Source organism: Dendropsophus ebraccatus, chromosome 2 (genome assembly GCF_027789765.1).
Source record: "Dendropsophus ebraccatus isolate aDenEbr1 chromosome 2, aDenEbr1.pat, whole genome shotgun sequence".
NCBI classification, from domain to species: Eukaryota; Metazoa; Chordata; class Amphibia; order Anura; family Hylidae; genus Dendropsophus; species Dendropsophus ebraccatus.
This window is the reverse complement of record NC_091455.1, coordinates 176,488,598-176,560,686: the sequence shown is the minus strand read 5'-3', so window position 1 is coordinate 176,560,686 and position 72,089 is coordinate 176,488,598. Positions and strand designations below refer to the sequence as shown.

Below are 72,089 nucleotides of genomic sequence, written 5' to 3'. Positions count from 1 at the left end.
GGTACCTGTCTAGGTGACTACTATTTATTTACTACACTAGAGCATTTGTCCAATTGCATTGTACAAAACAGTTTTATAGCAGATTCAGTGTTTGTGACAGAACTGTAAGGAATGAACTAAATAAAAAAGGATTTATAGAATAGTCAAAGGAAAAGGACCAGGGGAGATTGCAATCATTACCTTAATAATTGATGTGCACTCCAAACCTTGAACACATTTTTTCTTCCATTGATAGAAAATAGATTTGGTGATGATAAAGTAATTTTCTAGGATAATAATGTATCTTATCATACAGCAAAGAAAAGCTTTTCTTTAGAAAAGACATCAACTAAATGACAAGGCCATCAAACATACTACAACAAATGAGAATCTATGAGGAAAATTAAAAAAAAAAAAAAAAACACCCCTCCTGACAGATGATCATTCGCTGCTCTTTAACTGGTCACCATGAAAATGCTACCTAAGCAATTGGCATAATGTAATAAAGCAGAAGGAGCTGAGCGGATGGATATATATCTTTATGGGGAAAAAATCAGTATAACTTGTAAATTTTTTATTGAAATCTCTGATGTTTCCATGCTAAGGAGTCCAGTCCATTGAGTGACACCACCCACTGGACTCCTTATCACCGAATGAGCAGGGAGTTAAATCAACAAGTGACCAGTTATACTGACTCTTTTTCCAAAAAGTTATATATCAATCTGCTCAGTTCTTTCTGCTCTATAACTGATGGTGATAGATTGCATAGCATTATCATGATGACAGGTTCCCTTTAAGAAAGTTGGAACCAATCTGATATGTTTATCATTAGTAAAGTTGAGGCTTCAGATGATTCAGTTATCATAAAAGCCTGAAAAGAAACAACAAGATACTGACTTGGATTCTTCTTTTTAATGATTCTATAACAATTTTTTCTACATCAAATGTTTCCATATTTTTTCCTCTGCTTCATCTGGAAAAGCATATGTCATGAATTGAAGTAATTTACTTTAGGCTGGGTTCAAACTATGTATATTTCAGTCAGTATTGTGGTCCTCATATTGCAACCAAAACCAGGAGTGGATTAAAAACACAGAAAGGATCTATTCACACAATGTTGAAATTGAGTGGATGGCCGCCATTTAATGGCAAATATTTGCTGTTATTTTAAAACAACGGCTGTTGTATTGAAATAATGGCAGTTATTTACTGTTATATGGCGGCCATCCACTCAGTTTCAACATTGTGTGGACAGATCCTTTCTGTGTTTTTAATCCACTCCTGGTTTTGGTTACAATATGAGGACCACAATACTGACTGAAATATACGTAGTGTGAACCCAGCCTCAATGTGTTTTATGAAGCCAGATTGTTCAGCTAAGCAAACTTTTTTCCCCATCATATCTGTGGTTTGCTACGGTTGGTAGAATTAAACTAGACAAGATTGGATTACTGTGGGGTCCTTCTAAGACAGACGTGTCGAACTCAGGCCCTCCAGCTTTAGCTTTGGCTGTCAAGTCATGATGGGAATTGTAGTTCTAAGATTATTTAGTCAACACCTATATATTGTCCATAGATCCCTTACCCTAGATGCCATCAACACCACATTTTACCCACACATCACTGGCATATGTCAACAAAAATGTATGCCAATACATACCTCTCAGGGACTTACCTTCCCCGTTACTGTGCCATCAGCTTCGCCTCCCGCATGGTGCTGAAAGCAGAATCATAAACAGAAGTGACAGCCAAGCATCCAGTTATCACTCAGAGGCATCTTATAGCTGATCTCTGGTTTGACCCGGGGCTTGTTTCTTGGATTGTTCTGCTTTTGTGTTTTGTATTCCCGACTGTTTTGACCCAGATTGTTGACCTTTCCATCCCTGACAAGCCCTGCATTTATTTATTGTAGGGAATGTCGCCCAGTTGTGGACTGCCGCCTAGGACAGATTGTTTAAGTAGGCAGGGACAGTAGACTGGGTTCTATTCGGGGCTCGATGTACCCCTACAGATATCACAATAACACAAAATATTACTGGTGGGCCTGTCAAGTTTAATGGATTAAGCATAGTCTACTAATGACTATGTTCAGCATATTTCTCAAGTGTACATTGTTTCTGTTTAGGATGGTATGCTATACACAAAACAGTATATATTTGGAAAAAAGACAAGTGTAGACAGTAGTACATGTTAATGTACCTTTTTGACAGGTTTACAATGTATACTTGTGGACAAAGTGCGTTTTTAGTGGCTCTTAAAGGGCCTTTCACAAAGAGTGCCTGTGTTGGCAAAATGGGATGATTACTGCCCTGTGTAAAAGGCCCAGAGTTCCACCAACAAAGGATCAAACACTTGTTTGTCAACTGATCAATGTGAAGTTCTAAAAGTCATCTGTTGGATGCTCATCTCTCTGTTTGAGGGGTCACTTGAACAATCCAGTGGTCATTTGTGAGGCCCCGTCAACACAATAAACAGGTTTTGTCAAAGGCTAAAAAATTCCAATCTGCTAAATTGTTGTTTATGTCAGGCAGTCATATGTCTGTATAAGAAAAACTTAATCTGCTCTCTAGCCCAGCAGGTGTAGCAGACATGGACCCACTATATGAATGTGGTGAACATTATCTGCAACAGAAGTAATGATTTTTTTCATCATAATATAAACCGCTCTGTGATCCGCATACCCTGACCCACAAATGTCTGAACATTTCATGAAAGTTGTATAACACCTCAAACAACTGTGCAACATATGAATCCCAAGCTTCTGAACTATGACTAATACATAATAATTTGTGGAGCTAAACAGGCCTGATAGCTGGTATTAGAAGCAGATTACTCAGAAACTAAAGCTTTCCACTTTTTCTGAAATCCTGAAATCCCATCATTTGGCACAGCTCAGTGCCTGGATTTGTCTCCAGTTTGACCCATATGGCTGCTTTCTCTTCTAAAACAAAATGTACTATCTGTGACAGGAAATACATGAGAAATCTTGTTTCTGATCTTGTTCTCTATGACCAGACTGCACTAGCGGAGGACTAGCAATAGAGGATGCGGAGGTTGTAATCACAAATGGGTCATATGGTTTAATGGGATCCAATGGCCGCTGAATGGCATATTATGGATGATGAACAATATAGTTGTTCTATGGCTGATACTCAAAGAAAACCAAATGGCACAAAATTCCCTTTTCTAGCAGTAACTTTCCACCGTCCCACAATATTGCCAATACACATGATAGCACCATGTTCTTTGACCTCTTACCTGTGGGCTTTATAGGTTTGTTAAGCCATACTGAAGGCACACACTAAAATCTGCTTCGTGAGCACATTGGAGGAAGAAGAGTTGCCTTTGGCCACATAATAAATACACAAACACTATTAAACGCCAAAAAGAAACCAATCCCCTCTCATTGATTACGCGCCTCAATATTCATCTAGACGAAGCTTAGAGTCCCCGCTCATCATCAAAGGGAGGGGAAATTGGAGCAATAGATGTGCTGGGCCCATCTCCAGTGCATCAGACTAGATAATTATCATATTTACATAAACAAATATATCTTGGCATCTGGGCACAGGTTTTGATACCAAGGGGCACTGTTGGAAAAGCGCGGTGGTGCCAATCAGGTAGCAAGCGAACCTCAAGCATGCAGCATTTTATTTCAGGTGGCTGAAGAAGTTGGATGCAGCCCTAGGGAGTACTGGAAAACATGGACACAGTCTAAGGCCGAGTTCACACTATGTAAGACACCGGCCGTTCTGTGACCCGACCATGTCACAGAACCGCCGGTGTCAGTAAAGATCCTCCCGGCTAGTACTGCAGTACCGAATGTTCTCTATTTTTGCTGAATTGGGATGCGGGCCCATCTGTGTGCGCCGCATCCTAATTCACCATTGAACACAATGGAGAGCGCTTCCGGAGCCGGACTTTCCATTGTGTGACCTGTCAGGCTTGTGCAGCCGCTATTCAATGAATAGTGGAAGCACTATGGGGATTATCAGGATGGCCCTGCAGCCGTCGACGCTTACTGGAGGCTCAGAAGAGCCTCCAGTGGGTTCCCACAAAGGAAAATGACAGCCGTGATTCTAAAAAAAAAGCGCCATCTACTGATGATAATGATGTTGTGGGAAAATAGCCTTAGACTGATGCATTTATACCAATCACCCGTCTGTAAAGGTTGCAGCATTCTACTTAAATGCTATGTTATTTGTTGGATATACAGATGAGCGAACCGGGTTCGGGTTCGAGTCCATCCGAACCTGAACGTTCGGCATTTGATTAGCGGGGGCTGCTGAACTTGGATAAAGCTCTAAGGTTGTCTGGAAAACATGGATACAGCCAATGACCATATCCATGTTTTCCACATAGCCTTAGGGCTTTATCCAAGTTCAGCAGCCACCGCTAATCAAATGCCGAATGTTTGGGTTCGGATGGACTCGAGCATGCTCCAGGTTCGCTCATCTCTATTGGGATACCTTCAAAAGGTATTCTGCTATATAACTCATCCTACCCACAACCCGCCATAGACTTAAACAAAAAAAGATAAAACCTCTTTACCAAAAAGCTTTTTTCATTAAACCCTGTGCTGGTTTGAATGGTGTGCACTTTATCAATTCGCAGGAACTTGTGTTCATCCGAACCAGTTGTCTCCAGACAGATGCATATAGGTTTTGGATATGAAACAGCTTTATGGAATTATTACAATGTAGGGAATACTAATCAGAACTGTCCACAACCGCTTGAGAAATGCTTCAGCAAATGTGCTGCATTGTTTGAACAAAGAAAATATTTTTCTACTTCGTAACCTTGGAGTAAGACATTGCTGTAATCCAGTAGCGATGGAGACCAGAAACAAAAACAGTCCCTGAACAGAATTTAAGGAATTCCTGCATGATAAAAAGCTGGATTTGTAATCTTTATTGTTTTTTTTTTTTCGTTCCAATAAACAAGATGATGATGATATACGAATAAACTGCAACCCGCAGAATAAAACCTTTGCTTATGTAACGACTGTATAAACCATTAGTTGTGATATTCTGAAAGCTCTTACAATCAATTACATTAAGTTACATACTGTAGGTACATCATGTACTTTTTGTGTTTAAGTGGGATGTTACATTTATTGATGTGTTGGTGGAGTTACCATGGAATGGCAAGTAGTGTAATGTTGCAGAGGGCTAGCTGGGTGCAGTAGTGTTGCTTACCTATCTGCCCCAGTTCTGAAAAAAAAAAAAAATCATTTATTTTGGGGTCTTATTTCTTTATTTTGTGGTTTTACTTCTTGGTTAAACAGCTGTTTGGTATTACAAGTCTCAGAATGCATTGCTTTACCTCAGCTGTTCATCACAGACCTCCCACCCTGCCCACTCCCCTCCCCCAGCGCGCCTGCCAGTTCCCCACGCAAAGCTGTTGCAGAACAGCTAGTCGCTCAAAACTACTGCACACAATTGGTGAAGTTGCAGCACCCGTTTTTTTTGAGGCATAGTGATGTAGGCTGGAGGGGCTGGTCAGAGATGGTGAATTACTCAGGGGGACTACAGCTCAGGGACAAGATACTCCAGTGACATCAGAAGATGATGGGCTGTCACAGGAAAGAGAAAGGATCTGGGCAGCTGTAGTCAATACACATTTTGTAGGCCAATTTTTTGTCTCCTGTCAGTGATGAAGCATGGAAAAGCCGCTGAAGCCAGTACTATTAGTGGTAATACTATATTAGTAAGTTAAATATCTCGGTTTAATAGTTTTAAGTATAATTTTCTGATACTAGAGCACTTCTTTAATGTTGCAATGAAAGATTTTGTTGCCAGACAGTTCCATTTACATACACTCTGCTATATAGGATTCCCATAGAATTGGCAAACTGCAGTGTAGTCAACTGAAGAATACTGTACTCATGGTTGATGTTGCAGCATGCTCTCACCTGAAGGGCATATGCCGAAAAGATGGTTGTGACATGTTGCTATTAAAGGGGTATTCCCCCCAAGAGCTAAAAAAATGTAATGCTCCCAAACCTAGCTGGCCTTACTCACCAAGTCCCCCTGAGTATTTTGAGCCGTCTCCCATCTTTCTAGCTGCTGCCGTTCCTGAGTTACAACTTTTTCTAAAACATGGTCTATATCCAAGATAGGAAACTACATTTCCCATCATGCAATGCTTCTGCCTGATGATGGTGAAGTAGCAGAGCTGAGGCAATGAAGGAGATGATGAGAGTGTAGCAGAGCTGAGTTGGCGGAGACGGTGTAGCAAAGCTGAGTTGGAAGTGACGGTGTAGTAGAGCTGAGTTGGGGTTGACAGTGTAGCAGAGCTGAGTTGGAAGTGACTGTGTAGCACAGCTGAGACAATGAAGGAGATGATGAGAGTGTAGCAGAGCTGCGTTGGCGGTGACGTCGTAGCAGAGCTGCGTTGGCGGTGACGTCGTAGCAGAGCTGCGTTGGCGGTGACGGCGTAGCAGAGCTGAGTTGGCGGTGACGGCGTAGCAGAGCTGAGTTGGGGGGACGGCGGAGCAAAGCTGAGATGGGACGGCGTAGCAGAGCTGAGTTGGCGGGGACGGTGTAGCAGAGCTGAGACAATGAAGGAGATGATGAGAGTGTAGCAGAGCTGCGTTGGCGGTGACGTCGTAGCAGAGCTGAGTTGGCGGTGACGGCGGAGCAGAGCTGAGTTGGAGGGACGGCGGAGCAGAGCTGAGTTGGGGGGACGGCGGAGCAGAGCTGAGATGGGGGGACGGCGTAGCAGAGCTGAGTTGGCGGGGACGCCGGTGTAGCAGAGCTGAGTTGGCGGGGACGCCGGTGTAGCAGAGCTGAGTTGGCGGGGACGCCGGTGTAGCAGAGCTGAGTTGGCGGTGATGCGGGCGATTGCGAGGGGCGGAGCTTGCCGGCGGCGATCACGCGGGGGGGCGGAGCCGCGGGTGAGTGCGGAGGCTATGCTGTGGGTGAGTGAGGGATGCCACGGGGGGGGGGGAGCTGTGTGCTGCGGGTGCATCGGGAGGCTCTGGACACAGGGGGTGAGCTCTGGGCTGGGGGTGACTGGGTGGCTGCTGTTAGGGAGGGAGACAGTTAGAGCTGCGCTGATCACTGTCTCCCTCTGTAACAGCAGCCACCTCATCAGTGTTCTCAGTCACTTCACTGTGCTGGGACTGAGGACACGTGATGCCGACATGGAGGGTGGGGGCCAGGAGCAGGGAGCGTGTCGGTGTGGACTGAGGTCTGATGATTCTATGCAATCCGTGGGGGTGAATGCAGCTGGATAACAGCAAAACTGTGCAAAATCCATAATAACTGTATATTGGAAAGATGGAAAGCTACGGGTGGGCAACATATTCATGCAAAAATAATTTTAGGGGGAATACCCCTTTAAGTACTAACTCCAACTTATGCTAACAAATGTTAAATAAGGCAAGAGAGCAGGTATGTGACTGTAGGCAAAACCTCCTGACTCCCCACAATACTGGGATTCACCATGTACACAGCCCAGATCTGTCCTGTAATAAGGGTAGTAACTTGAATACGTTGTAGGGTAACTTGCTAGCAGCGGGGTGACTGGTACTGGATCAGGTTCAGGGGCCCCAAAAGGCAAAATCTTCTCTTTACTGTGGGCTCGAACTTCTCACAGGTATATACCACACTTGAGAGGCCTTAAGAGGAAAATACAGCTCTTTTTGTGGCTTGACCTGCTCTCACACAGGAACTGTAAAGTAATGCTGCAGCTTGGTTACCTGCTTTAGCAGGTTTGCAGGGAACTGGAAGTTGTCTAAGCCTAAGGCGTGGTGTGAGGCCTACCACTAAAACTAGAGGAGACAGAGTAGAGAAGTTCTCACTTACACGGTGATGCCAGAGCTAGTCTCTCAATGTAAATAAGATGGCTTGGTGCACTGGGGACAGTCCTGTAAATTAAACCCAAACTGATTTGGCTGTACCTGCTAAGGTTGTACCTAAATGGGGACTAGACATAGGGTCGTATTACATGGCCTTTATTCAGGATAAGCGAGTGCCCATCTGCTAGATAGGCACTCGCTTAGTAAACTTATTAAGCGGCTTAATAATCGTGCAGCAAGGGCTTCACAGACATTGTTAGCGTGTAAAATAAAAATAATTATGCCTATCGGTCCTCATGTTCTCCTAGCTTCAGTCCACTCCCCGCAGCCTCCGCTGGAACTTCTGAGCCCTGTCTCTGAAGTGAAAGGCAGCTCAGCCAGTCACTGGCCGTGGAACTGTCCCGTCTCAGCCATTGCTTGGCTGAGTGGCCTGTTACTTCAGAGACCGGCTCACAAGCTTTAGTGGCGGCTGCGGGCAGAAGCTAGAAGAACATGGGGAGCGTGGACAGGTATGTATAAAGTTTTTATTTTTTTTCAGCCATGCATTGCTATTACACATAGTGATGTGCGCAGGGGCGGATTAACTTTACCATAGGCCCCGGGCTGTTCACCAAGCCTGGGCCCCCCTACCCCACTGTAACTATGGCAGCACTAGTGTGGTGTTCATAGTACAGGATAGATAATGTCATGTTGTTTAAAATTGTGCAAAATTGCGGTAAAAAAGAAACAAATTTTTACAAATCATGGCAGAACTGTAGCCAATAGACAATATATCACTGAAATTCTTAGTCCTTTTGGGTAGCCATGGGCCCCCCCAGTAGCTCTGGGCCCCGGGCTACCGCCTGAAACGGTCCTAATAAAATCCGCTACTGGATGTGCACCCAGCAGCCAATGATTTTGAGGTAAGATGATCGCTGTCTTTTTTACACGGAGCGAAAATCTGGGATAAATTAGGATATGGGGTGAAGGGGTGGGAAGGGGAGGGGATGCCAATGCAGTCCTCTAGGTTCTGAGAAGAGGTGTACCCTGACTACACACACTTAGGGTATATTCACACTGAGTAAATCAGGCGGACATATCACTTCGTCGAGCGGAGAGCAGCAGCAGGGGAGGCGCGCAAGCTCTCCTATAGACGGGCTATGACACACTGAGACAGGCGGGATTCCGCGGTGGAACTCACCCGCCTGATTTACTCAGCGTGAACATACCCTTAGGAGGCAAAGTAAGTACTATTCTGGTTATCGAAACTACAGTATTCTGGAGAATCTAAGAAGCTAGACCATGGAGGTCACAAAGTTGTCTTCTTATGAAGGTCACTCTGCAATTCTGCTCTCAGCTCCTCCATGCGATTTATCATCTCAGCAAACCACTGTTACTTTTGGAGTCTACATTTCCAAAGCCTAAGAAGATGGCATTTAATACCTATAGCAGTCTGGATATGGCTGCTGCATTTTAATGGGTGGACAATTTGTTTTTCTAGTTTGTTAGATTACTGAGATTGTATTATTGTAGTATTTGTTCATCTGATCTCCAATTACTTTGTACACACCGCACTTATGCATCTCTTTAGCCTCTGCTGTTTTAGACCACAAATCAATACACTTCTCTTTATAACAAGTCTGCAGTTACAGCGAAGCATTAATGTGATCTCCCAGGAGATCCCTCGTTCTGTAGTTTGTATTTGTAATTAAATATGTCTGGATGTCTCTTCAGCCAATGCAGACACAGGATGTAACATGGAATATATTGCTGAATCAATTCACAATGCTCTAAAAAGCTATTACATCCTGTTATTGACGCACTCAGGTATTATTAACAATTACAGATGTGCAAATTTACAGTAATAACTAAGCAAAGCGCTTTGTTACCTCGGCTATCCGCTCATCAGACTGCTGTCTTCTAACTCACTGCCACTACATGCCGCTCCTCCCCAGGTGCTGGGAAAAGCTGCATCCAGTCCTGGGAAACTTCTCCTTCTCCTTTTTGTGTTTTTAATCCACTCCTGGTTTGGGTTGCAATATGAGGACCACAATACTGACTGAAATATACGTAGTGTGAACCCAGCCTAATTATAGAGTATTTCACCAATGGTGGGAGCACAGTGGCATACAGGCAAAAAACCTACAAATAGTCCCGAATCTTGTAATAATTGAGTCTTGATGTACATACTAAATGGATTTCCTCCTTTGTCCATACCACTCTAGCAGGCTAACATCACTCATTGTTCCCCAGGCTGGAAAGTGTGTATGTACGTAGTGGACTTGACATGCAGCTGGTCCGGTTCCGTAATTCCAGAAAAATTCTTATGACACATGGGGCAATGGCCGTTGTTTCAAAATAACCGCTTCTATTTTCCGTTAAATGAGGGCCGTGCAATAAAAACGTCTGTCACTTTGATGGTATTTGAACACAGCCTTATACTAAGATTGTCTTTATTGCCCCCAGCAACCAGTCACAGCTCAGCTTTCATACATTAACAGGCTCTGGTAAAATGGAATCTAAAAATAATAATAGTAACAGAGCGCCTGAGAGCAGTAACAGAGTTGTGGCCATTCAGCAGAAGCAGCAGAATATAACTCAGATTACTGAGGCTTAACAACATGTTTCTCCTCTCCTCTTATCACTCACATTCAGCCAGAACACAGAGGCGGCAAATTTGTCCTCCAGTAAACTTAGATAGTAATTATAAATATAGAACAGGGATCTCTCACTGCGCTGCTGATACATAAAACTTTTCTTCTGTGACCTTCATTTTTCGAATTAGACGAATAAAGCACATTATACAAACAATACCGATGACTGATCATTATATTGATTACATAGGTAACGTTACATGAGTCTACTACAGCACAGAAACAGTTGAAAAGGTAAATCCACATAAAAAAAAAGTACTGTTCTCAGAAACATACAGATTTGTAAATTTTTTCCTTTAAAAATTCTTCCAGTACTCATCAACTGCTGTATGTACTGCAGAAAAGGGTGTATTCTCTCCAGTCTGACACGGTGCTCTCTACTGCCACATCTGTTCGTGACAAGAACTGCCCAATGCAGTGGCAAATTCCCACAGAAAACTACTCCTGTTCTCAAAGTTTCTTACACTTGCGCTGTGTCAGACTGGAAAGAATACATCACTTCCTGACTAGTTGATTTAAAAACATTTTTTTCCCTCCAGAGTACCCCTGTAAGCAGGACAGACCTTAGATTAGGTGGTGCCCAGTAGAAAATGTTATTTTTTCTGCTCCTCTTAAAAAAAATTAATTTATCAGTCAATTTATAGGTTAGCTCTTACAGTGAGGAATTTGTCTATTTTTTTCCCTCTATTATACCATGGCCCAGTATAATGCTCAGTCAGCACCTAAATACAGCCTGTATTGCTATCATTGAGGTTTTAGTAAATCACAGCACAGCAATAGTGTCAACTAATAGCACCTCAGGGATCCATAAGATATCACAGCAAGGATGTCCTCCTGAAACTTAAAGTGACATTGTCACCCCTGTTTTGCATTATAACTTCTCTACACAGGTGTAAAGGGTAAATTCTGCAGTTTTTATACATTATTTTATATCATATGTCATGGTGCTTGTTCCAGTAAAAAGTGATCTTTTGTCATCTGTGGATTGTGCTACCTGGGCAGGGCTCCATGGCTGAAGCGCTACTCGCCCACATCACCACTTTATGCCCCGCCCCCGTGACGTCATCGCTTCCTAGGCCCCGTCCCCTCAGTGGTCATTGGCATTGGCCAACCTAGAAGGGGTGGGGCCTAAACCTTTAGGCTGCCCTGTTCCAATGGTTATAGAGGGGGTGGGGCCTATGCGGTCATGATGGCACAGAGGACGGGGCCTATGATGGCGCTGTGGGCACGGCTAAGTAGCGTTTCGGCCGTGAAGCCACGCCCAGGTGGCACAATCCACAGATGATTAAAGATCACTTTTTACTAGAACAAGCACCATGAGGTATCATATAAAATAAGGTATGAAAACTGCAAAATTTACCCTTTACACCTGAGAAGTCAGAATGCAAAAAGGGGGTGACATTGTCACTTTAAAGCTTACCTTTTACTAACTCTATAAAAATTCAGATTACCTCCAGCAGATATGACACAACCAATACACTAATCAAAGTGCAACTATATGGCCTCAAATTGATGACAGACACCGTTATTTTATGCATTGTGTGAACTAACGGTCGTTGTTTCCATAGACTTTAATGGAAATCATTGAAGACTAAACCAGAATGGTGGCCATTATTTTACTTAAAAATACAGTGTGTCAACATGGCCTACAACTAACTTGTGTCACTGATCTTCTGCAAATGTTGTGCACATTGGATGGAAATGGTATTTCTTTTTAAGGTGCTCATTCCTGGGGTTTATTGCCCTCCATAGTACAGGGATCATCTCTCCATCAAGAGCCAATATGGCTATTGTGCCCCCAAAATTCTAACGGTCTTTGCACAGGGACTTGTAGGACTGTCGCTCAAAAAAGGGGTTCCCAACCACTTTAAAACTCACTGTAGTGTGTGCTCGACTGCTCACTTTCCAGATGGTGCTCTGTGATGCCACTACTGTGGTGTTTGGTGGGAGTATAGCTCAGCCAGATGGTAGATTGTCGTGATGCCAGTACCGTTTGGGCACACAGGTATGGGGGCACACAGGTATGGGGGCACACCTGCTTTCATTTTAAGGTGGCTGGATATACTCTTTCCTCTGTGGTCGGTGACCTGCCAGGCCATGAGGGAGTCCCTTGGGTACTTATGACGGTGATCCGGAGTGGAGTTGTGACCCACCCGGACTATCGGTACCACCACCCACAGAGAGGGGAGATGACCCAAGGATGGTGCAACGACTGTGTAGGTGCCTGGACAATAATCACTGAGTCCTGTTACCAAAATTAAAATCTTCTTTACGGCAGAAATACTTAATACACCAGCTGACAACAGGCTTCTGACTTGACTAGACACTATCTGCGGTAAGAGCTTTAGGGGCAAAAGAAGCGGATTTGGCTGCTTGCTGACAAGTAAAGTGAGTTCAAAGTAGCAGAGAGGAGTTTGTCCTGAGAGTTCAGAGTAGCAGAGAGGAGTTTGTCTTGAGAATCCCAACCCAGGGTAGAAGTGTGCTCTGCCGCAACTTTTAGAAGAAGTACAATACTTAAGAATACTTAAAAGTAGAAGACTACTTGTGCCCATGTTTCAACCTCTGTCATGATACCACCAATTGCCCTACATTGTCAGGTGAACCGTCCTTCTAGGGTGACACAAGCCCCAGACCTTGTTACCTGAGTTGAGCAAGGTGGCCAAGATTGCCTGGTTACACCTGCGCTGCGAGATAGAGTACGCAGGCTTGTAGCAACACTGAACTATCCGGATCAGTTCCTCTTGTTTCAGGATACTGTCCTGCACCTTTAGAGATGTTCACGGCGTGGGTTGGGGTGATCTCTCACTTGTCCTCTTGTGTTGCGTCCTCTCTCTACCAAGACTTGGATAAGACTCCCTAAGTGTGGGTGTCTCCCCATGATCTCACAGGAGGCTTGGTTGGATAACCCAATCCCCTGACTGATTCACCATCTCTGACCGAACAGAAGCAGCTGCTGCACTAATTTTACTGATTGTAATGGGTGGGGGCTGTGATGATCACATGAGGGAAAGCATTGCATTCTGGGAAATGCCAAACCAGGATGAACAGAAACACAAAACAGAGCAACCCCCCCCCCCAAACAAATGGATTTTTGGTAGTTTTAAAACTGGGATAGACAGGTAAGTAATGCGTTATGCTTCTGCAGAAGTTTCATTTTTTTAACCTACCTGGCGTTCCCCTTTAAAGTAGAGACTTTTGCGAGGGGTGTATAGACTAGCAACACTCGTGGTGGGACACCACATCACACTTAAAAAATGCCCAATACTCTACCTGGCTCCTGACAAAGACTCTTCAGGGGGTTATGGGTAATAGGCACAGTAATTAACATGAAATATCATAGACATAAGCGCAGATGCAGCACAGTAGTGCTAACACATTAGATGCAGTACAGAAGGAACAAAGAAAGTGCAGTAGCACAGGAGATCAAGCCATGACTAGTAACACACTGCTAGGACATACAGTAGAAGCCTCTTTATCAATCATTTATGCAGACAGTGATTCCAGGCAGAGAGTTGTGTATAGTCACAGCTTGGTCTCCAATCCAAACCCATTTACTTAGCCATCATTTACATAAACTGTGCACCACATTAAAACTATTATTTCAGCACTTCACACTTTCCACCTCATGGAACAAAACCATGTCAGGAAAAGTTATTAGCACATCAGTTGTAGGCTAGGTTCACACTATGTAAAACTGATGTCCGTCTTTCACAATGGCGGCCATCATTGTGCAAATAATGCCTGTTATTACAAAAGTAACAGATTTTATTTGCGTGATGGCGGCTGTTATTATGCAACACGGCCGTCAATTTTACATAGTGTAAACATGCTGACTGATTCTTTTTAAAGCGACTCTGTACCCACAATCTGACTCTCCCAGACCACTTGTACCTTCAGATAGCTGCTTTTAATCCAAGATCTGTCCTGCCATCCGTTCAGCAGGTGATGCAGTTATTGTCCTAAAAAACAACTTTTAAACGCGCAGCCCTGTGTTAAATTGGCGTGGCCTAGAGTAGCATTGCAACACCCCTCCGTCCCTCCTCCCTGTCCTCCTCATCATTATGAACGCCCTTGGGTAGGATTTTTACTTTTTCTCACTTGTCTAATCACTGCACAGGTGCCATAACGATCCAGCCCATGTGCCATGCTCACACAGGTGATAAATAGCAGAAATTGTTCTAGGGGCATTCCTAATGATGAAGAGGGTGGGCGGGAGGGAGGGGTGTCGCAATTCTAAAGAAAGGGTACTCAAGGCCACGCCAATTTGACACAGGGCTGCAAGTTCAAACGTTGTTTTTTAGGACAATAACTGCATCATCTGCCAAATAGCCCCAAGGACAGATCTTGGATTATAAGCAGCTATCCAAAGGTACAAGCGTTTGGGGGGTTAGATTGTGGGTACAGAGTCACTTAATATCCTTTCTTAGACACATATGCTATGTTAGCACACAGTTTTGCTGTCACTCATTTTCCAACCAAAATAAGTGGAACTGACAGGGCAAAATTATAATGCAAAGATTTGTACAGCTCTTGGTTTTGGTTGAAAAAGACTGACCGAAATACTGACAGAAAAACAATATGTAAACATAGCCTTAGTTATTCTTCATTCCTGTGAATTCGGCCATCTACAGCAGATCTGCATGTGTGAACATGCCCTCAAGGATTTTTGCTGCAGATCTTCAGCGTTTCAATAAGCATTTGATATTGGATTTTTACTTTTCTGTATCCACTACAAAAATTGACACCTGCAGATTTAAAATCCACATTGCAGGTCAATATCCGTGCATATTCTGCATTGATTTGTTTCTGCAGCTTATAGATGAAATTGATCAAAATGTATCAAAAGTTATCGAAATTATCAAAATCACAACAGTCATTCAATAGCGGGACAGACACCACACTGTAAATGTAGAATAGGCAACTCATATAGTTACTGGCAATGTGTAAGATGAGTAGGATAACAAGGTATAAAGGTAAAGGCATGTAATGTCCTTAGGGCAGGGTGTGTGTTCTGTCCAGCTGTTATCGGTCTCCATACACAATATTACCTGCCTAAATATGCTGCTGGCACACTGGGGTTTTTTTTAAAATGCCAATAAAAACACCATATTGACGCAGGATTGTTTTATTTAGGCTCAGACGCTCTTGCTTGGGAAACAAGAACACAGCAGCAGCCACAACTCAGACTTCAGGTTTAAAAAAAATCTTTTGCAATTTTATAATTTAGTTTTCATATGGATTTTATAAATGCTCCTCATTAATATAGTTCTATCAATCTAAGGCCCTTATTTATAACAACCTGAAAAACCCTTTCTCACATACAGTTAGTTTTCTCCATATACCAGTAATCTGGTCTCTATTTGGCAGCTTGTTTCTGAGCTGGAAGAGTCCATTGTGTGGAGGGAGATCTGTGCTGTTCTCTTCCTGGACTGGATGACTGTATATGAGTAGCAGTGTAATATGAAGATATCATGTGTAATATAGAGAAGGAGGAGAATCCGTAAGTAGTGTAGCAGTAACGTCTGTTCTCGGTGAGGTGTTTTCTCTGGGAGAAGATTGTGTGTTTTTATTCAGTGTGCTATGGCTGCAGCAGGCAGTGTGTGTGCTATGGCTGCAGCAGGCTGTGTGTGTGCTATAGCTGCAGCAGGCTGTGTGTGTGTGCTATAGCTGCAGCAGGCTGTGTGCGTGTGCTATAGCTGCAGCAGGCTGTGTGTGTGCTATAGCTGCAGCAGGCTGTGTGTGTGTGCTATAGCTGCAGCAGGCTGTGTGTGTGCTATAGCTGCAGCAGGCTGTGTGTGTGTGTGCTATAGCTGCAGCAGGCTGTGTGTGTGCTATAGCTGCAGCAGGCTGTGTGTGTGTGCTATAGCTGCAGCAGGCTGTGTGTGTGCTATAGCTGCAGCAGGCTGTGTGAGTGTGTGTGCGCTATGGCTGCAGCAGGCTGTGTGTGTGCTATGGCTGCAGCAGGCTGTGTGTGTGTGTGCTATGGCTGTAGCAGGCTGTGTGTGTGTGTGCTATGGCTGTAGCAGGCTGTGTGTGCTATAGCTGCAGCAGGCTGTGTGAGTGAGTGTGTGTGTTCTATGGCTGCAGCAGGTTGTGTGTGTGCTATGGCTGCAGCAGGCTGTGTGAGTGTGTGTGTGCTATGGCTGCAGCAGGCTGTGTGTGTGCTATAGCTGCAGCAGGCTGTGTGTGTGTGTGTGCGCTATGGCTGCAGCAGGCTGTGTGTGTGCTATGGCTACAGCAGGCTGTGTGTGTGTGTGTGCTATGGCTGTAGCAGGCTGTGTGCGGCCTCTGCTAGGGGCAGCCAATCATGGTGAGCAGTTACCATTGCTACACAGAGGACACCTGTCTAAAGGGAAGCAACCACACAACTGCTGCACGTACCACCAATGACACATGGATGACCATCCTATGGGGAAGGCTGGCCTGCGGCCTAGTATGCTGGCTCCTCTATGGCAGAAAGTATCTGGCACAATGGGTGGTACATACAGCAGTGACATGGACACCAGTGGAAGATTAGCTGTACCATGAGCCCCTGGCTGTTCACAGGACTTCCCCCCACCACCACCACCATATCTATAGCTCACCTTATACACCACACTATTACAATGTCCCCGACCCACCTATATACAAGCTCCCAATCCATAGTGCCTTTATCGAGGGGTCATCCTGAACCATAGATGGGTGATTGCAATAAAGGAGATAACAAACAGCAGCAAAATGCATAAGCAGCTGGAGAAAAAGAAGACTTTCCGAATGTTTTAATTTGTATGGCTGCCTTCAACTAGTATTTTGATGCTAGTTACATTTTCGTGTAATGGTAAAGTTCACTAATTGTTTATTCTTGTAGTGGTACAGTCCACTACTTGTTTATTCTTGCAGTGGTACAGTCCACTAGTTGTTTATTCTTGTAGTGGTACAGTCCACTACTTGTTTATTCTTGTAGTGGTACAGTCCACTACTTGTTTATTCTTGTAGTGGTACAGTCCACTACTTGTTTATTCTTGCAGTGGTACAGTCCACTAGTTGTTTATTCTTGTAATGGTACAGTCCACTAGTTGTTTACTGAGCCAGGTTTGGTTGCTATGACCACAGTGATGTAACTGCCCCCTACAGGCAGCTTGAAGACCAGTCAGAACCAGTCAGGACCGGTACCGAGTGATGCCCCCGGCTGGAAGAAGACGATGCGGCCTCTCTATTCTCTCCATTTTCCTACCATAAGGAGAACACAGATGCTACAGCGGCTCCAGCACTTCTGGTGACAGTTCTGGCAGAGAGGTGAGCGCTCCCATTTCATTATGTACCTGATACTCCAGACTCCATTTCCTCTGCCAAGTATGGAGGGCCTCCCCCAATAAGAAGCGGTAACAGAAGAGCGCACTCTGCTCTGGGGATCAATGGGGGAGGCAGTCCTATAGTAACAATGGGGGAGGCAGTCCTATAGTAACAATGGGGGAGGCAGTCCTATAGTAACAATGGGGGAGGCAGTCCTATAGTAACAATATCCCTTGTTGCCCATAGCAACCAACCACAGCTCAGCTATCAAATACTCATGAGCTGTGGTAAAATGGAAGCTGAGCTGTGATTGGTTGCTAAAGGCAACAAAACAACAACGATCAATGAGGGAGATTTATCAAACATGGTGTAAAGTGAAACTGGCTCAGTTGCCCCTAGCAACCAATCAGATTCCACCTATCATTTTCCAAAGAGTCTGTGAGGAATGAAATGTGGAATCTGATTGGTTGCTAGGGGCAACTGAGCCAGTTTCACTTCACACCATATTTGATAAATCTCCCCCTATATTCTTATATCGGTGCTGTACACAGTATAAATCAAGTGTGGTGAACAGTGATTTGTATAGAGGTGACACTATGTTCTTATATACAGTTGTATGATGCTGTATACAGTATATACCATGTGTGGTGACCAGTGATCTGTATAGAGGACACTATGGGGGACATTTATTAAGCCCAGCTTTTTCTGCGCCGGACTTAAAAATGTCCCCGCAGCTCCGATAGTACGGAGATTTATGTAGAGGCGCATTGCATCTACATAAATCCTGCGTGCGCCAGGAAATCTACACTAGCTCAGAGCTGGCGTAGGTTTCCTGATAATTTTTCTGTAAGGGAAATGATGAATTAAGCTGAATGGCCAGATGCGAATATTTATTTGCAAAACGGCCATTTACCCCCAAAAATATGCCCTTTTAGCTTAATAAATGTCCCCCTATGTTCCTATATACAGGTTCCCGGTGCTGTATACAGTATATATCATGTGCAGGGCCGGCCTTTGGGGTGTGCGACCTGTGCGCTTGCACAGGGCGCCTCACTCCCGGCCAGCTAGGGGGCGCTCCAGCAGACAGAGCTGCACTGCACACCTAACTTAGTAATAGCAGTTAGATGTGCTGTGTGCAGGAGCGCCCCCCCAGCTGGCCGCCCGCCCCCCTCCCCTGGTGGTTCGTTCGGGGCGCTCCTGCACACAGCACATCTAACTTCTATGACTAAGTTAGGTGTGCAGTGCAGCTCTGTCTGCCGGAGCGCCCCTGCCTAGCCGGGTAGCGCGGCCTGCATCTCTCTGATAATAGGGTCTGGGCTCAGCCAGACTCTGTTATCAGAGCCGGAGGTGCATGGATGGCTGGAGAGAGAAGAGGGAGAGCGGGCGGTCCCGGACAGGAGGTCAGAGGACAGCCGGTGGATGTGCAGAGAGCGGGGGAGGAGATGCGAGGATCCAGCTGGCTGTGAGGTGGGGGCTGTCAGGAGTATCAGTGATGTGGGGGTGACTGGGGTATCGGACTTTCTCTGGATATAGTGCGGGATCCTAGCAGCTGCAGCACATGGTTTTCTCCGCACTGAAGTCCTGCACGGAGATTATCAGTACAGAGATAACCTCTGACCTCTGCTCTCAGGGCAGAGGAACCTGAGGAGAAAAAAAAATGGCTGCACAACCTAGTGATCACGGAAACTAATGCAGCTAAATGGTGTCTGTAATAGCTGGTGTGGACAGTAGCTGTTGTAGCAGAGCCGTGTGGGTGGTCAGGGTAGCTGATGCAGTAGAGCTGTGTTAGTGAAGATATCTGGTGCATTAGAGCTGTCTAAGTGATAACTGTACTCGGTATATAGCAGAGCAGCTTTAGTGATCAGGCTATTTGGAAGAGCAGAATTGTATTAATGATAATGACTAGTGTAGCAGAGCTGTATCAGTGATCCTGGCACCTGGTTTAGCAGAGCTGTGCTAGTAAATAAAATAGACTCTGGCACAGTCCCTGGTGATAGTGACAGGTGACAGCTGCAGCCATTGTATCAGACTTTCTGGGTAGTTTTGATAATCTCAAGTACAGACTGTCAGTAGATGTTATTGTATCTCATAGAGTTCCCAACCTGTGGTTGCCGGTGAACTACAACTCCCAGCATAGCCTGATAGCTTAAATATTACAAGACTACAACCCCCAGCATAGCCGGATAGCTTAAATATTACAAGACTACAACCCCCAGCATAGCCGGATAGCTGAAATATTACAAGACTACAACCCCCAGCATAGCCGGATAGCTGAAATATTACGAGACTACAACCCCCAGCATAGCCTGATAGCTTAAATATTACAAGACTACAACCCCCAGCATAGCCGGATAGCTGAAATATTACAAGACTACAACCCCCAGCATAGCTGGATAGCTGAAATACTACAAGGCTACAACCCCCAGCATAGCCTGATAGCTGGAATATGACATGACTACAACCCCAGCATAGCCTGAAAGCTGGAATAGAATAGGGTAATTTTAACCATAATTATTTAAAAATTTTCAACTTTTATTTTGTTAAAACTAAAGGTCGTTGTAGTTGTGTGTATGACTGGGGGGGGGGGTGTAGTTGTATGGCCTGGGGGGGTTGTTGTTTGTATGGCTGGGGGCTAAGGGGGTAGTTTTTTGTATGGCTTGAGGGGGAAGTAGTAGTTGCGTAAATGGCTGAAGGGTAGTCGTGTTTATGGCTGGGGGGGGTCAGGTAATGGGCGCTGTATGTCATTTGGAGGGATGGGAGGCTGAAGAAGTTTTATGCTACCTTAAAGGGGTTATCTAGCGCTACAAAAAAATGGCCACTTTCTTCCAGAGACAGCATGACTCTTGACTCCAGTTCAGGTGTGCTTTGCAAGTAAGCTCCATTCGCTTCAATGGAAATGAGTTACAAAACCCCACCCAAACTGTAGACAAGAGAGCGGCTGTTTCTGGAAGAAAGTGGCCATTTTTGTGTAGCGCTGGAGAACCCCTTTAAGGGGGGGGGGGTGCGCCAAAAAAGTATTCGCACAGGGCGCCATTTAACCTAAGGCCGGCCCTGATCATGTGTGATGACCAATGATCTGTATAAAGGACACTATGGAGGAGATTTATGAAAAGGTGTAAATATACACAAGGTGTAAACTGCCCAGTGCAACCAATCACCACGGCTACTCTTTTATTCTACCAGAGCTGAAAGCTAAGCTGTGATTGGTTGCTGTGGGCAGTTTACACAACTGCTGGCAGGTCTCTGGAAAGGCGAGTTATAGAGATGAGCGAATACTATTCAATCGAACAGCTATTCGATCAAATAGTACGTTATTTGAGATATTCGACCGCGGTCGAATATCCGTGCAAAAAGGCAGTAAAAATTCGATTCGCCCTCCCACATCTCCTGGCGCTTTTTTCCAGCCAATAAACATGCAGGGGGTAGGGACAGGCACTAGCAGTAGACAGGACTTAAAAAAAACTCTAACTGTGATTGGCTGGCTAAACCATGTGACCTCCTGAATAAAAGAATAGTGATTTGAGTTTCGTGTCACTTGCTGGTTGGAACTAGAGAGGGACAGTCTGTTAAGCAGGGAGAGGAAGGTTTTAGGTGAAGTTAGGTAGGAAGGGACCCTCAAAAGCTCTTGTTAGGGCTGAAACTATATAAAAACAGACATTTACAAGCTGTTGTGAGACAGGCAGTGTGTCTACACTGTATAAGCTGTTGTGAGACAGGCAATGTATACACACACTGTATAAGCAGTTGTGAGACAGGCAGTGTGTCTACACCGTATAAGCTGTTGTGAAAAAAGGCTGTGTATATACACACACTGTATAAGCTGTTGTGAGACAGGCAGTGTGTCTACACTGTAAAAGCTGTTGTGAGACAGGCAGTGTATACACACACTGTATAAGCTGTTGTGAGACAGGCAGTGTATACACACACTGTATAAGCTGTTGTGAGACAGGCAGTGTGTATACACAGTGTGTATACCCACTGATAGTGTATACCGCTGTATACAGTAATTGTGGGATAATACCTTTTTTTTCTTGGTACCACAAATTTGTGCAGTCTGCGTCCACTAAAGGCGCCGATCAGCCCTTTATTTCTATTGTTATGTAAACAATTCATTATCAAGTATACAGCTGTATACATTGTGTGGGATTATATAGCTGTTATCTCGACTCTAGAGATTTGCGCAGTCTGCGTCCACTAAAGGCGCCGATCAGTCTTTTTTTTCTATGGTTGTAAAAGCAATTCTATATCCGGTATACAGCTGTATACAGTGTGTGGGATAAATTAAAAATCTGGTACAGCTAAATTGTGAAATATTGAAAAAAGTTAAACGGCTACTACAATGCGTAGGGCAAAGCGAAGAGAACAGGGACACAGAAATGCTGCTGGGGTTTACAGCGCGTGCTTCAGAGGGACGTCCAGTATCGCTGGCTTTATAGGACAGTTGGGCAGGGGGCGGGGTACACAACTGTCGAGGCCCGATCAGCGTGACCAAGTGTTAAGATGGATAGCAGAGAGTGCTTCCAGTCTCGAGGCTAGCCAAGAGTCTGACACTCATGTCTCCAAACCTGCACAATTAGTCCATAGTCATCCCACCCTTGCCCACTCTGAGGAGCTCTCTTCGGGTGCTTTTCCCCAATTGGGCAGTGTTGAAATACTTGATGAATCCCAGTACCTGAGGATTTTATCTGTAGCGATGCACAAAATCTGGACCAGCAACCTCAAGTCGTGAGGAGTGATGATGAGGAGACCTAATTGCCGTTAAGCCAAACAGTTGACATGCCCAGTGTGCAGGAGGAGCAGCAGAGTGAGGAGATAGAGGAGGAGGGGCTGGACGATGAAGCAAACGACCCGACCTGGCAAGGGGTGATGTCCAGTGGGGAAGGTAGTGGAAGTGTGGAGTCGACAGGGCCGAAGCTTTCCCTCGAAGCAGCCAGTCACATCAAGCTCCCCCCTTGAGGTCACGCAGTTCTTTGGTGTGGAGGTTTTTTAATGTTTGCGCGGATGACAAGCTGAGCACGGTATGCGCGCTATGTCATTTCAAACTGAGTAAAGGCTCGGAGAAGAGCAACTTGACCACCTCTGCCATGCTGCATCACCTGGAAGCAAAGCACTGGGCTCAGTGGGAGAGAGCAAACGTAGGAGAACCTGCACCCGGCGTTGCCACTGCTGACTCTTGCCCTGTTCTCTCTGCTAGAGCTACAGTCCAGACCATCACCAGCGAGGACACTTCGCCATCTGCCTGTGCTTCGCCCGCTCTGGTGCCTTCTTCACCTTCCCTTTTGCCTGCGTCTGCTCCTTCGCCTGCACCGTCATGCGCCTCTTCAGTGCAATTGTCTCTCAGTCAGGCATTTGATCGCAGGCGTAAGTACGCCTCTACTCACCCCTCTGCCCAAGCCTTAAACTGCCAATTGCTGGCCATGGATATGTTGCCGTTTAGGCTTGTGGAGACGCAAGCCTTCCATGACCTCATGGCAGCTGCCGCACCTCGGTATTCCGTCCCTAGCCGCTACTACTTTTCCAGGTGTGCCGTCCCCGCCTTGTCCCGTAACATCCCGGCGGGGTAACATTGTCCCGTGTCCCATAACATTGGGCGGGCCCTGAGTTACGCGGTTAGCACGAAGATCCATTTGACCACCGACGCTTGGACAAGTGCTTGCGGCCAGGGACGCTATATATCACTCACGGCACACTGGGTGAATATTGTGGAGGTAGGTACCGGGTCTCAGGCAGGGACAGCCTCCCTCCTCCCTCCGCCTAAGATTGCTAGCACGGGCTCTGACAACCCCTCCCTCTCCTCCTCCTCCGTAAAATCGCCCTGATCGGTCAGCTGGAAACGTTGCAGCATTGGCGTAGTCAAGCTTTTCAGCCTGGGTGATAAGAAGCACAGCGCCCCAGAGGTCAAGGATGCCATCTTGCAGCAGGCAGAAATTTGTCTGTCGCCGCTGCAGATGGGACCAGGCATGGTCGTATGTGATAATGGCTGTAACTTGGTGGCAGCTCTGTAGCTTGGAGAACTCCAACACGTTCCACGCCTGGCCCACGTTTTTAATTTGTGGTTCAGCACTTTTTAAAGACCTACCCTGACCTGCCGGAGCTACTGGTGAGAGTGTGGCGCCTGTGCGCCCACTTTCGGAAGTCCGCCGTGGCGGCTGCTAGCCTTAAAAAGCTCCAAAAACACCTACATTTGCCAGAACACCGGCTGTTGTGTGATGTCACCACTCGCTGAAATTCCACATATCATATGTTGTCCAGGGTGTGTGAGCAGCAGAAAGCTCTCATGGAATACCAGCTACAAAAGCCACGGTTGCCTTCCACTCAGCTCCCTCAGTTTGCAAACCATGAGTGGCAGACTTATGTGAAGTTTTAAGGGTATTCGAGGAGTCCACCAAGAGGGTCAGCTGCGACGATGCCATAGTGAGCGTAACCATCCCACTCCTATGCGTCATTAAAGAATCCCTCACCATCAGAGAGAATGCCTTGCACGCATCGGAGGCTGGGATAGGAGATGTGACAGAGCTAGACAGTCACACTAAACTACTGTCAGCTTCTCAGGGTCGATTCCTGGAGGAAGAAGAGGAGGAGGAGGCTGTTGGCCACACTGTCGGCAAGGCTAGCGGTGCAGTTGTGTGCGTCCCATTGGTCCAGAGAGGATGGGGCGAAGAGGAGGGAGAGGAGGAAGAGGAGGATGAAATGTTGAGTGATACTTCTGGTGGGGGCAACGATGTGATGCCAATTTACAGCCTGGCACACATGGCTGAATTTATGTTGGGCTGCTTTGCGAGGGACAAACGCGTTGTCCACATAATGGGGAGCAAAAAATACTGGGTTTTTGCAATGCTGGACCCCCGGTATAAAGATAATGTCTCCTCATTCATTCCAGTAGAGGAGAGGACCACCAGACTACTGGAGTATCGGAGAGAACTGCTGCAGGATATGATGGAGATATTCCCACCTTCCATTGCTGGCAGCAGAGTTCCTCCCAGAGTTCCTCCTAAAGCCAGACAACATCCATCAGGTCCACGGTCACCAGGGGAACACTCTCCAAAGTATGGGACACGTTCATGGCACCCTCTTGCCAAAGTACAATCAGTGTAGGGCCTAGTATGTGCAGGAGGGACAAGTATCGGCGGATGTTGCGGGAGTACATGGCCGACCACAACCCTGTCCTCCCCGATCCCTCGGCGCCCCAAAACGTATTGGGTCTCCAAGTTGGACACGTGGCTGGAACTCTCACTATACGCCTTGGAGGTGCTGGCCTGCCCTGCCGCCACTGTTCTGTCCGAAAGAGTCTTTAGCGCAGCTGGGGGCATCACCACAGATAAGCGCAGCCGCCTGTCAACTGACAGTGCTGACCGGCTGACGCTCATCAAAATGAACGCCCAGTGGATAGACCCAAACTTTGCTTCTCCACCAGTTGAAAGCCTCGAAAGTGAAGTCGCATGTTTAAACTCTAGGTCGTTTCCTCCTCCTCCTCCACTGCCATAGAAATGGGCCATTTAAAAAAAAAAATTAACAAGACTCACCTGAAGGGCCATGTTCACAATAAGACCAATAAGGGCCATGTTCACAATTCAGCGATAAGACTGTGGAACTTTCTGCCACATGATGTTGTCATGGCCAATTCATTAAATAAGTTCAAGGGAGGCCTGGATGGTTTTCTTGAACAATATAATATTACAAGTTATGGGCATTAGATTTCCGGTGATACGTTGATCCAGGGATTATTCTGGTTGCCATTGGAGTCGGGAGGGAGTTTTCTCCCTGTGATAGGGCAATTGTCGTCTGCCTCATGGGGGGTTTTGCCTTCCTGGATCAACACAGTAGAATTTCCCTAGGTTGAACCTGATGGACTCTTGTCTTCTTTCAACCTTATTTACTATATTACTATGTTACTATGTTATTATGAACTCTCAAGACAAACTCCTCTACACTACTCGGAAGTCACAAGACAAATTCCTCTCCACTACTCTGAACTCTCACGACCTACTCCTCTCCACTACTCTGAACTCTCTCTACTCTTTTCAGCACGCAACCAAGCCAGTACTGCTACTCTACTTTCTACCTCACCAGTTCTCAGTGCGGATCTAGTAGAAGCTGTATTAGTCCAGGTGGGTAATGACTCCACTCCGGACCACCGTGACAAGTGCCCAAGGGAACCCATCAAAACCTGGCAGGTCACCAACCATTGGGGAGCAAAGTATAGCCAGCCATAAAAAACTTGAAGCAGGTGTACATTCATACCTGTGTCAGCCCTGACGTCTCAACAACATACCACCTGGCTAAGCTATAACCCCCCACATTTCTTCAAGCATGTTTTCTTTCGACTCAAAATGACGACCATACAGTGGTCCCTCAGCATACAATATTAATTGGTTCCAGGACGACCATTGTTTGTTGAAACCATTGTATGTTGAAAATTCTATTGAAAACTGGCCGAGGTAAAGAGCAGCACAGGACATGTAGTATCACACTATACTCCGAGAGAACCACTACTAGACAGCCAACCAGTGCAGGCACTTCACTAATACTGGGGTTTTACCAGTAAAATGGCTAGTTTCATTGGTTGATCATCTATTTATTTACATGTGCCGCAGATCCTGACTGTCCATAGCATTGTATGTTGAGTCTGCGCTCAAGTTACGATGGTCCAGAAAGGACCATTTTATGTTGAAAATATTGTATCTTGAGGCCATTGTAAGTTGGCCTATAAGTGTTAGCCTATAAGTGTTTCACCCACTCCACTATCCCTACTAACTTGGATGATCTGCCCTAAACAGCATGCCCTAACTTGGCAAAAGTCCCTACACTGGGATAAATGGGGGAAGAGAGGTCAGACAGGGCAGGTCAACACTAAATGGGCATGTATGAGCAGAAAGTCAGATAGAAGTCATGTAGTCATGTATGAGGAGAAGTCAGATAGAGAAAACATGTTAGGCAGGCTAGGCTAATACCAGGAAGTCACATCAGGTCCAAATCATCAGAGAAAGGCAGGATCAAACACAGGCTGGAAATCAGGATATTGAGAAAGCTGGATACAGAACAAAAGTACTGATAGGCTCAAGGACACCAGTCACGGGCGCAGGAGTACCTAGAGCACTCCTGTGCCCGTGACATGTTATTTGCTGGAACATCCTCTGGCTAGTTTCATACACCATAATTTCCTGGCCCTTCGATGGACGTCTTTTTGGTTGTCAGGTACATTGCTTTAAGATTTTTCCAACAACAGACCGGCCCCGGCGCAGGGATGCCAGTGCTGCAGTCCTCTTTTTGAACCGTGTCCAGGTTCCCGTGCATGGTGCCAGTCTATTCCCAGGCACTGGCCCGGCCTGAAGCACAGGAGGCGGGCTAGCCCACCACCAGTGTGACAATTGGCCTTCCCCTCTGTGACGCAGCTCCATTAGAATCAATGAATCCTCGTCACAGAGGGGATGTCCGATCGTCACACTGGGGGCTGGCAGGCCCGCCTCCAGTGCTTCAGGCCGTGTTGTAAAAATCTTAAAGCGATGTACCTGATGGCACATTTGCTTTAAGGCCAAATAACAGCCAATATTATGAAATGACATCCATGGTTTCAAAATAATGTCCAAATGAAGGACGTCAAAAAAGACAGCTGAAAAAAGTGTGAATCTAGCCATTAACAGGTTTGACAAGCATGCATTATTTTCAGTTACCATTTCAGTATTGCCATTCGGAAAAAAAAAAAAAGGAATCCAGGAGCTATGCATTTTGGACTAATTTCCAATTTAATTTATTTCCTTTTCAAATGAATCTTTATGGTAACTTTGATGTTAAAATTGCTACCTTGAAATGAATTCATTTTACTATGTTAATATTTTTTACACTACAGGGAGGAATCTGGGAGAATAAAGCTGCTACATTATTATACAAATGTTATCACAAAAGAAATGAATTTTAATAAAGATTAAATGCTATTTCAATGAATTGCAGAATGTTGTGGAGAAAGGAAAGTCGAATCTCCTGCTGTTTATAATAAATTAGTATTAGGTCTTAAAGCCGCCCATTCCAGAGATGAGCCCTATTTAATTGAGGTTATTTTCAAAGTCATGTTTGCTGCGAGTTTTTAAGACAAGAAAAAGTTTTATTAGGACTTAATAACAGACTTGTGTCTGAAATAACACTGTGTTTCAGAACTGAACTGTTGTGGGGAAATCTGTACACAAAAGGGCCAGTGCAAAGTTTTCTTTTTTGATTAAAAATATTGCATATGTTGTTTTTAATTAGCAAAGCCATGGCAGTGCCATACCCCATTTCAGCCTATGGGGCAACAAATGTTGAATACACAAGATTTTGTTAAGTCTAGTCTAAGGATGGTCCGAACCTGCTGAGGTTCGGGTTCGTATGAACCCAAACGCTCGGCATCAGATTCCCGCTGTCTGGCCGCTCCGTGCAGCGGGTGGATACAGTGGGAGGACTGCCTGGAAAACTGGGATACAGCCTATGGCTATGGCTGTAACCCAGTTTTCCAGGTGGTCCTCCCGCTGTATCCACCCTCTCCACGGAGCGGGCAGACAGCGGGAATCATTGCCGAGAGTTCGGGTTCGTACCATCCCTAGTCTAGTCTTACCATCCAAGATGGCCCCGGATCACTGAATATATGTATGGAGGATCTAAGCTGGGTTTTGAGGGATTTGCTACTGGAACAGACACTACTTTGGAGGCTCTGTCAAAACACAAAGATAATTTTCTCCAGCAAAGAGTCTTTGCAGTGTCCTAGTACCCATGTCCCAGCTGCTGTAGTCTTAAAAGGGAACTCCAGAGTTTTTTTCTTTCAAATAAGCTGGTGCCCCTGACAGGAACTGTCCAGAGCAGTAGCAAATCTCCATAGAAAACCTCTCCTGCTCTGGGTGGCAGCAGAGAGCACTGTGTCAGACTGGAAAGAATACACCATTTCCTGCAGAACATACAGCAGCTGATAAGAAATAAATTATAAATGTATATAACTTTCTGACATCAGTTGATCTGAAAGAATTTTTGTTGCCAGAGTACCCCTAAAAGTTATCATGTGGCTGAGGAATCTTTCTTAAAACCTCTGAATCTTATAGTATGGTGACCCTAGCATGTACACCCCCCAGACACCTCACCATGTGATCAAAAACTTCCTATAAAAGTATTACTGCCATTTGTAAACATTTAGTGCTGAGACCCCCACTGATCTTTAGATATAGCCAAGAGGACAGGAGAAGCACAGAACAATGTTCCCCACTCCTTGGCTTGGTGCTCAGTAGGCCTCATTGCAGGAGATGGGCTTCATGTTTGGTCTATGAAGCCCAACTCCTGCAAGAGGTTGAATCGAAAGAAGTCAAAAAGTGACACATATCCTTCATCCAGCTATATTTACAGATTAAAGGGGGGGGTGTCTTAAAGGGGTACTCCGGAGGGGGGACATTTTTTTTAAATGAACTGATGTCAGAAAGTTATACAGATTTGTACATTACTTCTATTTCAAATACTTAAAGGGGTAGTGCGGCACTAAACAATTATTCACTAACATAACACACATTACAAAGTTATACAACTTTGTAATGTATGTTATGTTAGTGAATGGCCCCCTTCCCCGTGTTTTCCCCCACCCACGCTAGACCCGGAAGTGTAGAGCTCTATACTCACCTGATACGTGTCGACCCCCGTCCGCCATCTTGCGACAATGATGTAATCTTCACATCACATTCACTTCACATCACATCTTCACAGCACAGTTATGCTCAGCCAATCACGGCTGAGCAGCTGATGACGCGGCAGAGGGCGGCCGGCACGAGGGACGGTCGGAGCAGTTCGGCCGCCCGCCCGAAGATTACATCAATGTCGCAAGATGGCGGACGGGGGTCGACATGCATCAGGTGAGTATAGAGCACTACACTTCTGGGGGTGGCGTGGTTGGGGCAGAACACAGGGAAGGGGGCCATTCACCAACATAACATATGTTACAAAGTTGCATAACTTTGTAATGTGTGTTATCTAATGAATAATTGTTTAGCGCCGCACTTCCCTTTAAGCTTCCCAGTACTTACCAGCTGCTGTATGTCCTGCAGGAAGTGGTGTTTTCTTTCCAGTCTGACACAGTGCTCTCTGCTGCCGCCTCTGTCCATGTCAGGAACTGTTCAGAGCAGTAGCAGATTCCTATAGAAAACCTCTTCTGCTTTGAACTGTTCCTGGCATCCGGGGCTTTACCCAGTCATAGGGCCAAGCAAGTACATTTTCTCTACCAATACACGTTTTTTTTCAAGCTTTATTCAAATGACTGGTACGATTAATGCTTTTACTCGTTTAGCACCAACTCCACAGCACTTTTTTGCCCTATGTGAATATACCATTAGGTTACAAACCCACTTGGCGGGTCTGCAGCGAGTCTCCATGCTGCCTTTTTGCAGCGAGACTCGCTGCAGATCCCGGCCCCATGCTTTTAATGGCAGACAAACACGCAGCAGGGATGTACATCCCTGCTGCGAGTTTGTCTGCAGCCCACCCCATTAACCCCCCGGCCGCCGATACTTCACCTGAATCCGGCTCCGGCGGTTCCCGATGTCTTCAGCAAGCCGGAGCGGGGACCAGGTGAAGTATATGCTTCAGCCAGCCGCCCGCAGCCCCGGCCGCCCGATCGCCCCCCCGCAGCCCCGGCCGCCCGATCGCCCCCCCTCAGCCCCGGCCGCCCCCCCCCCCCCCCCCGCAGCCCCGGCCGCCCGATCGCCCCCCCGCAGCCCGGCCGCCCGATCGCCCCCCTGCAGCACCGATCGCTTACACGCCCCCCTGCAGCCCCGGCCGCTCGATCGGGTGGGCGTGCGATCGGTGCTGCGGGGGGGGGGGGGGGGCGATCGGTGCTGCGGGGGGGGGGGGGTCGATCGGGCGGCCGGGGCTGCGGGGGGGCGATCGGGCGGCCGGGGCTGCGGGTGGCTGGCTGAAGCATATACTTCACCTGGTCCCCGCTCCGGCTTGCTGAAGACATCGGGAACCGCCGGAGCCGGGATCAGGTGAAGTATCGGCGGCCGGGGGGTTAATGGGGTGGGCTGCAGACAAACTCGCAGCAGGGATGTACATCCCTGCTGCGTGTTTGTCTGCCATTAAAAGCATAGGGCCGGGATCTGCAGCGAGTCTCGCTGCAAAAACGCAGCATGGAGACTCGCTGCAGACCCGCCAAGTGGGTTTGTAACCTTAAGCTGCATTTCTACATGCAGGCAAATCTATGCATCTGAAACCACACAACCCTAATCCTGGCAACATTGTTATGGATTTTATGCTATTTAATACATTCAGTTTCACACAGTCATATTTTACGCTAAACAAAACTTGTCAGATTGTTGCCATTTTCATTTAGCAAACTTGTCTCCTTCTCTTGATATGCTGCTCTTTCCCTCCCATGAGTCAATACATAGCTTCTCCTACAACTATATTAGTTGAGATGGGAATACTCATATACCTAAACATAAAATGATCACACACTAATGTCGATTTGCTGTATTTGAGGCTAATATACCTATTAAGTATATAAGCCAGTAGCGGCAACTATACATATAATGGAGTAAATAATAAATTCAGCCAAACATACACTAGTGATAGCTGCGGCTGACTATCAGTTAAGGAGCACTGTCGCCACCTACTGTCCAAATATGTAGCTATGAAACTTGATTAAATGCAGGTACATAGCTGTGCACCATCTGGCTTCACATAAAACTCAGGGAGGGAATTCAGGCAATTGTTAGACTGTTAAGCAGTTGTGCAATGTATTGATGGACAAATCCAATTACAATAACAATGTACTCTTTATTTTGTTCATAATTAGCAATAAACTGCTGGGATCACAATATACGCGGGAGTGACTGTGCTGCACATAATGGTAGAGTGCTGCCAAGCCAAGAACCGCACAGCAAACAGGCACTGTTTACAGCTAACTACTAAGGTTTTGCTATGTATTATTTGGCCCTGTTATTTGTACACATTAAAGCGACTCTGTACCCACAATCTGCCCCCTCCTTACCGCTTGTACCTTCAGATAGCTGCTTTTAATCCAAGATCTGTCCTGGGGTCGTTCGCAGGAGATGCAGTTATTGTCCTAAAAAAACACTTTTATCAGCTCTGTGTCAAATTGGCATGGCCTAGAGTATCTGTGCCCAGGCTTGCACCGCCTCTCCGTCCCTTCTCCCCACCCTTTGCACCATTAGGAATGCCCCTGGCCAGGTTTTTGTCTATTCATTACTTGTCTGAAAACTGCACATGGGCCTTAAAAACCCAACCCATGTGCAGTGTTCTTACAGGTGATGAATAGGAGAATACCTGCCTGGGGTATTTTAATATACCTGCCTAATGCTGCTTTTACACAGAACAATTACCATGCAAATTTGCGGGATAACGATCGAATTTGAACGATAATCGTACGTGTAAACGCAGCGAACGATCAAACGACGAGCGAGAAATCGTTCATTTTAATCTTTGAACATGTTCTCAAATCGTCGTTGATCGTTCGCAAAAAATTCGCAGATCGTTCCGTGTAAACAGTCGTTCGCCAATTTAACCAATGTGTGAAATAGGCTTAAGCGATCGCAAAGCAATCGCAAAACGAATTTTCCGTACGATATATCGTACCGTCTAAACGCTGATCGTTATGGAAAAAAATCGTTACTCCGACATTGTTAATCGTACGATCGGGCCAATTATCGTTTCGTGTAAACGCAGCATTAGAATACCATTCCTAATGAGGAAGAGGGCGGGGAGGAGGGATGGAGGGCTGGTGCAAGTCTAATGAGAAAGTACCTAGTACACATTAAAGCAAATGTACCATCCTACAAGCTAAACCAAGTGTTACATACTATCAGATGTGTGCTGTCGCACTGAGTCAGCTGCCATAGCCCGTTTTCTAATCATTTGTCCCGGTCGCGTTATTTTCGCCTGAATTGCTATATGCAAATCTGGTCAGTGGTGAAGAGCAGTTCAAAGCTATCTCCTCTCCCTGATGATGCATGTCTCCACTTCTCCTTAGTCCCGCCTCCTGTCTCCGGCCGTTGTGGTTGCGTTGTTGTAGTATTGTGGTTGTGTTGTGTTGACCATATGCAGTGTGTGCTTGTAAATGCTGCTCCTATCCTGCATTTTTTTTATATTAGTAATTTTTAGCCTCACTTGTGCCGGAGGTCTGCGACGCCTCTCCTTTCTTCCTCCCCACCCTCCTCATCATTAGGAACACCCCCAGGCAGGATTTCTATTCATCACTTATCTAAGCAATGCACATGTGCCATAGCAACACAGGTGCAGTTTAGACGAGCCATAAATAGAAATCCTGCTTGGGGGTGTTCCTAATGATGAGGAGGGTGGGGAGGAAGAAAGGAGAGGCTTCGCAGACCTCGAGCACAGACACTTTAGGCCACACCAGTATAAAACAGTGCTGCAGATTAAAATATAATTTTTGCTCTAACTGTGCCCTAAGGCACCAGGCACATTTTAACCCCTTGCCGCAAAATGACGTTCCCTGGCAGCGGGAGGAGGCTGTGTCACACTGCCTCTGCCCCCCCTCCCCCCCGGGCAGTTAACCCCATAGACAGCGCAGTCCAGCCGACCGCTGTGTCTATGGAGCAGCCGGTGGGAGATCCGCTCCCTCTGACCCCCCCGGAACCGCGCAAGTGTTTGCACGGCTTCGGGGGGTTACCATAGCAACCCAGCCGCTGCTTCCTGTGTCTGGTTGCTATGGATGAGAGAGATCAGGACCCTGCACTGAGGCACAGATTCTGACAGCTCATTCATTCTATAATACATTCAGGGCCGTATTTACCACTAGGCACCCGTGGTCCGGTGCCTAGGGCAGCACCTTGCAGGGGGGCAGCACCAGGGAGCAGGGGGAAGGAAACAACTTTTTTTTAAAATGTTTTTAGTTTCCCACCTCCCATTCAGACTTGCCAGTAAATCTGGTGTCTTTTTGAGGGGGTATGGTGGAATTGGTCTGGCCTGGTATGGTCGTGCTATCCAGTCACAGTATAGCGGTATTGGTAAGGTCGGGTGCGGCAGTGTTATCCAGTCACAGTATGACGATATTGGTCAGGTCTGGTATGGCGGTGTTATCCAGTCACAGTATTGCGGTATTGGTCAGGTCGGGTGTGGCAGTGTTATCCAGTCACAGTATTGCGGTATTGGTCAGGTCGGGTGTGGCAGTGTTATCCAGTCACAGTATTGCGGTATTGGTCAGGTCGGGTGTGGCAGTGTTATCCAGTCACAGTATTGCGGTATTGGTCAGGTCGGGTGTGGCAGTGTTATCCAGTCACAGTATGGCGGTATTGGTCAGGTATCCAGTCATAGTATGGCGATATTATTTAGGTCAAGTTTTAAGCAGTTAAAAACCATGAAAAACGCGATTCAGACAATGTTTCTACATGTAGAGAAATGTATGTGGCCCGAAACCAGACTCCCATTTCTTCCCAAGTAGTCATGTGCTGTTACAGTAGTGGATTATAATAGGTCTGTTTCGGGCGGTAGCCTGGGGCCCTGAGCTCCTGGGGGGGCCCATGTCCACCCAAACAGACTTAAACTCTCAGTGATGTATTGTCTCCTGGATACAGTACTGCCATGAGCTGCAAAAAACTGCTGCTTTTTTACCACAATTTTGCACAAATCAGGGCATCATGACATTATTCATCCTGTACCAAGGCCCCACACGCTAAAACTGCCATAGTTACAGTGGGGTCGAGGGCCCAAGCTTGGTGAACAGCCCGGGGCCTATGGTAAAGTTAATCCGCCCCTGTGCTGTTACCAGGATTACTGGCCATACACCTATTGGTTACCACATGAGGGTTTGGTTTCGGCTGCATGTGGTGAGGTACAGTAAATGTGGGAACGCAGCCTAAGACTGTTCAGATATCAATATGATTCTCAGAAACTAGAATATGATGATGCTAATTGGTGAGTGAAGATGGGGCGTCTGCAGGTGTAGTGCTGGGGGCAGCAGCAGCTGGTAATACCGCCCTGAATACATTACAGCACTGATCATGTACTGTAATGTATTATAGATGTACCTGCAAAAGTGAAAGTACACACAAATACATACAAACACAAATAAATAAAATAAATAAATTAATAAAATAAATAAATAAATAAATAAAATAAAATAAATATAAATTAATAGTTATACATATTCCCCATACTCCTTTATAAATGATTCTCTATAAATGAGATACATATATTTGGTATCGCCGCGTCCGTAATGACCCCATCTATTAACCTGTTACATTAATTATCCCGCCCAATTAACGCCGCAAAAAAAATAATTAAAAAACTAATCAAAATGACAATTTTTTGTTAATTCCACTACATAAAAAATATAGATAAAAGCTATGAAAACGTCACATGTACCCAAAGGGTGTACCACTAAAAGCGTCAGCTTATGCCGCAAAAAAAAGCCCTCACATAACTCCATTGGCGAAAAAATAAAACTATTACTGCTCTTACAATATGCAAGACACAAACAGTTTTTATAGCATAAATGCCATAAACTATAGCAAAAGCTCTATAAAATGGATATCACTGTAATCGTACTGACATGACGAATAAAGATAACATGTCATATGTGACGTATAGTAAACGGCGTACAAAAAAATGGTGAAAAACTGCTGCTAAATTGTGTTTTTTTATTCATACCACCTTATAAAAAATTTTATAAAATTTGGTCGTAGTCGTAAATCATGATACAAATCTACACCTGCTCCTGAGCAGGTGTAAGTATGATATGGCATGATGCTTGCGGCAGGCACAGGGCCGGCCTGATTTACTAAGAGGCGTGTGCCTTTTAGTAAATATAGCTGGGAAAAAGGGGACAGGGCTTTATCTAAGACCAAAATTGGTGTAAAAACACCAAAATTGGAGCATTGGGGGAGATTTATCAAACTTGTGTAAAGTAGAATTAGCTCAGTTGCCCCGGCAACCAATTAACCTCCACCTTTATTTTGGCAAAGAATCTGTGAGGAATGAAAAGTGGAATCTGATTGGTTGCTATGGGCAACTAAGACTTTACACCAGTTTGATAAATCTCTACAGCTAGATGTTAGCTAAGAGTCAATTGGAATATATGAAATGCAATACTCACATGACCTTTTTGACATAGTAGTAGTAATAGTAGCATTTTTCCTTCCATAGATTTCTATAGGGGGGGGGGGGGGGGTGCACAAAAAACACTAAGGCCCAGATTTATTACACTATGTAAAACAGAAACCAATTTAAACTGCCTGCAACAACCAATCACAGTTAGAAGGTAAAATTAAAGCTGAGCTGTGATTGGTTGCTCTAGGTGGTTTACATCAGTTTATATTAAATACAATTTGATAAATCTGGGCCCTACAGGCATACTGTCGTTTTTTCCTCCAAATTCTTCAATAGAAATCCTGGAATCACATGATTTGTAAAGAAAAAACTTTCTAGGGATAAAATAGCAGAGATAAAAACAGCTATATTAATATGCACTAAAATGAGAAAAAAAGCCCAAAAGCTAAAAAAAAAATGCAAATCTCTGACAGATACCTCATAGCATCACCAACCTTAAGAAGCACTGCCCTAAGCAATAAGAAGAGACTCCATCATGATGGAGAAAAAAAGGCAATGGGGGCATTGGGTGGATAGGAACTAAGATCTGCCTTATGGTCTAGTTATCTGCAAAAATCAATATTCTGATGTTATCTGAAAGTTTGCTGAGGTGGGGTAACCCTTTAACTTCTGATATTTATTATAGAACAATAATGGGAGTATATCAAACAACATGACAGCTGCAGGTTGTGTCTGGTATTGCAGCTCAGCTCTGAGATGTGGGCAGGGAGAGCTGCAGCAGGATCTCTCCTTCAGTATTAGGGCCAGTTCACACAAGTAAATTCATTGAGCGGAGAGCGGAGGCGCACAAGTCCTCCCATAGAGACACCATTTGACACTGAGGCAGGCGGGAGCTCTCTGCCTAGGAATTTACTCAGTGTGAATTGGCCCTTACTGAGGAAAGGGAGGGGAATTAGGTTACTGTATCAATCACTGGGCCCCTCTAGGAAGGGGAGGGGAACATCCTGTCCTGTCAGTGTATACAGCTCTTTAATCACACAGGAAGAGCCTGCCCACTCAGTCAACATGGAGAGACAAGATGTTCTCTTACAAGAAGCAGCAAAGAGAAGAGAAGAGATCCAGGTTATAGAACATGTGGCTCCACTATGTCTGACATGTCCCAGCTACCTAGGAAGAATTGTGGTTTTGCTTTACTAAAAAAAGGCATAATGTTAGGGCTCATTCTAGGAGACATGGACCATTATTATGTGTGTGGGTTGTTTTAAAACCAAATCACTTTAAGAGCTGCGCATGATATACTACATGACCGTATAATGTGGCATGGGGAGCAGCCTGTGAGAGAAGAAGCATGGGAAGCAGTCTGTGAGGGAGGGGAGGTGGAAAGAAGTCTGGGTAGTTAGGCAACAGGCTGGGAAGGTGGGAAGCAGTCTTGGAGAAAGGAGGGCACTGGGGGGCAGTATCGGGGAGGAGGCTAGAAGAAACAGTCTGTAATTAGAGTTACTCAAGGAAGGACCTAAAGGTTGCTAAAGGGAAAGCCTACTGCTCGTGTAAAGGGGCACTCCTGTGAAAATCTTTTTCTTTCAAATCAACTGGTTTCAGAAAGTTATATAGATTTGTAATTTACTTTTATTTGTAAATCTCAAGGGTTCCAGTATTTATCAGCTGCTGTATATCTTGTAGGAAGTGGTGTATTCTTTCTAGTCTGACACAGTGCTCTCTGCTGCCACCTCTGTCTGTGACAGGAACTATCCAGAACAGGAGATGTTTTCTATGGGGATTTGCTACTGCTCTGGACAGTTCATCTTCAGGGACAGAGGTGGCAGCAAAGAGAACTGTGTCAGACTGCAAAGAATACACCACTTCCTGCAGGACATACAGCAGCTGATAAGTACTGGAAGACTTGAGATTTTTAAATAAAAGTAACTTACAAATCTATGTAACTTTCTGATACCAGTTCATATGAAAGAAAAAGAGTACCCCTTAAATACCCCTTTTTATTTATTTTTTTTAAGGTGGACCTGGACATGACTAGTCTGCGTAGTGGTTTTGCCTGGGTAGAGAAGAGAAGTTGTCACCTTTGAGTCATTTTAAACACAGACATGATGAATTATGGGCAGATGTGTGCAGAATAAGGACCCATTCATTTCTATGGCCTCATACCCACACTGTGGGGTTGGAGCTGGGATTTCTGTTGCAAAAAATACTGGCAAGCCATTATATGGGGTGCTTTTGCAGTAAAGATCCCCTATTCTGAATGAATGGGTCCATGCAAAACCCAAACCCCAAACTAGGGACAAGATTGGTGCTGATTCTGGAAGAAAGCAGACATGTTTTTCTAAGCTGGAATAACCCCTTTAAAGGGGTAGTCCACCCAAAAAATTTTTCTTTCAAATCAACTGCTGCCATGAAGTGACAGAGATTTGTAATTTACTTCTATTAAAAAATCTCAAGCCTTCCAGTACTTATCAGCTGCTGTATGCCCAACAGGAAGTTGTATTATTTCCAGTCTGGAGAGCAGGAGGGGTTTTCTATGGGGATTTGCTCCTGCTTTGGACAGTTTCTGACATGGACAGAGGAGGCAACAGAGAGCACTGGGTCAGACAGGAAAGAAAACACCACTTCCTGCTGGACATACAGCAGCTAATAAGTACTGGAAGATCTCTGGCACTTTATGGCACCAGTTGATTTGAAAGAAAATTTTTTTGGGTGGACTACCCCTTTAAAGGAACTCTGTCGGTAGACTTATGTTGCCTTTTATTTGTATAGCACCAACTGATTTCGCAGCACTTAACATAGTTTGGCAATTTTGGTAAGCGGAGGAAACCCACGCAAACACGGAGAGAACATACAAACTCTTTGCAGATGTTGCCCTTGGTGGAATTTGAACCCAGACAAGACAGGTTGTGTCAAACTCAAATACATAGTGGGCTAAAATGAAAAATTTGGACAATTTCACGGGTCAACCTTGACATTTAATGCAGCATCTTTACACTTTTAGGGCAGCGTCCACGTCATTACTGCAGTGTACCAGACTGTCCACAGAACTTGCCCCCCATGTCATATCTATAGTTCACCTTAGGCGCTGCACTTTTATAACACCTCTTACCCACCTCCATACAAGCTCCACGTCAACAATGCCCAAGATTTTAAAAATGCCCCCATGCAGTATTAGGTCCCTTAATAGTACACCTAATACACAGTAGGTACCCCATTATTTCCCCCACGCAGTAGGTAATCCCATAGTAAGGCCCTATATAGTGGTCAGCCCACCTCAATAGTGCCCCATCTGATACAAAGAGTTAAAGCACCATCAACAGTGCTCTATATAGTAATTATTACCCTCCAACAGTGCCTCATATAGTACTTAGCCCCCTAATAGTGCCCTATATAGTAATCATTACCTCCCAATAGTGCCCCATATAGCAGTCAGCCCCATCAATAATGCCCTATATAGTAGTCAGCCCCCATCAATAGTGTCCCATATAGTAATTGTTACCCTCCAATAGTGCCCCATATAGCAGTCAGCCCTATCTATGGTGCCCCATATAGTAGTCAGCCCCCATCAATAGTGCCCCATATAGTAGTCAGCCCCCATCAATAGTGCCCAATATAGTAATCGTTACCCTTCAATAATGCCCATATAGTAGTCAGCCCCCATCAATAGTGCCCAATATAGTAATCGTTACCCTTCAATAATGCCCATATAATAGTCAGCCCCCATCAATAGTGCCCATATAGTAATCGTTACCCTCCAATAGTGCCCCATATAGTGCCCCATATAACAGTCAGCCCATCTATAGTGCCCCATATAGTAGTCAGCCCCCATCAATAGTGTCCCATATAGTAATCGTTACCCTCCAATAGTGCCCCATATAGTAATGTTACCCTCCAATAGTGCCCCATATAGTAATGTTACCCTCCAATAATGCCCCATATAGTAGTCAGCCCCCATCAATAGTGCCCCATATAGTAATGTTACCCTCCAATAGTGCCCCATATAGTAATGTTACCCTCCAATAGTGCCCCATATAGTAATGTTACCCTCCAATAGTGCCCCATATAGTAGTCAGCCCCCATCAATAGTGCCCCATATAGTAATCGTTACCCTCCAATAGTGCCCCATATAGCAGTCAGCCCATCTATAGTGCCCCATATAGTAGTCAGCCCCCATCAATAGTGCCCCCATATAATAATCGTTACCCTCCAATAGTGCCCCATATAGTAGTCAGCCCCCATCAATAGTGCCCCATATAGTAATGTTACCCTCCAATAGTGCCCCATATAGTAATGTTACCCTCCAATAGTGCCCCATATAGTAGTCAACCCCCTCAATTTCACTGCTTCTACTGATACATTCATTATAAAGACATGGACATGGGTCTCTGTGCAGTGCTGGTGATGGATGGGGGTGTCAGCACCCGGATATCTAAGGATTTTAGTTTCTAATCTGATGTGTGAGACGGGGAAGAAGTGTGTGAAGCTATTTATTATTAGGTTTCTGTGTAACTTGTGATTTATTGATGCTGTGTCCATCTGATCTCATTCTACGGCTCTATAACAGCACAGTGTACGCCTCTCTCTAGAGATAACCATATACTAGATATTATTATTATTATCGCTCCATTCCGCACCATGTGAACCGGCCCAGAGGCGGGGCCGGCCGGTGACGTCACGCGGGGCGGGGCTGACTCCGCCGCTGCCATCCTGTTTTGTTGTGTTCCGGCCTCGTCCTCAGCAGCCAATAGCAGCGCGTCTCCCGGGGCCTGTGTTCTGCTCCTCCGCCGCCGCCGCCGCCGCTCTCTGCTCCCCGGGCCGGCTGGTTAGTGACGGTAGCGGCTCTGGTTGTGCTCCGGTAAGGGGGTCGTCAGACGGGGCTGAGGGGGGCACCGGATAAGAATGGCTGCGCAGGGCGCAGAGAAAAACCCCAACAAGAAGAAAACCGAGAAGAAATTCGCTGCAAGGGAAGAAGCCAAACTGCTGGCGAGTTTTATGGGAGTGATGAATATCATGCGCAAGCAGGTACGGGCTCCGGTGGGCGCCATTGTTATATCCACCTGTCATCTCCTCCAGCTGTTATACTACCGCAGGGCATGCTGGGAGATGTAGTCCTGCAGCAGCTGGAGAGACACAGGTTAGCGGTGTCACACTCAGGCCCTACAGCTGATGCAAAACTACAATTCCCATCATGCATCAGCAGCCAAAGCTAAAGCTTTGGCTGTCCAGGCATGATGGGAATTGTAGTTCTGCAACTGCTGGAGGTCCTGAGTGTGAATCCTGTAATGCCAGGCTATAAGGCCGGGGCTGACATTGTATGTGATAGCTGTCAGTGTGGACACATTGCATACAACTTGCATGTGGCTGCAGCCTGTTTGTGACTTTGTTTTCTTATTGCACAGGTGGCGCGTTGTAGTCGCCCAAAGTCCATCCAGGTTGGATGTTGCACCTTGTCAGCATTGATCTCAATACGTGTCGGTGGAGACCTGCTTGCTTGTGACTTTTCTTTCACAGTAATGCGGTCACAGTCGGGGTGCTACGCAATATCTTGGCTGCAGTTTGCTGTCACCTGACACTTCTCACCATGCAGCCCCAGCTTTAGGTTAGAGCAGGGGTGTCAAACATGTGGCCCAACAGCTGTTGCAAAACCACAATTCCTATCATGGTTGTAAAGCTTTGGCTGCCCAGGCATGATGGAAATTGTAGTTTTGCAACAGCTGGTGGGTCAAAGTTTGACAACTGTGGACTAGAGCTACTTGGTGACTTTGCCCCATGGCAACATGGCATCTGATCACTTTGCCAGCTTTGGTGGACTTTAGGTGACAGCCTTGACCTCAATACAAGTCAGGGGTGACCAGACCTGAATCTGACTTTTATGGGATTTGACTTTTTTTTTTTTTTAATATCCAGGTCACAGCTGTAGCAGAAGTCAGACAATTCATCAGTCTTTTTGGTTGTACGATGTCAACATATGTGGCTCTAGTATTAGGGTCCATTTACACAGAAAGATTATCTGACAGATTATCTGCCAAAGGGTTGAAGCCAAAGCCAGGAACAGACTATAAACAGAGATCAGATCATAAAGGAAAGACTGAGATTTCTCCTCTTTTCAAATCCATTCCTGGCTTCGGCTTCAAATCTTTGGCAGATAATCTGTGAGATAATCTTTCTGTGTAAATGGACCCTTAGTCCTGCTGAGAATTTGGAACATTCTAGTTTGTTTTTTCATTTGCTTCTTAAAGGGGTACTCCAGAGAAAATGGTTTCTATCAAATCAACTGGTGTCAGAAAGTGCCGGAGATTTGTAATTTACTTCTATTAAAAAATCTCAAGTCTTTCAGTACTTATCACCTACTGTATGTCCTGCAGGAAGGGGTGTATTCTCTCCAGTCTGACATGGTGCTCACTGCTGCCACCTCTGTCCAAGACAGGAACTGTCCAGAGCAGGAGTAAATCCCCATAGAAAACCTCTCATGCTCTCCAGACTGGAAAGAATACACCACTTCCTGCAGGACATACAGCAGCTGAAAAGTACTAGAAGGCTTGAGGTGTTTTTTTTTTTTTATAGAAGTACAAGGTTACCGCCACCAGTTGGTTTGAAAGAAAAAGTTATTTGGAGTAGCCCTTTAATAGCGACAGAGAAGACACTTATAGCAGAAGCATCTAACAGACCCTAGAAGGGTGATCTGCAGATTTGGCACCTTGAGCTGTGATGGTGAGGATAGTTGGCCATAGGGTGACACTAATAGGACTTGTATATGGAGCATAAGGCTGTAGGTGAACCGTCAAACACAATAGATCTGCTGGATCTATTAATTTCAATGTCTCAAATGTCAATGACATCAATTCTTAGGGTGGACAGCGGAGTGCTCATGAGACAGGCTTAAAATTCTGCTCACATTCCATAGTGTGAATGGCTTCTTATGTGTGACCATGGCCTAACATATGCCTACCTTGTAGCACAGAAGAATAACACACAGTACACAGCTTAGCAGCCTGCTCTATATAGTATACACACTGCACTACAACAATAGTCTAATAAAGATGGCATGTCAACCAAGGAGCATAATGGGAAGCCAAGAGCAATATGACAGAACAGACACACCGAGGGGGACAGAGAGGTCAGCAGTCCTCTCTTCTCTATATCCTGACTGTCCATGGTTTCTGAGCAGACAGCGCACCATTATGGACAGACATCCTCTCTAAGCTTATAATCAGACCTTTCCTGACAAGTCTCCATATAATAAGGGCCGAACTGTGAGACCCCAAAGAAGTAAAGCAACGAGCGATATGTTAAGCTGCTCCTGGGACCAGAGTCTCTGAGCTCATATTCCAGAACGTCCAACAAAGCCGAAGCAAACAGGCATGGCCTAAAGAGATGCAGAGGGGTTTCCTCAGCAGCGGCCAACATTACACTGATATACATTACGTATATCTTTTGGGTATGTTCACACTGACTAAATCAGACGGAACCCCGCCTGCCTCAGTGTTGTGACACTGCTTCTCTATGGGAGAGCGCGCTCCTCCGCTGAAAGCTGGCTTGGACACAGACAAGAAGTCATCTTCACTCTGCTGTCTGTGTGTAGACTTAAAGGGGTACTCCGGGCTGGGGTCATTTTCAGTGTGCGGCGGGGAGGGGGTGGATATAGAAGCCACCTGTCACTTACCTCCCCGGTTCCATCGCCGGGTCCTGGATCGCGCCGCCCCGTTCTCCTGTCCGGCTGCGGCTTGAGACGTGATGTTTCAAGGCAGCTCAGTCATTCAGCGGCCGAGGCGGGATTCCGCTACGACCGCTGCATGGCTGAGCAGCTCAGACCAGGACTGGAGAACGGGGCGGCGCGATCCAGGACCCGGCGATGGAATCGGGGAGGTAAGTGACCGGCGGCTTCTGTATCCACCCCTTCCCCGCCGCACACTGAAAATGACCCCAGCCCGGAGTATCCCTTTAAGTCTTCACACAGACAGCAGAGCGAAGATGACTTCTTGTCTGTGTCCTAGCCAGCTTTCAGCAAACTTTAGCGGCTCCCTAGAGAATCAGTGAAGGTGTGCGCATGCAGCCCACAGCTCAATTTAATGAGGATTTTGGCTCCCAGTTCTTGGGATCGCAGGAAGCCCCAGCGGTCGGACCCCTCCACAATCCCCCTTTAACCTTGCCTTTTAACACCCCAAGAGAGAAAAGGTGTCTGGCAGCAGCTTACTCCCCAGGCCCTAGAACACATGCGCACACCAGGTTGAACTGAGCATGAAGAGCTGTCAGTCATATTTGCTTTTAGCCAACAGTAATGGCTGCTGTTTGGCCATCTTTAAAGGGGTTATCCAGGTTAATAATAACCCAAGTTGTTTTCTTCCAGAAAGCGCCAATCTTGCTCTCAGTCTGTGCGTGGTATTGCAGCTCATTTTTATTAAAGGGAATGAAGCCAAGTTGCAATACCACACACAACCTGAGGACAGGTGCAGTGCTGTTTTTGGAAGAAAGTAGCTTTTTTGAATTGTGTATAACCCCTTTAATCTTTTATGTGTTCAGCTACATTTCCCATTGATAGATAATGTATTTACTCCTCTCTGTACTTTAATTTCAGAAAACCTTGTGTGATGTTGTCCTTATGGTACAAGATCGAAAAATCCCGGCGCACCGGGTAGTGTTGGCAGCTGCAAGCCACTTTTTTAACCTCATGTTTACCAGTAAGTTTCCAACATACATGTCCCACATCATTTTATATCATCCATACGTTTTATTAATCCGTTCCCAGTAGTCTTGGATCAGCCTTGGCATCTTATTCCGTTACATAATCGGCATGGCCCGCTCCGAGGAGCTTGGGGAAAGACACCATCTGGGTTGTATAATAGAACAGCAGCTGCGGAAAGAAAGGCATTACAGTGTCCATTGTTCATCTGAATCTCTCACATGAATATATTGAAATAGATTTACATATTTTTGTTTCTTAGCAAACATGATTGAATCCAAGTCCTTTGAGGTGGAGCTGAAGGATGCAGAACCTGACATCATCGAGCAGCTTGTGGAGTTTGCATACACAGCCAGGTACTGAGGGAGACTTCTGCTCTTCATGTGTCTGTGTTGCTATATAAACGGCAATTAAATTAATTATTCATGTAGGTGTTTTGTGTCGTCGGATTAGAAGTGAGACACTGTGGCAGTAGCTGGGAATCCTTTTGGCATATGAGTGCCATGGCTGTCACCTTGTGGGGCTGCTAGAATTTGGCGTATTTAAATTTAATAGTGTGATTGAGTTTCTCTTTGTACAGTGATGGCAAAATCACATTAATATAACGGTATTTGTCTATATGGACCTTTTAGATTAGAATAAACTAATGCATACTTTAGCCAAAATGGCAAATGTTGTGTTTCTACTGCTACAGCAACCCATCCTAGCCTACAGAAGGAGAGGATAGTCATGAGCAGGGGACAGACATCTATCCTCCTCCCTGCTCTGTTAGTAATTCACATATTGCAGGTTATTATTATTGGGCTAAATGTAGGATGCTCGGCTTTTTCTGCATTTACCCCAATATTATACTGTACATTATATGCCCTTAATATGCCTATGCTGCATCTGTATACCTCTGACAATGAAATAAGTTGAACACCATGCAAGCTTTTACATCATCTGTATAAATAGAGGTTTATACACTAAGCCTCTCCGCCTATAAGCATGATTTGTTTCTGCCCCTTTAATAGCACATCAGAGGGCCATTTAGTGGATGCATTTGCTGCCTCCATTCTATTAGGGCATATTATGTGTTTCTTAATTTAAAGGTGCCTCTCCTATTGACAGATGGCCTTTGCACTACTATTCTCTACTTGTAATAACATCTGTAATGGATATTAGTCATGTTCCTTTCTCCTAGTTAGATGTATATGCTACTTAGTGGTTACGTATTTGTACAGCCCTCAGTTCACTCCCGTTTCCGATCTTTATTCTTTTCTTTTTAATCCTCCTTTTTATCCACCTAAAAAAGTTTTTTTTTTTTTTTTTTTTTTTTTTTTAGAATTTCTGTAAATAGCAACAATGTCCAGTCTTTATTAGACGCAGCAAATCAATACCAGATCGAGCCGGTCAAAAGAATGTGTGTGGAGTTCTTAAAAGAACAAGTGGATGCTTCAAACTGTTTAGGTAAGCCTGGAAAAGTCATGAAATTAAAGTACAGTATTTTCCTGCGTACAAGACTACTTTTTAAACCCGGAAAATCTTCACAAAAGTCAGAGGTCGTCTTATACGTCAGGTGTCTTCTTATAGGGCAGGTGCTGAAAAGCTTTGGAACCGGACTGGAGAATCTGTGGTCACCACATATGTTGGGGGAGCTAAAAAGGCCGCATCCCCACTGCATGCAGCAGCCTTATGAAGGGCAGAGTAAATTGCAGGCGTCAGGGGTATGGAAAAGAGGGATACAGTGGTGCTGTGCCCAGAAAAAAAACCCAACTTTCATCCGCCTGGCCGCCCTTATATCCTATCCGTATTACTGTACTTCCTTCCCTGCCTCTCAGATCTCGCTGCTGTTTAATGTTTTTTTTTATTAATTTTTATTTGGTGTTGGAAGAGGGGGTAGTCTTATACGGCGAGTATATCCCAAGCTCTATATTTTAACTGGAAAAGTTGTGGGTTGTCTTATAAGCCGGAAAAGTTGGTATAACTGTCATTTACTTTTTTTTTTGCAGAAATCAATGGTACAAGCGATTTTCTGTAATAGGTTTTATCAAGAAAAAGAGCCTCTTTCTGTATTTAACCCCCCCTTTTATGTCCTTTAAAGGGGCTGAGGGGGATGAGTGAGCAGGAAGAGGAGACAAACAGCCCTGGGCAGATAAAACGCTGGAAGCTTTTTGAGTACAGGATGAAACTCCATTGCTCAATAAAACCTATTACAGAGTTGAATGCTGGTGTTTGTATCCATGTTTTCGAGGCAGCCTTAAGGGCCCTATTCCACAGTAACGATAATCGGCCAGATCGGCCCCTTTTTGCCCGATTCGGCCGATTATCGTTCAGTGAAATAGAGAGAACGATCAGCCGATGATCGTGTCATCGGCTGATCGTTCATTTAGGGCCAGACCTAAAATCATCGTTCCCCCTACGCGCATCGCTACGGTTGAATAGCGGTGCGCGGCGGGCGACCGACGATTTGAGAAGAAGCAGCAGCATCATCATACATTACCTGGATGCAGGGCTTCTTCTCCGCGCTGTATTCATCCCCGAGTCCCGCGCGCTCTATCTTCTGAATGGCCAGTCAGCTGACGGAGTGCTCAGCCAATCACAGGCCGGGACCGCCGCGGCCTGTGATTGGCTGAGTGATTGGCTGAGTGTGGCCTGTCAGCTGACCGGCTATTCAGAAGATAGAGCGCGGGGGACCCGGGGAGGAGACGGAGCGGAGGACAAGCCCTGCAGCCAGGTAATGTATGATGCTGCAAGGGCTGCAAGGACATGGGTAACGATGTCCTTGCAGCCCTCGCTCAACGATCATCGGGCCGTGGAATAGGCCCAGTAAACGAGCGGCGATCTAGCAGATCGCCGCTCGTTTACATCGTTGATCCGGCCCTTCTCCGCCCGTGAAATAGGACCCTAAGGCTGCATCCATCTTTTCCAGCCACCAAGAGTTAAATACCAAACATTTATAGTTTCGCATGTACCCATATTTACTGTAAATTCACTGAGCTGTAATTATAAATCATGAAATTGCTTTAATCTGGCATTAATCCATCACTGGGCATCATAATAATGTAGATTTGTACAGAATATTACAAAACTGAAAATGTAATAAAATAAACAATGATGGCAGATTTTCTATGATGCATTTCTCTTTGAGGGTGGTTTCACACTCAGCATTTTTTTGGACAAATGCCACTATAGTTCTTTAAGCCAAAGATGAGCATGGATCCAACAGGAAGGAGACGTAGAAGTTCTCCCTTCCCCTTGGAATCCAGCCCTGGCTTTGACTCAAAACTCTGAATGAAAACCTGCAGCAAAATCCCTGTGAAACCTGTTTAGTTTTATGTTTTATTTTTCTGACCATTTTGTTTACTAATCTTATGTCTGTGCCTATTGATTAAAGGCTTTTACTATAGTACTATTAACCCCTTTCTTAAGATGGCTCAGTTACTCAGATAGTACAACCAATAGAACTAATGACAAGGGTTTATAATCTGTGACTTTGGCAACAAAACTGCCTCCCACTGGGGAACAAGATTAAGTCTTATTTTTGGCAATTCCGCAATGCCAAAAAAGCTGACTTTTTTATTATTTCATACAGCTCCTTTAACTAGATTTACAGGACTGCTGCATTGCTCCATGAACCAGTCAACAAAATATAGGCACCTTGAATGGATTCTGCACTAAATAATATTCTGTCAAGTTTGTAGGTAGACTTGCATTCTCCTGTGGGTTCTTCTCCCCAACAATCTTTTTTGCAACATGCATTACATCAGGGTGAACCTGTGTGGCCATATATAAGATTTTTAATTTTTTTTTTAATGTCTTTATTTTGTAGCTTAGGTTGTTATAGATGTGGCTTTTACTTTTTAGCTTCTTGTAAGGTGAAAATGTTAATATTATTTTTTGTACTAATATTATTCGTTTTATCATTCATTCATTTTTTTCCAGTGTCTATTAGTCCCATATTCTATATGCTACCATGTTAGCCTATAACGAATGTGGCTGCTGTCATTATTACTCTGACAGGCAGCCTTAGGGCATTAGACAGGGCCTTATAGTCTCATGTTATTGGGAGTTCTGGATGCCTCTCTCAGCTTCTTGGCTGCCATAATGGCATATTGGCAAACTGCAGAAAACCTAACCAAGGAAGGCTTTCCCCACATGTTGAACCTCTTAGGTGACACAGTCACTACAGACTGCAGCATCAGGCGTTAAACCTCTCGGTAAATATCAGAGCTCTTGCTCCCTGGCAGGAAACACCCATGCAGCCATTAGAGAGCCATAAAAGGTTGTTGCTCTAGCCTGAGGACCAGTAATCACACTTTTAAAAAAAAAAAGCATATCAATACTCTAAACAGCATTAGTCCCTTATTGACATCTTTCAGGTGTTTATGACTTGCACGTGTTTTTGATGCATATTTGGGCTATGTTCACCCAGCGATTTTTAACGGCCATTATTTGCGTATCAAATAACGGCTGTTTCTTAACATATTTGTGCGACGGCAATTTAATTAAAAAAAAAAATTATAATTTTTTTTTTTTTTTATGCAGCAAAAAAATAAATTGGCCTGTAAAAATTACACTTCTTTAAAGAAAAAAGGCATATCATTTAATGTAGTTTAATCGGCCCCCCTTGAGAACATAAAACACATACATAGTATGCTTTAACGTATGCTTACCGAATACATTGTGTGAATCCAGCCACAGAGGGACAATAAACTACATTGTAAGTTGAAAGAGAGTATAAAAAATGACGTGCATCGGAGAAGAAACAATAACAGTGAGGGCCCAGCCCTAAGGTTTACATTGTAGGTGCGGCATCAGATTTATGAGCCTATGTTAAATCTCAACAGAGTCTTTGTTCTTTTATTTGTAGTAGATTTCTTTTTGCCAAGTGTTTGTATAAGACAATGCTTGTTAACTCTCTCATTTCTTGACTTGCCAAAATGAAAATCAACATGCCCGTCCAAAAAGGTAGTGTTATGTAGTTTCTAGCCGTGGGTGCACAAACCTTTGCACTGCAATTCCCATCTACGGGGTGCAGAGCTTTATATTATATGCAACACATAAGCAGCAAGTGTCCTAGGTCAGGGCAGGCTGATGGTGCCATGCTCAATATTCTGTCCAATCCCTGCTGTTCATTCAGGATGGTCGCTGTGAATCAGACATTTTGTATTCACAATTTTTATTGTAAATGACAATAAACCATATTCTACATGTCTTTTTAGGTATCAGTGTCCTAGCAGAATGCCTCGATTGTCCAGAGCTAAAGTCCACTGCAGATGATTTTATTCACCAACATTTCACTGAAGTTTATAAAACAGATGAATTTTTGCAGTTGGATGTGAAACGCGTCACCCACCTTCTAAACCAGGATACATTGACTGTTCGTGCTGAAGACCAGGTATGGGCCCTACATTACATACCCACTATTTGTAGTCTACCAGAATTGCCACCCATCTGTTTTACCAGTCCATCTCCAGTCGCTGTAATATAAAATATGCAGTTTGTAAAAGTTTTTAATGTCTGTGCCTTTTGGCTGTCTGGGAAAATATATATGAAGAGTTTGGCAACTCTGGTCTGCATTGTGTTTAGTAGTGTACTAATAAAAGGGTTTTGTTTTATATGGTTGTGCAGTTAATGAATGTCTTTTTATTTTTGTTTTAGGTTTATGATGCGGCAGTGAGATGGTTAAAATACGATGAACCAAACAGGCAACCGTATATGGTGGATATTCTTGCAAAAGTCCGATTTCCTCTCATTTCTAAAAATTTTCTAAGTAAAACGGTGCAAGCAGAACCTCTTATACAGGACAACCCTGAGTGCCTTAAGATGGTGATCAGTGAGTGAGACCTTTATTGTTATACAATATAGTAACAATTGTGTAATAATGTTGTTTTTTAAAGAAAGCAGCTGTATTTTTCCAAACTGGACACCCCTAAGACACGGATGGGGAACCTTCCGCCCTCCAGCTTTTGCAAAACAAATATTCTGTCTGGGCATGATGGAAATTGTAGTTTTACAACAGCTGGAGAGCTGAAAGTTCCCCATCCCTGCCCTAAGTAGTGATTTTATATTCTGCTTTTTTATCCATTTAGTATTTTAAAGTTATACCAAGGCGTTACTTGTCCTCCATAAAATAATCAAAGTGTCTGGTCTTATATAGGTGGGATGCGTTATCATCTATTATCCCCTGAAGACAGAGAAGAACTAGCCGAAGGTACAAGACCTCGAAGAAAGAAGCATGACTATCGGATTGCTTTATTTGGCGGCTCGCAGCCGCAGTCCTGTCGATACTTTAATCCTAAAGTATGTGTTCTTTTTTTTTTTTTTTTTTTTTTTACAACATCCATGTTATAAAAGCATTCAAAATTTTGTAAGCAGATTGCATTAGAGTCTGCAACTTTGGTTCACTGCATATTTCTATTAACAGAGGGATGTACAGAATGCATAGAATCATTGCCACCAGTCTGGCAACTTGAAATCATCAACCATCTGCTCGCAATGTCCGATTTCCTGCAACACATTTCCTTTATAGCCTTGAGTTTGTAGAAATCCTATTTCTGAAAACTATTCTAAGCTGCTATACTCTTGCTGGAAATGGAATAATTTATGTGCTTTTAAAATGATCAGGGCTTCCACATATGGCTTTTTTTAAGGAAAGTATAATCTGTCATTGCAGTTCTTTTAAAAGGATTGTCCTAATACCTATTGCTAAGGGGTGTTCCTCACTAGATTTGACTTAAAAGTAGTGAAAATCCATGCAAATAAAGCTAAGTTATTAGAAGCAATTTTGTATGTGATTAATATTATCATGTAACAGGGGGAATATATCAGGTAAAGCGGTATTCCGGGATGTTATTTTTTTTTTTTTCTTCAGTACATTGCTTTAATAAAGCTATATAATTTTGTAATAATCATATAATATTAAAAATTAATGTATTCATTCTTTTATGCTAGGATTATAATTGGTCTGATATCCGATGCCCCTTTGAGAAACGCCGAGATGCAGCATGTGTGTTTTGGGACAATGTTGTCTATATCTTGGGTGGCTCCCAGCTTTTTCCTATAAAGAGAATGGACTGCTACAATGTTGTTAAAGATTCATGGTATTCAAAGCTGGGACCCCCAACTCCTAGAGACAGCCTTGCTGCATGTGCTGCTGAAGGCAAGATCTATACATCAGGAGGATCAGAAGTGGGTAAGGATCACAGTATCCAAATTAATTTGCCATTATGGTAATCTAAAGATGGACCATGAATTAGAAGTACTAGAACCCTGTTTAAAGAGACTGTCAGTAGTTTTATTCTGCTTTATCTAAGGGTAGCATAAACTAGCAACAGAAAAGCTGGACAGAATGATATATCACTTACATAGTTCTGTGCAGCTATTTCAGAGAGATCCTGAATACTACACTCTAGTCCTCTCCATTGTGTACGTCTGCTCAGTAGTCATCGCTATTCATAAGTACCAGCACACTCATTGATTGGCAAGAGTGTGGGGGGGGAGTGGTGCAGCACAAAGTCCATACACCTGCATATCAGGAGAACTGCTGAACAGAATGATGTAAGTAATACACACTGTTCTGTTCAGTGTTTCTGTCACTAGTTATTCTCTCCTTACTTAAGGCCTTTTTGCTTTGTTTTTATTATAACTAAATCATAGTCTGTGATTTAGTTTTTGAAAATTGAGGTGTATTACAAACACAGCCATAAAATTGGATGTGTGGACTGTGCTTTTAGTTTTTTATTATGGTGGAAAAATACACTGTCTCTTATTGGTGCCTATTAAAGAAAGTTTATTGTACTTGTACTCATCCTGTATTTTTCTCCCCTACAGACTGCCTTGTTTTACTTTGTTCCCTATCTACAGCCTGTCTCGGCTGTCTTATGGGGATTCTCTTTTGTCCACAATCTAGTAGTGTGTAACTTGCTCCACCTCCCTACTGCTATCTCTAACATTGGGGTAGCAGAAAGTCTATTTAATAGCCTTATCTTTCTCTGAGTAACTAAACAGTTGGACATTTTTAGGGATGAGTGAACCTTGAGAACGCCCTGGTTTGTCCCAGCCCGGCCATGCAGCATTTGATTACCGGTGGCTGAAGAAGTTTGATGCTGCCCTAAGGCTGCCTGCAGAACATTGATACAGCCATAGACCATAGGCTGTATCCAGGTTTTCCAAGGCTCCCTAGGGCTGCATCCAACTTCTTCTGCTACCTGTAATCAAATGCCACACACACAGGTTTGCTCATCTCTAGACATTTTTACTAAAGAGTATGAATATATTTTTCCTGCAGATATAGAAGGTTTACAAACGTGAGAGATGTCTTTTTAAGGATGCATGCTTTGTAGAGGTGAATATAGTAAAGTCCTTAGTGTATTTATGTTTCATTTAGCCTTATCCTCTACCTATAATTCTTATTTATTTAAAGGGAATTCTGCCTTGTATTTGTTTGAATGCTATGACACCAGGACTGAAAGCTGGCACACAAAGCCCAGCATGCTCACCCAACGTTGCAGTCATGGAATGGTGGAGGCAAATGGGCTGATCTATGTCTGTGGAGGCAGCTTAGGAAACAATGTGTCTGGGAGGGTACTAAACTGCTGTGAAGTCTATGACCCAACTACAGAAACGTATGTATGCCCAAAAAGCGTACTTGTTTGTTAGAAATGGGAAAGCATGTAAAGCTTTGTATGATCATGCCGAGAGATTTACTAAAACTTTTGATCCTTTAGAATATTACAGTTGTAAATATCCACCTTTAGGCTAAGTTCACACTACGTATATTTGAGGCTGTATGTTTGAGGCTGTATAGCAACCAAAACAAGTAGTGGATTGAAAACACAGAAAGGATCTGTTCACATAATGTTGAAATTGAGTGGATGGCCGTCATTTAATAGCAAATATGTGCTGTTATTTTAAAACAACGGCTGTTGTATTGAAATAATGGAAGTTATTTACCGTTATATGGCGGCCATCCACTCAATTTCAACATTGTGTGAACAGAGTTTTTCTGTGTTTTCAATCCACTCCTGGTTTTGGTTGCTATGAGGACCTGACATGAGGACCAAATACAGCCTCAAATATACATAGTGTGAACCCAGCCTTAAACACCATTGTGTTTTTGGGGTCAAAATCATTTTTTTTTGTATATTTATTAATATATCTTTACATTGCTTGGAGCAAACTGCTTGTTATTCAGCTGTAGAGCTAAATGATAAAATTCTGGATCCCTGCAGCCACCACCAGGGGGAGCTGTGCAGCTTATTGCAGACAGATTTGAGTTTTCTAGGAATCTGTATAATGTGTGTGTGTGTGTATAAATATATATTATTATTATAATTCTTTCTTTGTATAGCCTTCAATAAATATCTGCCCCCTCCCTTTTTAAACATTAATTTAATTTTTTAGGGGCATTGATTTAGCAGTTTCCCTCTGTGTTCACAATGTTCTTTTTTTCTTTTTCTTTTACTCCATTATTAGGTGGACTGAACTGTGCCCTATGATTGAAGCTCGTAAAAACCATGGATTGGTGTTTGTGAAAGACAAAATATTTGCTATCGGCGGACAGAATGGCTTGGGTATGAGAAAAGACTTGCTGTACTGTGGAGAAATGTTGTATACAAAGTAGAGCTAATGGAATTGGATGTGCGCTGTTATTTCAGAGACAATGGCACCAATCTTGGTTCTATAATGCCATATAGTTCCCACAAGTTGTAATAGTATTCCATAGTAATGGTACAAATACAGGACTTGTGCCTGCACCATCAGTTGTCAGTGGGCATTGCACTGTTATGGCCAGGATTGGAGGAAGTTATTTCGACATTTCCACACAATCTTTCTTTACGTCTTATTACTATGACAGTTTTAACAAGCTTTTTCTGTTACTTTTCAGGTGGCCTCGACAGTGTTGAGTACTATGATATCAAACTCAATGAATGGAAGATGGTGTCCCCCATGCCTTGGAAGGGGGTCACTGTGAAGTGTGCTGCAGTGGGGTCCGTCATCTATGTCCTGGCAGGCTTTCAGGGAGTGGGACGCTTGGGCCATATTCTTGAATACAATACAGAGACAGATAAATGGATTGCCAATTCTAAAGTCCGAGCTTTCCCCGTCACCAGCTGTCTGATCTGTGTGGTAGACACTTGCGGGGCGAATGAAGAGACTCTGGAAACATGAAGATCCATGATGTCTGCACATTGTAAATGACTTATTCTATTTATGAAACTATAACCTCTGAGGTTCTTACATGAGGTGTTCATTCTGTTGTACGTTCCAGAGTTCATCAGAGAAGACGATGACCTAGACCTGTGGAGTGCGCTTCTATTTTATTTTTCTCTTGTCACTTGTAGGTGCATCACACTGAGCAGTATACAGTACAATTTCTTTAGTAGAAGACCAGGTTGTGATATTGCTTAATATGGACTGGTTAAATGTAATAAACCTGGCGCACCAGCCTCGGTATGTGTACCCGCCCTGGTGCCCTGAGATGGACTTTTAAGTAGGAAGCTGAGTTGTCACTTTGTTTTACAGCTTGTTACAGTTCCTTTTTATGTTTCCATTTTGTGTCCATTTTTGTTGTTTTTAAATATAAATGATCCATTTCTCTGCTAAGTGGATCCTCGGTGTCAGTCACAATAGTGGTAAACAGAAGAGGTTGGTGGGATTTGTCTGGCGCAACCACCCCTATTGGAACACCGGCCACGTTCCCCTGTAACTTCTCTGAATGAGGAGAACTCCTGGCACTGGTGTGAAGTCAAATTCAGGCTTTTATTTGATGCAACGCGTTTCGAGGGTGCAATCCCCTCTTCATCAGGCATAATACAGGTAACAAACAACAATCTTTTATAGTAAAACAGTAATGGATGACCCGGAAGTGCTTTCTGCTCTCTAGTGACCTCTGACATCATCATCCCACATTACACTGATACTAACAAACATTTGGCTAAAAACACATATCTTTCAACCGGAGATTGAATAAAATAAAATAAAAATACACATCCTCATAAAAAGCGTTCTTTACATTTAGTGGAAATGCTTCTCTGCTGTTTTCCAGACATAAGATCACTATCTCTATCCCATATGGCTTTATAGTGCTGAACATAGATCATTACCAATATCAGCTGCAGGAGGCAGAATGTCTAAATGGTCTAGTGGTAAGTGTCTGGCCTATGACCAATGAGCCTAGCTGAAGTCATGGGTTCAAGCCCCTTGGGAGGTTAATAAATAGAATAAGAGTATAATAAATTTCATTTTACATATATCTATATTGATACTACATAGTACAAGGTAAATCCACCCTACAGTGAGTGATTATGAATTTATATTGTGTGATTGATTATAACCTTAAAACATACATCAGATCTCTGCTACTTGGAAATCATTATAATATAGAATATAATATAAAAAGATATATAAAAAAATTGTATAAAAAACGGCATTTGCTAAATACCTCTATAATATGTACTATTTGTGATCGTCGAACACTACCCATAGGTATAAGTATATGTGAATCTTCACTTGATAGACCTCAGAGTCTGTGGCTCACCTTCCAGCACAATATAAACATAGTTCTGTACTCCTGGGTTCAAATCCTCCATCCATCCAAAGTTTTCCATTATTGTGATCACTCGGTGTAAATCTAGGTCTAATAACATACAGACAATTGCCGCTGGCCAATAGTGCCCATATTACTTCCAATTAAAACTAGGAATACCTCCTCTGAGGAGCATGCGCGGCATGACGTAGCGCCGCTGCGATTGCTCCCGCCTCCTACTCACCCGCGCCGCCCGGCTCTCCGCATGTGGGGGCCGCCCGCTGACCTGATGTACCGGCAGCCGCCGGTTTGACGGGGGATGGCTCCGGGGGGAGCGATGGAGCTTCGCGTGCCGCTCGTGGGGCCCCGATTACGAGGGGAGTTCTGGACGCAAAGGGGGCCGGTGCCTGTCGGCCGGAGGAAAGCGGCCGCTGGTTGGATCCTGACGCTGCTGGGTCATGTGGTCTGGAGGATCCCCCTGGATTGGCGGAGGCACGGGAGCAAGTGCTGCTGGGCAGTCCAGACCGAGGTAGCCGATCCCGCAGGTACTCGACGCCGGCACAGAGTTAATTTCGGACGCCTTGCACGCCTGGGGAGTGAGAATGGGCGCCCTCCGCCGAGAGGTAGGCTATGGTGGGCCCCCACGAGCTGCCGGATCCCCAGGAGGAGCCCAGGCCGGGACTCGGTGCTCGGCGATTGTTTGGGGCTGCCTGGTTAAGGCGTACTTAAGAGCAACCGGGGGCAGGGCATGATAGCAGTCTTCCTTGGGTTCCCACGCTGGGGAACGGATCGGACTGGGCCGCACTGAACTTGGTGTCTCCTGCTGGGAGGTATGAAATTTGTTGATTCCCTCCATTCAACTGGGGGGAGAGGAGCTCCATACTTACATTCATGCTTTGCTTGCTCCCCCCCCAGATTGGTATTGTGGCATCCTGTCCAATGTATACCGACCAAAGAGGCACCTGTGGCGGTTTGTGAACATTGACTCGCTGGGTGCTTGGCCCCCCTTTTCGCCCCCGCTACGTGTTGGACAACTGTGCTCCCCCTGAGGCTGTCCTGGAGAGACTTTTCACCTGGTGCTTTTGTCGATCCTGGACTAGGAGAGCTATAGTTGCTGAAGCTTTTAATTTGTCACTGGACACATTTGATGGCCTATATGGCCGGTTACTCCCGTCCTGTCCTGGACGCACTATTTCTTAGCTGAAGTGGCACTAGGAGATGACACGTATTAAGTCGTCCTGCACATGTTATCTTTTGCAGATGGGTTTCTATGCAATATAGTATGAATTTAAAATCTTCGCCATTGGCACTAAGCTCTTCTGATGAAAATGCTGTAGCTCAAGCGTGCATTGTTCTCACCTGTTATTTTTAAAGTGTGTATTGTACTATAATGTTGCTTTGACATACTCACCCTTCTGATTATCCAGAGATTGAGTGGCACCAGGAGGTGACACGTATTAAGCCGTCCTATATATGTTATCTTTTGTAGAGGAGTCTCTATGCAATATTGTATGAATTTAACGCTTATGTTATTGGTATTAAGCTTTTCTGACGAAACTGTTATAGCTTAAGCCTGCATCGCTCTCACTTATTATCTTTAAAGGGGGCAGTGTACTATAATCTTGTTTTGACATACTCACCCTTCTTATTATCCAGAGATTGAGTGGCACCAGGAGGTGGCATGTATTAAGCCATCTTATGCATGTTATCTTTTGTAGATGGGTCTTTATGTAATATAGTATGAATTTAACACCTATGCTATTGGTACTAAGCTTTTTTGATGAAGCTGTTATAGCTCAAGCTTGCACTATTCTCACCTGTTATCTTTAGTGTGCGCATTGTTCTGTGATTTTGTTTGGATATACTTATTATCTAGGGATACATATTAATGGTATTGGCTAAGAATGCCTGCTAAGTCAAGTAATAGGGGTACCTTAAAAGCATCTCCGAAAGATAAAGGGGAAACTAACAAGCTGGATAAATTTTTGAAGACTCCGCCGGTAGGGAAGGGGGTGGTCGGTAGGGACAGGCTCTCACTTACCTCTGCGGGGGAACTGTCAGGCTCAAGGTTTTCAGTGCTTGACGAGGTTCCTCCCGTCGAGGTGACTGGGGGGGAGGAATGTCACCCACAGCCTGCATTGGTAGAAATTCTTAGTGAGGTTCAAAAATGTTTTAAAGCTATCTCCGAACTGTCTACACAAGTACTGCAGGTATCCACAGATATCACCTTGATAAGGGATGACCTGAACAAGGTTAAGGACAGAGTGGTCAATATTGAGAAAGATATGCCCGGCCTAGATAACTTAGTTAGACATATACAAAAGGAGGTTGAGTGTCTCAAAAAAGAGAATACAGATATTAGAACTAAAATACAGGATCTTGAGGATAGGTCTAATCTTGTGTAATCTTAGAATTATAGGACTTCCTGAGGGATCAGAGGGGAGCAATACGTCTGAATTCTGCTGCAGCTGGATTAAAGAATTAATGGGAGAGTTTACACTATCCCCTTTGTTTGGTATAGAACGGGCCCATAGGGTGCCATCTAAGGCTCCTCCCCAGGGCGCTCCACCACGCACTCTCATAGCCAAGGTGCTGTGCTCTGGGGATAGAGATCTTATCCTTAGGAAACTGAGAGCGCAGGGCAGTTTGGAGTACAATGGCAACAAGGTGGCGGTTTACCCTGATTTCTCAAGGTCCACACAGATACAGAGAGCTAGTTTTTCAGCTGTTAAGAAACGGCTGCATCAAGCAGAAATAAAATTTTCTTTGCTCTTCCCGGCTAAATTGAGAATTGTGTATAATAATACACTATTGTTCTTTTCTACTCCCCAGCTGGCAGCAGATTGGTTAGATAAGGAATCATTATGATAAAGGGGAGATGTAATTATATTCCAAAAGCAGTTTTTGAGCTCTGTGGGGACGGTTGGGGGTTGCGGGTGGATGGGGGGCGGGGGCAATGGAGGTTGCTAGTTTAGGGATTTCTGCTGGTTGGCAGAGATTGGCTGGTGGGGATGGGTCCATGGGGGGGGTGGAGGGTGGTGCGGGCTTGGGGGGAGGAGGGTTGGGAGCTGGGGGGTGGGGGGAGGGCTGGGGGGGGGTTGGGAGGGGTCCCCACTCAGAGGGTTTTTTTTTTTTCTCTCTCTTTCTTCCTCTTGCTGGCCCACTCATGTTCTCTCTTTTTTGTCTGTGGTTAAGTGTAGTTACGGATAGATGGTTAGGGTGATCACCTGGAATGTGCGTGGCCTGGGGGAGCGTCTCAAGAGGTGCAGTATATTTGACAGGGTCAATGCGTATCTGCCGGCCATTGTCTGCCTTCTTGAGACGCACCTCACGGCTCCCACATCTAATCTAATAGCTAAGAGGTGGACCTCATTAGTATTCCATTCCTTTGGGTCGTCATACTCTGCGGGGGTAACGGTATTGGTTCATAAGAAGGTGGATGTGGTTGTCAAGAAGTCGCGAGTGGATAGCAGGGGGAGATATGTATTTTTGTGGGCCCTGTTGGAGGAAGTCCCCACTATTTTGGCATTTGTATATATCCCGCCACCTTTTTCCACCGAGGTATTGGTGGAATTAGTGAACTTTGCGAAAGATAAAGAGTACCAGAATATCTTTATATCAGGGGACTATAACTGTGTTATGGAACCCCGGGATAGGAGGTCATCAGCCATAAGAGGAGGGCCAATTAGCTCCCCGTTAAAGAACTTTACTGAAGTAGGGGGCTGGGTAGATGCGTGGAGAACTCTACACCCAAGTACTAATGTCTTCTCCTGTTTTAGCACATCTTATAACTCAGCGTCTAGGATAGATCTCCTGCTGTGCAACCAGTGTGGGCTCAGGGAATTAAGAAAGGTTCATTATGCGCCTAAATCGGTCTCGGATCATGCGTTGCTGATTTGGGAAACCATGGGAGTGCGAGGTAACCAGAGGTCACCTAAGCGGTTTAGACTGAACCCACAGTGGTTGCGCTTACTGGACAATGATGAGCGCATAGGCAAAGAGATTAACTTATTCCTGGAGGCGAATTTGGGCTCCGCATCTATTCAGATGGTATGGGACACTCTGAAAGCCTTTGTCAGGGGACTGTACTTTAAAGAGATCTGTGTTAAGAAACGTGAATTTAGGGCTAGAGAGGCTCAGCTACTGCGGAATGTACATCTGGAGCAGGAGAGATACTCAGTGGATGCGGAGATTAGCAGACTAGAGGCCCTAAGAAAAGCACAGGGGGAGTACTCGGCCTACTTAGAGGAGAAGGCAAGGAATAAAAGATTTTTTAGGGATAAACAGCTATATCAAGAAGGGAATAGACCAGGTAAGCTTTTGGCGTCCCTAGTTCAAAACCAGAGAGAAATAAATGAGATTAAAGTGATTAGGGGAGAGGGTGGAAAGCTAGTCAGGGATCCTGATCAGATTCTGGCAAGTTTTAGAGATTATTTTGAGGGTTTATACACTTCCTCCAATCCAAATATGGATGTACTGGATGAAGAATTGTTTGCCCAGATAAAATTACCCACCCTTAAACCCGAGCAGAAATTACAACTAGAAGACCCTATCACCATTTCTGAGTTGACAGAGACCCTTGCCTCTATTAAAGGGAACACTGCTCCTGGTCCAGACGGCCTTCCTTACGAATTCTATCGCAGATTTTCTAGTTTGCTCCTTCCAGTTCTGTCAAGGGTTCTTAATGAATCCTGTGCAGGGGGGGCATTGCCTGGTTCTATGGAAGAGGCTAATATTATTCTAATAAAGAAGAAGGGTAAAGATTCAGCTGAGATTGAGGCCTATCGCCCAATCTCATTACTCAATACTGATTATAAATTATTTTCCAAGTTATTAGCTAGAAGAGTGGGGACCATAATTGAGGGGTTAATTAAAGAGGATCAAAGCGGATTTATGCCCGGTAGGACCGTTTTTTCTAATATTAAGCGTACCTATATGAATATGCAAATAAGGGAGGGGGTCGATAGAGCCTTGGTGGCTCTCGATGCCACCAAGGCTTTCGACCGTGTAGAATGGGCATATCTTTGGAAAGCCCTGGGGAAATTTGGCTTTGGGAGCAATTTTTTGGGCATGATACAACTTTTATATAAAAACCTGCTAGCTCAGGTCAGTATCAATGGGACCCCCTCTTCAGCTTTTAAGATCAATAGAGGAACCAGGCAAGGTTGCCCCCTCTCTCCTTTGCTGTTTTGTCTTTATGTTGAGCCCTTGGCAGAATGGTTGAGGGAATGCTGTCCCTTTCGGGGATTCGGGATCAGGGGGCATAGGGAAAAAATTCTTTTGTATGCTGACGATCTGCTCCTCTTTGTCTCCAGCCCCAGTGACTGCCTGGAGGGAATCATGGAAGGGTTCCGGAGAATTGGAGGCCCAATGGGTCTGGAGATAAATTGGACCAAATCGTCGGTTCTCCCTCTGGATGGTCCATTAAAGAATCCTATTAGGGATATTAAGATTCTGGCTACGGATGAGGGGTTAGAATATCTAGGGATTGTTATCTCAGCTGATCCTTGTAAATTTAAGGAAGATAATCTCAATAAAATATTGAAGAAAACAGACGATAAGGTGAAGGTTTGGGAGAGGCTCCCTTTATCTATGTCAGCCAGGATTGCTTTGATTAAAATGGTGGTTCTGCCGCAGGTTGGGTTCTATCTATCCGCATCTCCTGTTTATATTAAGGACAAATGGTTTAAGAGCTTGGAACGAGTACTAAATCGTTTGATATGGGGAAGGAAAAGAGTCAGGTTGAAGTACTCTCATTTCTGTCCTAGAATACAGGACGGGGGGTTCAGTCTCCCTGACTTCAGACTTTACTACGTGGCAACTCAGTTGGCATTTATATTGGGGGGGGAGTGTGTGGGTCTCTTTAATCAAGCAGGGTCTGGTGCCACCTGTAGAGATATCTTTGTGCATCTGGAGGCTGGTGCTCCCTGGGTGAGGGGGGAGGGGAAGGAAGGGATTTTTGGACACTTAGTTAAAATATGGAAGGAGATTAGGAGAATATGTAGGGTTAAGCATAGTTTAGAGTTCACGGAATTATGGGATAACTGTAACTTTGTGGAGTTTTTGAAGCTCCCTTCTCAGGGTTTTTGGAAACAGAGGTCACTACTTAAGGTTAGGGACTTTTTTCTGGAAGGTACACTTAAAGGGATTGAGTTATTAGGGGACAGTCAAGACTGGGCCCATATATTTAGATATCATTCACTAAAAAGAGCGGTCACTAAAACACAGAATAAGGAATTGTTCGTGGTCTCACATGTAGAGGGCATAGATAGGATAAAAAAGTTAGGTAAGGGTAGACACTTAATTTCTAAAATATATAAAATATTAATAGAACAGAAATATGATAATGCACTAAAGGGGTTTAGGGAACAATGGGAGAAGGACTTGGGTCCGTTCACGGAGGAGAGTTGGGAAAGTATATTAGTAAGGGATATTGAGGGCCTCTTCGAACCCAGAGCACAGACTTACCCAATTTAAAATCCTACATAGATCTTACTATACCCCTGCCCTTATGAAACGCATTGGTTTGCGTGAGGACTCCTGCTGTCCTAGATGTGGTACGGAAGCGGCTGGCTTGATTCACTCCTTCTGGGCCTGTCAGTCCTTAAAAGCGTTCTGGCAACAGGTCTCAGAGGAGTTACAGAATAGGGAGCTACTCGTGGGAACTCTCTCCTTTGAGAATGCGGTACTTGGGGAAGATAGGGTGGGAGGGGAAAAAATAAAGGCTCTGGTCAATACTCTTCTGTTTCAAGCTAGGTTGGTGGTCCTGAGGAACTGGTTGAGTGACTCCGGTCCATCAAAACAGGAATGGTTAAATCAGGTGGAGAGGGTTAGAAGCATGGAGGGACCTAGACGGGGGAAGTGGTTGGGTTGGCACTGAGGAAGATTTTTATGTTTTTATGTTTAGTGAATGTTTACGTTATGAGTTTCTTCTTTTTTTTTTTTTTTTTTTTTTTTTGCTTTCCTTTACTCTCTCTGAGTGGGGGGGGGGTTGGTTTTGGGAAATATGTGTGGTGGGACCATATGTCTCTGAAATAACAGAGAAACTGTGCTAGGCGGTGGACCTATATGTTTAGACAATATTGTATATCTTGGTGATTTAATCGCAACCCGCTGTTAGATGCTAATGTTGTTTCTCTAATTCTGTATGGCATTTGTATAATATTATATGATTATGTTTTATATTGTGAAAAAGAAATAAATTAAATAAAAAAAAAAAAAAAAAAAAAAAAAAAAAAAAACTAGGAATACAGCTGTATAACCTATCTTGCATACAGGCCAACATTAATTTATGGTAAACTTCATGTACTCATATACACTAGTCTACAATGCACAAAAAAAAAAAAAAAAAAAAAAAAACAACACTTCCTACAACCCTCAGCAGTAAAGAGTGACTATCATCTTTGATATGGCGACCAAATAAATGCGTCTGGTGTGCACAAAAGCCAAAATCAATACAGTAGTGTAGTCCCATAGGTCTCAATATGACATGAAATACATTTGGAAGTGATGTCGAACCCCTCCCATCTGACGTTCTTAATAGGGATCTGGGACCATGTTGTTCTACTGTATGTTCCTTTACTCGATTGGATCGCATGGTTGAACCAGTTGATTCAGACAATTAGTTCTGTTACTTCATTCAACCCTAAGGGCTGTAGTGTTTGCAAACGGTAGATCCAGTACATTTCTCGTTTGACCAACTGGTCAAACCGGTTACTGGCACTGGAATTAATCTGATCAATAGGGCAAACGGTCAAACCTTTGGGGTCAGAATCATGCATTTCATAGAAATGCCTAGAGACCCCATGTTTTAAAAAACCCTTTTTTACATTGAGTCTATGTCCATTGAGACGACAGTGCAAAGGTTGTGTGGTCCGACCCACGTATTGGAGTCCACACGGGCACTCCAACACGTAGATTACATAGCAAGATTTACAATTTAAGCTTTGCTTGATGGTATAGTTCTGCCCTGTTGCCCTGCTTGTGATGGTGGTAAAACCGTCCCTGATGGAAGTACAACACATACATCTCGGATGGTTGCATTTCGCCACTCCTACACATGATTTATTATTTGTTGTACCCTTCCTGTGTCTGCGTAGGCAACTGGGAGCTATTAGGTTCTTTAAAGTGGGTGCTCTCCTGTATGTTACCAACGGTTTTTTAGGAAGTAAGGGGCCTAAAAAGGGGTCTAGTTTCAACAGGTGCCAGTGTTTCTGCAATACTTTTTGTATGTCTTTGTGTGATCTGCTATACCGAGTGATGAAATTAATCCTGTTGGGCTCTTGTTGTACAAGATCTTTAGTGTTGCTAGTTAGACATGACCCCTGTGTCAGTTGACATGTTCTCTGGTAGGCATTATGTAGCAATTGTTTGGGATATCCCTTTGCTTTGAAACGTCTTTTCAAGATCGCTGCTTGTTTCTTGAAAGTAGTGTCTTCTGTACAGTTCTTTCTAATTCTTTTGTATTGACTATAGGGGACATTGGTCTTCCATTTTTTCAAATGGCCACTCTTGAAGGATAAATAACTGTTAGAGTCAACCTCCTTGAAGAAGGTTTCTGTAATGATTTCACTTCCTTTGTGACTAATTAAAAGGTCCAAAAATTCAATCTGGACTTCAGAATGGTTGGGAGTTAGTTTAATCCCCCATGTATTCTCATTGATGTACTGTACAAATTCACTGATGGTATTTGCGTCACCTTTCCACAGGAAAAAAAGATCGTCTATATAACGTTTGTAAATAAGGACATGATCTTTAAACAGAGGGCAGGACCTGATGTGTGTGTTTTCAAAGACCCCCATAAAGAGATTAGCATACGACGGCGCCACCCGCATCCCCATGGCTGTCCCACGGGTTTGGTGGTAGGTGGCACCGTCGTACATGAAAAAATTATTCTTCAATATAAATCCTAGGGCTTCAATGAGAAACTCTGTTTGTCCCACTGGAATGTGTTCATCTTGGACCAAGAATTCCCTGACACATTGGATACCAATGTCATGATGAATATTGGTGTATAGGGCCGAGACGTCCATGGTGACAAATGACATCCCTGATTCCCATGTTATTTCTCTTAGGATGGATATTAAGTCATCGGAATTCATTAGAAAGCTCTCCAGGTCCCTAACATATGGCTGAAGGATCAGATCTAGATATTTTGACAGGTTACTTGTCAGGCTCCCCACTCCTGAGATTATTGGTCTTCCCGGAGGATTGATTGTGGCCTTATGTATTTTTGGAAGGTGGTAATAGTAGGGTATGGATGGATTGGTTATATTAAGGAACCTCCTTTCTTCTTTTGTGATAATGCCCTCTTCATTAGCTTTATTGATCAAATCCTGATAGTGTCTGTTAATGATGGGGAAGGGATCATCAATGACCACACGGTAATAATTCACATCACTTAAATTCCTCAAGGCTTCTAGATGGTAATCACCATAATCTTGAATGACCACTCCTCCCCCCTTGTCAGCTGGTCTGATGACTATATTCCCATTATCTTTCAGTTTGGTCAGAGCTATGAACTCTTGTTTGGTTAGCCTCCCTTCATTTTTGGAACCAAACCCATAGTGATTTCCAGACAATAGTTTAAAATCCTCACATACCACGTCATAAAAGGACTTGATGAGATGTCCTTGACTCTCCAAGGGATAAAACCTGGATTTCAGTTCTAACTTGGGGTGAACCCCCATAGTCCTGGATGAGTTGTCATCCAGTTTGGTTTCTTGTACATCATTGTTCTGTGCACCGTACGGTTTTATTGCAAAATGCCTTTTTAACGTTAATTTTCTTATATACTGGTGCAGATCCAGATATAGTTCAAAATCATCTGCACGATTCTCTGGTGAAAAGGATAGTCCTTTTTGAAGTAGTTGAATCTCATTCACAGTTAGCTGGTGGGAAGATAAGTTGAATATTTTGACTAATTCATCTTTGGAAGTGGGAGCTTTGAGTGTACCTTCTGAAGTATCTCTATTTTTTCCATTCTTTCTTTTTTTGTAGCTGACACCCCCTCTTTTTCCTCTCTTGCATTTTTTCTTTTTATACCCTTGGTGGGGGTGAACATTTGTGGTATTAGTTTGGGTTTGGGGCTCTGGAGTGCTGGGCCTAAAAAAACCTGTCCTTCACTGGGGCTTGTTCGTTGTTCTCCCTTATTGGAGGGTGCCTGTTCCTGGAGTGATTTAAGGAACGGTACCAGCGCTTCATTACCCTTTTGGGTGTTGTCCACTGTGATAGTTCCTGTGGAACTGGTGCTACTAGTGTGTTTCCTTTGGGTACTGGACTCCTGCACGTCAGTCTGTGGGTGCTGTGATAATTTTAGGACTATGGGGGTTCACCCCAAGTTAGAACTGAAATCCAGGTTTTATCCCTTGGAGAGTCAAGGACATCTCATCAAGTCCTTTTATGACGTGGTATGTGAGGATTTTAAACTATTGTCTGGAAATCACTATGGGTTTGGTTCCAAAAATGAAGGGAGGCTAACCAAACAAGAGTTCATAGCTCTGACCAAACTGAAAGATAATGGGAATATAGTCATCAGACCAGCTGACAAGGGGGGAGGAGTGGTCATTCAAGATTATGGTGATTACCATCTAGAAGCCTTGAGGAATTTAAGTGATGTGAATTATTACCGTGTGGTCATTGATGATCCCTTCCCCATCATTAACAGACACTATCAGGATTTGATCAATAAAGCTAATGAAGAGGGCATTATCACAAAAGAAGAAAGGAGGTTCCTTAATATAACCAATCCATCCATACCCTACTATTACCACCTTCCAAAAATACATAAGGCCACAATCAATCCTCCGGGAAGACCAATAATCTCAGGAGTGGGGAGCCTGACAAGTAACCTGTCAAAATATCTAGATCTGATCCTTCAGCCATATGTTAGGGACCTGGAGAGCTTTCTAATGAATTCCGATGACTTAATATCCATCCTAAGAGAAATAACATGGGAATCAGGGATGTCATTTGTCACCATGGACGTCTCGGCCCTATACACCAATATTCATCATGACATTGGTATCCAATGTGTCAGGGAATTCTTGGTCCAAGATGAACACATTCCAGTGGGACAAACAGAGTTTCTCATTGAAGCCCTAGGATTTATATTGAAGAATAATTTTTTCATGTACGACGGTGCCACCTACCACCAAACCCGTGGGACAGCCATGGGGACGCGGGTGGCGCCGTCGTATGCTAATCTCTTTATGGGGGTCTTTGAAAACACACACATCAGGTCCTGCCCTCTGTTTAACCCATAGCTGCACCAGGACGTTATTTAACGTCCTCGTGCCGCTATGGGAGTTCAGAGGGGGGTCGCGCGGCGACCACCCTCTGAACTGCCGCGATCCCGGGTGCCGCGTGTAGCCCGGGCTCGCGGCTATTAGCGGGCACGGTCCGATCGCCGTGCCCGCTAATTAAGTACTTAGAAGCAGCTGTCAAAGTTGACAGCTGCTTCTAAATACTTGCGGTTATACATGCCTGGTGGTCTAGTGGGGGGATCGCCCCCCTGCGGCGCGATTGCGGGGGGGGCGATCCCTGCATCCATACCGGGCCGGGGTCTGCTCCGTAATGGCGCTGATCCCGGCTCGGCATTCTATTGCTTTTGGCTGCAGCAGCCAAAAGTAATAGAACACCGATCTCATGGATTCATGCAGTATAACTATACTGCATGGATCTCTATGAGAGATCAGAGTGCATATACTAGAAGCCCCCCAGGGGGGCTTCTAGTATATGTCTAAAGTAAAAGAAAAAAGTATTTTTAATAACACAAAACCCCCTCCCCTAATAAAAGTCTGAATCACCCCCCTTTCCCCATTTTATAAATAAAAATAAATAAATAAATTAATAAACAAACATGTTTGCTATCGCCGCGTGCGTAATCGCCCGAACTATTAATTAATCACATTCCTGATCTCACACGGTAAACGGCGTCAGCACAAAAAAATCCCAAAGTGCAAAATTGCGCATTTTTGGTCGCATCAAATCCAGAATAATTGTAATAAAAAGCGATCAAAAAGTCATATATGCGCAATCAAGGTACCGATAGAAAGATCACATCATGGCGCAAAAAATGACACCTCACACAGACCCATAGACCAAAGGATAAAAGCGCTATAAGCCCGGGAATGGAGCGATTTTAAGGAACGTATATTGGTTAACAACGGTTTGAATTTTATACAGGCCATCAGATACAATATAAGTTATACATGTTACATATCGTTTTAATCGTAACGACTTGAGGAACATGCATAACAAGTCAGTTTTACCCCAGGGCGAATGGCGTAAAAACACATTTCCCCCAAATAAAAGAAATGCGTTTTTTTTTTCAATTTCACCACACATATAATTTTTTTCTGGTTTCCCGGCACATTTTAGGCAAAAATTACATCTGCCTTAGCAAAGTACAATTAGTTGCGCAAAAAATAAGGGCTCATTTGGGTCTCTAGGTGGAAAAATGCAGGCGCTATGGCCTTATATACACGAGGAGGGAAAAACGAAAACGCAAAAATGAAAACTGGCTGTGTCCCCTAAGGGTTAAAGATCATGTCCTTATTTACAAACGTTATATAGACGATCTTTTTTTCCTGTGGAAAGGTGACGCAAATACCATCAGTGAATTTGTACAGTACATCAATGAGAATACATGGGGGATTAAACTAACTCCCAACCATTCTGAAGTCCAGATTGAATTTTTGGACCTTTTAATTAGTCACAAAGGAAGTGAAATCATTACAGAAACCTTCTTCAAGGAGGTTGACTCTAACAGTTATTTATCCTTCAAGAGTGGCCATTTGAAAAAATGGAAGACCAATGTCCCCTATAGTCAATACAAAAGAATTAGAAAGAACTGTACAGAAGACACTACTTTCAAGAAACAAGCAGCGATCTTGAAAAGACGTTTCAAAGCAAAGGGATATCCCAAACAATTGCTACATAATGCCTACCAGAGAACATGTCAACTGACACAGGGGTCATGTCTAACTAGCAACACTAAAGATCTTGTACAACAAGAGCCCAACAGGATTAATTTCATCACTCGGTATAGCAGATCACACAAAGACATACAAAAAGTATTGCAGAAACACTGGCACCTGTTGAAACTAGACCCCTTTTTAGGCCCCTTACTTCCTAAAAAACCGTTGGTAACATACAGGAGAGCACCCACTTTAAAGAACCTAATAGCTCCCAGTTGCCTACGCAGACACAGGAAGGGTACAACAAATAATAAATCATGTGTAGGAGTGGCGAAATGCAACCATCCGAGATGTATGTGTTGTACTTCCATCAGGGACGGTTTTACCACCATCACAAGCAGGGCAACAGGGCAGAACTATACCATCAAGCAAAGCTTAAATTGTAAATCTTGCTATGTAATCTACGTGTTGGAGTGCCCGTGTGGACTCCAATACGTGGGTCGGACCACACAACCTTTGCACTGTCGTCTCAATGGACATAGACTCAATGTAAAAAAGGGTTTTTTAAAACATGGGGTCTCTAGGCATTTCTATCAAATGCATGATTCTGACCCCAAAGGTTTGACCGTTTGCCCTATTGATCAGATTAATTCCAGTGCCAGTAACCGGTTTGACCAGTTGGTCAAACGAGAAATGTACTGGATCTACCGTTTGCAAACACTACAGCCCTTAGGGTTGAATGAAGTAACAGAACTAATTGTCTGAATCAACTGGTTCAACCATGCGATCCAATCGAGTAAAGGAACATACAGTAGAACAACATGGTCCCAGATCCCTATTAAGAATGTCAGATGGGAGGGGTTCGACATCACTTCCAAATGTATTTCATGTCATATTGAGACCTATGGGACTACACTACTGTATTGATTTTGGCTTTTGTGCACACCAGACGCATTTATTTGGTCGCCATATCAAAGATGATAGTCACTCTTTACTGCTGAGGGTTGTAGGAAGTGTTGTTTTTTTTTTTTTTTTTTTTGTGCATTGTAGACTAGTGTATATGAGTACATGAAGTTTACCATAAATTAATGTTGGCCTGTATGCAAGATAGGTTATACAGCTGTATTCCTAGTTTTAATTGGAAGTAATATGGGCACTATTGGCCAGCGGCAATTGTCTGTATGTTATTAGACCTAGATTTACACCGAGTGATCACAATAATGGAAAACTTTGGATGGATGGAGGATTTGAACCCAGGAGTACAGAACTATGTTTATATTGTGCTGGAAGGTGAGCCACAGACTCTGAGGTCTATCAAGTGAAGATTCACATATACTTATACCTATGGGTAGTGTTCGACGATCACAAATAGTACATATTATAGAGGTATTTAGCAAATGCCGTTTTTATACAATTTTTTTATATATCTTTTTATATTATATTCTATATTATAATGATTTCCAAGTAGCAGAGATCTGATGTATGTTTTAAGGTTATAATCAATCACACAATATAAATTCATAATCACTCACTGTAGGGTGGATTTACCTTGTACTATGTAGTATCAATATAGATATATGTAAAATGAAATTTATTATACTCTTATTCTATTTATTAACCTCCCAAGGGGCTTGAACCCATGACTTCAGCTAGGCTCATTGGTCATAGGCCAGACACTTACCACTAGACCATTTAGACATTCTGCCTCCTGCAGCTGATATTGGTAATGATCTATGTTCAGCACTATAAAGCCATATGGGATAGAGATAGTGATCTTATAAGTCTGGAAAACAGCAGAGAAGCATTTCCACTAAATGTAAAGAACGCTTTTTATGAGGATGTGTATTTTTATTTTATTTTATTCAATCTCCGGTTGAAAGATATGTGTTTTTAGCCAAATGTTTGTTAGTATCAGTGTAATGTGGGATGATGATGTCAGAGGTCACTAGAGAGCAGAAAGCACTTCCGGGTCATCCATTACTGTTTTACTATAAAAGATTGTTGTTTGTTACCTGTATTATGCCTGATGAAGAGGGGATTGCACCCTCGAAACGCGTTGCATCAAATAAAAGCCTGAATTTGACTTCACACCAGTGCCAGGAGTTCTCCTCATTCAGAGAAGTTACAGGGGAACGTGGCCGGTGTTCCAATAGGGGTGGTTGCGCCAGACAAATCCCACCAACCTCTTCTGTTTACCACTATTGTGACTGACACCGAGGATCCACTTTGGAGAATCGGAAGGTGGAAGGCAGCATCCCCCGTTGATCCAGAGCGCTTATTAGAGTCGTGCCTAATTGTGTACGACCCACTCAGGTGAGCGTGCATTTGCACACATATGCATGTTTCTCCAAAGTGTGTTTTGACCTGCACATGCAGCGCCGTTTGTGTGTTTTTTTCTTTGCATGTACATTTTATACACAGTATATGTAACGTATAGGCAGACCACTGCCCATCAGCAGCCAGCGGACAGAGGGAACTGGTACTCATAAATATCGAGGACTACCGAGCACATGCACGTAATGGAGAGGACTAGTATGTGCTGCTCAGAGTCTTTTTGTTATTCAGGAGGATGTAAGTGATACATTATTCTGTTTAGCTTCTCTGTCACTTGTTTATGCTACCTATAGATAGGGTGGTGTAAACCTACAGAGTCTGTTTATGGATAGTAACTCACAATCCCCCCGAAATTTAAAGAAAAATAAAAAGACCTAGAGCTGCAGTAAAAATCTCTCCATAAATCCAGTGATCAATGAGCCAGCAGGATGCAGGCTATGTCTGCCGACACGCTAATTTCAGCAGACAGTAGTGCACACACAGACTAGGCTATTTAAAGGGGTACTCTGGCGAATATGTTTTTCTTTCATATAGATTTCTAATTTACTTCTATTTAAAAAAAAAAAATAAATAAATATCCAGCCTTCCAGTACATATCAGCTGCTTTATGTTATGCAGTAAGCGGTCTAGTCTTTCCAGTCTGACACAGTGCTTTCTGCTGCCAGCTCTGTCTGTAACAGGAACTGTCCAGAACAGGAGAGCTTTTTTTTAGGGGATTTGCTGCTCTGGGCTGTACCTAACATGGACAGGGGTGGCAGCAGAGTGCACTGTGTCAGACTGGAAAAAATACACCACCTACTGCAGGACATACAGCAGCTGATAAGTACTTGAAGGCTGGATATTTTTTTTAAATAGAAGTAAATTACCAATATGTATACATTTCCCACACGAGTTCATTTTTTTTCTGCAGAATTTCGATGTGTTAAATATTT

General features: G+C 44.1%; 1 protein-coding gene across 2 annotated transcripts; it reads left to right on the top strand.

Moving 5' to 3' along the window:
* The first annotated feature begins 17,483 nt into the window (after window positions 1-17,483).
* Window positions 17,484-54,926, top strand: KLHL7 (kelch like family member 7). 2 transcript variants are annotated; one of them, XM_069958792.1, is made up of 11 exons: window positions 17,484-17,690; window positions 44,287-44,389; window positions 44,654-44,747; window positions 45,716-45,840; window positions 49,596-49,771; window positions 50,035-50,209; window positions 50,534-50,676; window positions 51,328-51,568; window positions 52,799-53,000; window positions 53,851-53,948; window positions 54,263-54,926. In XM_069958792.1, exons 2-11 carry the CDS (start codon window positions 44,311-44,313, stop codon window positions 54,544-54,546), a joined length of 1,617 nt encoding a protein of 538 aa, XP_069814893.1. In that variant the 5' UTR covers window positions 17,484-17,690; window positions 44,287-44,310; the 3' UTR covers window positions 54,547-54,926. The 2 variants fall into 2 exon arrangements, with proteins under 2 accessions (XP_069814893.1, XP_069814892.1); XM_069958791.1 differs by lacking the exon at window positions 17,484-17,690 and adding an exon at window positions 40,437-40,733.
* The last annotated feature ends 17,163 nt before the right edge of the window (window positions 54,927-72,089 follow it).

What these genes read in the sequence shown, in the direction of transcription:
- KLHL7 (XM_069958791.1), top strand. Translation starts at nt 40,611, where the DNA reads ATGGCTGCGCAGGGCGCAGAGAAAAACCCCAACAAGAAGAAAACCGAG. An exon ending in TTTTAACCTCATGTTTACCA is followed by an intron (nt 44,390 to 44,653) that starts GTAAGTTTCCAA and finishes TTTGTTTCTTAG; the next exon opens with CAAACATGATTGAATCCAAG. An exon ending in CTGTTCGTGCTGAAGACCAG is followed by an intron (nt 49,772 to 50,034) that starts GTATGGGCCCTA and finishes TTTTTGTTTTAG; the next exon opens with GTTTATGATGCGGCAGTGAG.